The sequence below is a fragment of the Manduca sexta genome, chromosome 25 (assembly GCF_014839805.1).
Source record: "Manduca sexta isolate Smith_Timp_Sample1 chromosome 25, JHU_Msex_v1.0, whole genome shotgun sequence".
NCBI classification, from domain to species: Eukaryota; Metazoa; Arthropoda; class Insecta; order Lepidoptera; family Sphingidae; genus Manduca; species Manduca sexta.
The window spans coordinates 2,942,490-3,004,465 of record NC_051139.1 but is presented as its reverse complement, the minus strand read 5'-3'; the positions used below and the strand labels follow the sequence as shown (position 1 = coordinate 3,004,465).

General features: G+C 36.5%; 2 protein-coding genes across 2 annotated transcripts; both read left to right on the top strand.

Moving 5' to 3' along the window:
- Positions 1–5,635: 5,635 nt before the first annotated feature.
- Positions 5,636–20,263, top strand: LOC115440774. Its single transcript, XM_037442758.1, has 4 exons — positions 5,636–6,038; positions 17,202–17,347; positions 19,263–19,468; positions 20,256–20,263. The coding sequence occupies exons 2-4, from the start codon at positions 17,208–17,210 to the stop codon at positions 20,261–20,263; spliced, it is 354 nt and encodes a 117-aa protein (XP_037298655.1). The 5' UTR covers positions 5,636–6,038; positions 17,202–17,207.
- Positions 20,264–32,453: 12,190 nt separating this feature from the next.
- Positions 32,454–55,515, top strand: LOC115440795 (peroxidasin). Its single transcript, XM_037442935.1, has 11 exons — positions 32,454–32,675; positions 40,336–40,547; positions 43,326–43,496; positions 43,804–43,962; positions 44,892–45,110; positions 46,175–46,372; positions 46,597–46,733; positions 50,846–51,013; positions 52,077–52,309; positions 53,211–53,377; positions 55,102–55,515. The coding sequence occupies exons 1-11, from the start codon at positions 32,530–32,532 to the stop codon at positions 55,332–55,334; spliced, it is 2,043 nt and encodes a 680-aa protein (XP_037298832.1). The 5' UTR covers positions 32,454–32,529; the 3' UTR covers positions 55,335–55,515.
- Positions 55,516–61,976: the final 6,461 nt, after the last annotated feature.

The window sequence follows — 61,976 nt, the reverse complement described above, 5'->3', positions numbered from 1 at the left end:
ACCATAGTCTCATCAAAACAGAAGTTGTATTTCATAGGGTTCCGCTTCCGGGTCAGAAAGATTTGGAGGAAAACTAAACACATACCTCCTCCCTTTTACGACTTCTTTTCAATAAAGTCTATAAGAAATGCTTTACAAAATCAGAGGGACATTGTAATACTCATGGGCTGTTAAGTTAATTTACAAACGGTGATCTGCTTACTTTTTAGATTTAAAAAAAACGTAGATACGAATTTAAACAGTGAGTTTGGAAAGACTGTTATACTTGAGCATTCACAACAATCTTTCGCACCTAAAATAATCTCACATAAATACACATTTAAGTACATAATAATGAAGGCAATCGGCAACGCTTGAAAATAATATTTTTCCCATTGTCCTTAATACCCTCCCCCGAGACATTCGTTCCATACTTGTACAGCGCATGTGTTACGGGCAGAAATATGCAAAGATCTATGCGCAAAAATTGAATGATTTCTAAAAAAGATTAATCTTCTTGAAAATTTTAACTACTTACCTACCAAAATATTCCTTCACTAATTCTCTAACTAAAAGATTTGGTTGCAAGTTAATATGATCTGTACTCTAGGAGGTGATGCGCGAACTCGACAATTATATTACCAAACTTTTATCAACAAACTGTTAGAATATGTTATAGTTAGTCTATGGAATAAAAAAAAAGGGGAGCTTAGACTTCCTTCCGGTCCCTCTCTCCCTGTCTTGTCGCATCATGTAAACGAATGTCTACAAAATAAATAATTAAGTAAAATAAAACGTTTCATTTGCAGACCAGCACAATATGAACGTTGCAAATATAATAATACAAACGACCAAAGTAAAGTTAATATAGTGTAGAAATATGATTTATTATTTTCTACATGTAGGCATCAAACATTTGAATAGATACCTAGCTACTAAAAGTAAGATTAGCCTGCCGTTTTGCTGCGAGGAACGGCGTTGGTCATTTTCAGCAAGGCGAACAGTCACTGCTAAACAAACTTCTCTTATGTAAACAAGTACCTACAGAGCATGTGAGGTTCGTAAGCCTTTTTAAAAATACCTGCTTAGTTTGAAAAATGACTCGCCAGCTAGTTTTATTTAAGTTTAGTGACTAGTAAAATGGAAAAAAGAAGCAGCTCCAACACAAGGTAACCATCAACTAACACATGACCACAATGTGTACATATTAGTGATACAGAACTAACGATGCGACGTACAACTGACCTAGTCAACTCGAATGCCAGCCTTGCATTTTTTTAACAATCTACTAAAAACCCAACTGGCGAGTCTAATCCATAATCAAACATTTTTATTTTGAAGGTTATAAATGCATTGCTATTACTATTGAAAATGTTGACCCAGCAAGGAATTTTGCATATTAAGTAGGTAAGCCATAAAATTTGCAAGTCCTAAATTCTACGCAAAAAAGTACCGCATAATTGTTTAACCTCACGCTTGTATCCCCAAGAAATAGCCAGTGATTAGGAAGTATGCAACAAATTATATCAGATACCTACCTATACCTAACCTAAGTCTATGTACTTACAATTAGAAGGAAGGTTTACAAAAAAGCAAATAATCTTATAAGTTCGCACCCTTGTATTTAAATAGTACAATTTTAAGGAGTTTAAAAAAATATACCACTCCTGCCAATAGGGTCCAATACGTCCTTATTACCCGACCAATTTGAATAGAGTATATCTATACTACGTAAGTTTCATAAACCATCGATGGATTCATTTCGATCGGATAATGTCATGTTTGAACGTTAGTTTTTAGTTACAGTTGAGATAGTAAGGCTAACGGTTGCCAACACATACTATCACTTACTTAGGTTAACAGCCATCAGACGGGTTCATTTTATTTTAGTTATTTAATTGTCAAAAGTGGAGAAAATTCAAATATTATCCAAGTGAGTATTTTTAAAATTATACCATATTTTTTTTTTATTAATTCACCTGATTTTGGACAAATTGCAACCCCACCGGTAACACTGGTAAGGTAGGTATGTAGTATTTTAAATTTAGAACAAAAACGAATATTTTAAAAGGCATGAAACAATTGATTAAACTAAGATTATGTCTTACAATTTAATCTATTAACAAAGTAAAATAAGTAATAAGTATTGCAGTGGCGTAGGGTCCATACAACCCGATTCCCGCCGACTTCCCTTTCGTAATTTATGTAAAATCTAATTATCATTAGGAAAATTTGCAGACCGCATTTATGCATATTAGTACATATAAATTGTGTCGGTTTACCTTTCAGAAAATTTCACTCTTCGCCGTTGCTATAATGCAATATGTCTTTAAAGGTTTACACAATATTATATAATTTATTTAGAAATGATCATAATAAAATTCCAAAATTCGTCATGCAGAACTTCTCGATTTTTTTTTCAAATATTTGGTTCATGCCCCCCGTGTAGGTAAAGATAAATTAATATAGAAGCAATGTAAGGCACCATTTTGCATAATTTAATAATTTATTATAAGTATGTGTCCAATTTAAAGTTTGATTGATGCCATTTTATCAATTTGGCACTATGTAATTATTTATAATGTGCGCTTGAGGCTTGAGCTGAAATCTTTTCAATTAAGTATATCCTCGGACATTGTATGTAAGCGCTATTGCGTTTCAACTATCATAAATTGTGTCTTACGTTTTTGAATTTTAAAATTTCGTTTGTTAAATGATTTCTTAGTGATCATTAAAAGTATTAATAATCGATAATCTCAATATTCGCTGTAAATAATGTACGTTTAGACAACATAAGGATTTTAAAAATAAAAATTTAAAATCCGTAAATCGTCAAATTCGAATAACATTGTAGTAAAGTTTAAAAAAAAAATTATCAATGAATTAGAACCGTGAACATAAAGTGGTGTGTGTATATGTTTAGAATGCATAATCAAAGTTACGTATCTACCATCCGCAACTGACCTGCACCACTCCATTTTTGCGCCGACCTCCATTTTATTTTACGAATCGTTATGGCCAATGTTACATTAAAATTATCCTAGACTGTGGCAAAATTATTATTAATATATACGTTACATTAAAATTAAATATCATTTCCTAAGTCGACTCTATTATTTTTCCTAAGTAATTAATTAGTATATTTAATTATGGAGATAGATCATTGGGAACAATGTTTATGTAAAACATGTGTAATGTATTGAAATATAAAATTAAGAAACAGGATATTTTAATCAATAATTCGATTTTTAATTTCGAATTATTTACTTAATAATGAATTTAATTGTGTTGAATTTAAACAATAACAGGTATTTTTTTATTTAGTTTTGAAATGAATATGATTATGTTAAAATTCTTATAAGGAGGCAAATTACTCGTAAAGTGATCAGCTCCGCTGATATGTGGGTGGATTGCGGGCTTTTTTTCAAGAAGAATGGGAATCGAGAAGCGAGAAGAGATATTAGACTACCAGTTACGGGCAATATCATCGATCGTATGTGACGTATTAATGGTGCTGCAACTTCAGGGTAGTATAAGATAGACTGATCACCAGGGCATTATCAAACCGGTCCATTCATAATGTCAATAAAATTACATCGTGACTAGTCTTATTTTTATTCATAATATTAATAAAACTGATGTTTCCTGGGTACAAGCTTGCCAGTCCTCGGAAAAACAAATAGTGTAGATACAGAAGGATCAACATGAATTGCGCTTTCGTTCAATTTACTAATTCATTACTTATGTAGTACAGAAGGATATAACAAAGATAACGTGTTTGTCAATTAAATTCTGTTTTAAAGATTTGGTTGTGGATTAAATCTCGTTTAGATATTTTTTTTGGATAAATGATCACGATTGCTTATTGGGTATATTTAATTCTCTCTTTTGGTCCCGGTTTCGCCCGCGTGCAAGTTTCTCTGTCTCTTTATATACTTTCCCGGGATAGAAGCTTATATCCTTCCTAGAGTCTCAAAGTATGTCCATACCAAATTTTATCGAAATCAGTTGGGTAGTTTTTGAGTTCATCGCGTTCAGACTGGCAGGCAGATGCGGTGGGGGACTTTATTTTATAATATAATTTTTAGAACTTTTTAAGAGGAATAATTTCGTCTTTCATTATTGTTGCGTAACTTTAACCGTTTATGCAGCGCATGCAATTGAAGCTCTCAAAAGGAATAAATTTTCTTCGTTTTGCAAAAAATTTCATAAATGCTCCGCTCCTATTAGTCATAGCGCGATGTTATATAACCTATAGTATTCCGATTCTATATTCTATCCTATTTTTCGGTAAATGGGCTACCCAACACTAAAATAATTTTTCAGTTCGGAACAATAGTTCCTGAGATTCGCGCGTTCAAACAAAAAAAACTCTTCCGCTTTATTTCATAATATATTTATCATAGATTGACATTACCATGTGATAGGTATACGATAATTTGGCAACACTACGTACATAATACCAAGTTTCATTTGGTATTGCTACTTTTTCTGCCATCTCCACAGCCGTGACGTCAACCACGGGGACAGTTCATGCAGATTTCGTCATTCAGTGGTATAGGAAAAGTAAATTTATTTTCGATTTAAATTGCATAACCAATTCACCTCAAGCATTTTTTTTATTTCACAGTATAAAAAACAAAATAAATACTTGAAATGAAATAAAATACTTAACACTTATAAAATTTTAATCCAGATATCCAAACATTAGGTTATAATTTTGATTTCGAAATAACCGTCATATCAAAACATTAGGGATCTTTAGAGCATCGCAAATAAGACGATTAACTTAAACTAGAAATCTATTGATTAATCCGAACTAAAAAACAAACTTCACATCACTACATTATAGGAAATAATACTAATATTTTACAAGGTGATATTAGCTTTTAAGTTTTTCTGGTTCTAAGTACGACTTTATCACAGTTTCACTATGTGCTGAAGTTTACCTAGATACACCATGTTGGAGTAATAATGTTCATAGTGATCTAAATTAGAAGATCACTGCTGTTAACAACTAAGACATCACTGAATTTATGCCATGATTTCAAAAAGGGACATTGTTGCACCATGCTCTTCAGTTATATTAAAAGTCTCGTTAATTTAATTTGTAATCTTTGAAATTACCTCAATTTGAATAGGTATGTCACTAACGTTACCTATTTGTTTTCCTACTTCCTTTATTTACATCCTTTTCCGTGGAATTAACCGATACTCAATATCCGAAGCAAAATAATTTCATGAGAGATGTCATGTCTTTCTTTATCCATCATGGCTACTTTTCGAGGCTTAATTATGTAGATTTTATTACTGGTTACTAGTTGCTACCCAGTATCATATAAAAACCAAACCTAACATAACAATAATAATATCTTCATTAACATCGCGTTGTATTTTCGCGGTAGACACGAAACAAATACCACTTTTGCTATTAGTATTTCAAAATCGCGATTACCATGACATGAAACTACAGATATAAAGCAAATAGTCTTGTTCAGGACAAATCTTTTTGAAAAATCAGAATAATCGTTATTGACTGGACCTTTATAAGTCAGGATATCTGATTAATATGCCGAAATTATAAATACAAGATGAATAATTTAGCTCGTCACACGTGTCTTAATGATTTGAGTATTACATCCCCTCTCCAGTAAGCTGGTGCAGGCGGCTTCGGTAGTAATATTTTTTATTTAGAACTTGAACAGTATGAAGTCTAACGCGAATGTGCCATTAGTAAATTAATTGTTAATAATTGTTACATTTAAGTGTCCAAGATTGATGTGATAACAATACGTATGTTTATAGTGGCTTTATTTAGTTTTTGAAGATGTTATAGAGATACAAAGATCAGAAAAAAGTTTTAACATCAGGGCACGAATGGGTTTACATTTTTGTGCGATGTTGCACCATGATTTTGCCCCACTGCAACTTATATTTATCACTCGGTAATAGCCTAAAAAAACCAGTTGTGTGTCATACGGTATACATCACTAGCTGCTGACCATTGTTCAGAGAGACTGAAAGGTACAACCCGTTAGAGAATTGGCGCTGAAGTCAATGTAAGTACAATTCATCTAATAAATATAAGCGTATGTCATCGACTTAAGTGCAACATATGTTTCTCAAGTAACAAATGTCTGGCTTTCGTTGACAACTTCCCTACTGGAATTTAATACGGCTGTTCATCAATTATCTTGATTATCAACATCCAAGGCAACGATTATAAATAATAGATTCGGCATAATGTTATTAATCGTGTTGTTTTTGATGTAGAATTAGTGGCTGAGGACATTCCTGAGAATTTAAATATCAATGCTTTTATCAGCAAAACCGTCCTCGTGTAAGTTTCAATTGCGCGTCTATTTTATATTTTATGACGCTAATTTTAATAAGTTGGTATACTAATTCGGTAAAAGGACGTTCAGTTTTGAAAATTGCTGTCCATGACAACATGTACACCTACTACGACCTTCTCATCTGTGCGCCATTCTAATACCCAGGCCTAATGCAATTGGCAAAACAGGTGTACTTTCTTAACAAAAGTTTATGATTATGTTTCACAAATAGATTGAGATATGATCCATTTATGTAGCCCTTGTATGCTGCTATAGGAAAGTATGTATCGACATATTGTCATAGAAGTTTGTGACAAATTTATCTAAACCAATTCGATTCAACAAATTATACTTGCTTATCAGACAAATTCCAAAATCTTCATAAACACAAATCTATTGATAATAAGTAGTAGGTATTTATACTATATCTGAGTAGTAAGAATTCCCGAATAATAATAGTCAATGCAATAAAACTTAGGCAATCTAAAATTTTGTGTCTCTGGTAACAAAGTTTAATGACTAACACGAGATCTTATTTTTATGAAGCATATTTCAATACTTAAATAACATTCTTAATACAGTATTACGCAATACATAGTATTATATTGACAGTAGAATATTCGTTAGGTGTAATAATTATTATCGACACCAAAGTAAATCTGCTCACCTATTCTTGATTATTCCACGTGTTGAGAAATCAAATGGCCAATCAACTATACAGTAATCATAAAAGAATTAATAATAAAAACTGCTTTATAAAATTCAGGGCCTGTTTCACAAATTAAAAGTATTTTTTTGACAGTTATCGTATTTAAAACTAATAAAGATAATACTCTTTTTATTACCATTTACATTCGATTAAAGTGTTTCTTGTATTTAGACGCATTATACTTTTGTGACGAAAAGCATTTGCTCAGAAGATGTAAAGCAGGGCCTAAGTCTCAAATATTATTAACACTAGCTTTTGCCCGCGGCTCCGCCCGCGTTATAAAGTTTTTCAGGCTAAAGTTTTCCGTTATAAAAGTAGTAGTTTCCCGGGAGCCTATGTTCTTCCCAGGGTCTCAAACTGTCTTCATACCATATTTCATCTTAATGCGTTGGGTAGTTTTTGAGTTTAACACGTTCAGGCAGACAGATGCAGTGGGGGACTTTGTTTTATAATAATATTTTTTAGAACATTTTAAGAGGAACAATCCCGTCATACATCATTGTTGCATAACTTTAACCGTTTACGCAGCGCACGCAACGGAAGCTCTCAAAACTAATAAATTGTCCCCGTTTTTGCAACATGTTTCATTACTGCTCCGCTCCTATTGGTCATAGCGTGATGATATATAGCCCATAGCACTCCACAAATAAAGGGCTATCCAACACAAAACGATTTTTTCTACTGCTCCGCTCCTATTGGGTATAGCGTGATGATATATAACTTAGAGCACTCTACAAACAAAGGGCTATCCAACGCAAAAATATTTTTTCAGTTTGGACCGGTAGTTCCTGAGATTAGCCATTACTGCTCCGCTCCTATTGGGTATAGCGTGATGATATGTAGCCTATAGCACTCCACGAACAAAGGGCTATCCAACACAAAAATAATTTTTCAGTTTGGACCGGTAGTTCCTGAGATTAGCTATTACTGCTCCACTCCTATTGGGTATAGCGTGATGATAAATGTCAAATAAAATTACTTGAAATAAGCGAAATTAAATGAGCAAAACTCTCTTAAAATAAATACTTTTAATATTTACAATTAGTTCTGACTCCTCCTTATTTTGGACCCAAAACAAATACTTTTGTTTCATGCAAGTGTGTCACATTCTGGGATTACCAATAAGTATGAGGTTTCAAACAGGCGGGCAAAATTGTATCGACTGGCGAGGAATAATCGAATCTCGTTAGTTGACATAATCTGAATCCACCCCTCTTACCATCACGTGCAGTAGGGTCACTTTACCTGTTTAAAAAAAAGACTGCGTCATTTCATATTAGAAACAGCTCATCGTAGCACCATCATACTTAATCAATCTAGTAAGAAATGTCTTCGATGGAAGTTGTTACCTTACTTACAGCTGGTATTGCATATAAATCAATGCTCAGGGGCACTCAAATAAGAAATAAGGTAACCGAAGATAGCCCGTTTCCTAACATGGCTCACCATCCATGTTTTCGTTTTTTTGTGTTGTAATATTATGATTGACATACCACGATTTTTGTTAGTTCTTTTATTATTAAATTTTGTGATATGTAGTGATATGTTGCAATGTAAGCAAAATTTTTTCTTTATATCTCTTAATGGATCAATTTTATTAACATTTTCAAATTAAGTGAGCCATCAATGGTTTCTCAAATATTTAACATTCGAAAAAGCAGTACCTAGCCAATTTATAGATAGCTTTGTAAAGGGTATTGATAAGGTGAGAACACTAGACGCTGTTCCAGACGAAATGATGTCAATTGGGACTACCGCACCATTTACAACAAATATCCACTAGAGTATTTCATGAAAATGTCTCTCTGAGTAGATATAGGTGCATTGTCTATTTCTGCTAAACAGCAGGTGCAAGCACTTCCGTATGACTTCGGATCGTCTATTTGATAGAGCGTCGAAGTCTACAGTTGCTAAATATTCCGAAGAAGACTCCATTATCTTAGTTGAACGAGCCACAAATCATCACGAAAGAACACTGATTCCTATCAAGGATGATTTGTATGACTAATGAAATTAAAAATCATACAATTTTCAATAGAAAAGATGGTTGGAAGCATGCACGAGCCTGGGATTCTGTTATACATTACATTAAATCGGAACCCAAAAGTCCAGCTGCCAGACTTCAAGACATAGTAACCTCGTTCTGCGTGAGTTGGATCTACAGCAAATTTGAATAATAATTGTAAAATGAAGGTAGTTAATGTAACATTTACTTTCGGACGACGAACACCTCCGTGTGTCCCGTGGCCATGAAAGCTGTAAAGCTTTCGAAACGTCGGGAAAAAAATAAACGTTGCAATATCATGATAAAATCAGAAAACTAGTTTTATTTCAATATCTATTTACGTTATCATAAGGCATTATGATTAAGATGTAACGTCTCTTGGTAACGACCATACTGCAGGATACTGCATGACAATAGATCATATTCTCTACCTACTAGTAGTCTAGGTACCTACCTACATATTTAACACATACCTACATATGTATTGTTGCTATTGTTTTCATGCTTGGTTTTTAACAGACGAGTGACCTGTTCTGTTGTTTAGATGTTGAAAAATAATATAATGTTTAAATAATAAGGTTTCTTAGAAATAGATAACTTTATCGATACACCAATCATCGTGTTATTAGTAGATGGCATGGAATGTGTTGTTATCATTGGTTGTATTATCATATAAACATGATGGAATAATAAAAAGTTTCGTGTTGCTGAGGGAGATTTAACGACGTTTCTTTTCTACATTACATGTCCCCAATAATATTTGGGGATTCGAGTCTTGTAAAATAAAATTATTCTTTGCTACATGCTAGAAGATTGAAAAAGATAGAATGTGAATGATGATGTGAGAACCGATAGAGGCAAATGAATCATCGAGTTTCATATATCTGACATTCTTAGCAAAGGATAAGTAAAAAGCATCCTGATCCTAGCGGCGATAGCCTAGTTGGTTGTGGAACGGACTGTCGAGACGAATGACCGCAGGTTCGAATCCCAAGGGCACACACCTCTGACTTTTCTAAAAAATTATGTGCGTATTCTTTGTGAATTATCGCTTGCTTTAACGGTGCAGGAAAACATCGTGAGGAACCCTGCATACCTGAGAAATTCTCTATTGGAATTTTCGAGGTTGTGTGAAATCTACCAATCTGCACTAGGCCAGCGTGGTGTACTAAGGCCCAATCCCTCTCAGTAGTAGAGGAGGCCCGTGCCCAACAGTGATAGTGACTGAAATTATATTATATTATTATCCTGAATCGGCGGGAGTGCATGAGACGATTGTTGAAAGAAAGAAAGCCAAAGAACTACATATGTCAGAATCTAGTAAAGTAGCAATCCATAGAGGCGATGATACCTACCATATATATTATGTATGTGCTATATGCAATATTCGATCTGCGAAAGGTCGCTGGTAAGAACTGGATGCGACAGGCCAAAGACAGGGTAAAATGGCGCATAATGAAGGAGGCCTATGTCCTGCAGTGGACAAAAATATAGGCTGATGATGATGATGATGATATGCATTATTCATTCTGCCCATCAATTATGTCAAATGGGGTAGTTTCGAGGCTTCATAAAGAATATTGTACTATTTTTTGAATGTCAGGGTAAAAGAAAATATTTTTGATTGAATTGACACCTGAGTCTTTTAAGCGTTAGGAATAAAGGCCCTAGTTACCTAATTGTTTCTAAATTATTGTTTTTTCTGTTCAGTTCGTTAACATTTAGTGCATCAAAAATAATAAAATTATGCTTATTGGTTATTCATAACGAAATCATTACCATACGTTTTTTTATTTCTTTAGTAATATTAATTATGATAACTCAGAAAAAATAAAACGAAGACATGTCCCGTTGTTGTGAAACATGGATATTTCTACTTACATTTCTAATATAATACGTACCTATTGATAAAAGTATAAACGTAGACGTATTTGTTAAAATTTTACACATTGTAATTTTATTAACTTTTAGCTCTACCATCGTCTGTAATTCAGTGCAGTAAGACTTGTAAAACCAACATGACCGTTCCACTCCCAAAGTGATGGAAGCGATAAAGCGGTATTGCCTGCGAAAAAAAACCTATAAGTACAAAAATCAGCAACCTTCGCTTCCATAAACACACCTTATACACTTCGAAGGTCTTTTCTTTAAAAATGTTATTATTAGCTCGGATATCCGATAGACCACTCGAACGGATCCAGGCGAATGGAATATTTACATAAAAAAAATCCGCGTGTACATATGGAATTAAATGTCAACAAAATAAATACATAAAATACTAGTTCTTGCACGTGCCTGACAAACTTCCGAGGCATGTTTACGCCACACTATTAGCGCCCTGTGGCTTTATCTTCAAATTTGGTGGTGAAATTGTCCAAATTTTATCAGAATGTCCAGACGTCTGTTTTGAAATATACTTAACTAAGTTTAGGATCTTTCAAAATACAGAGTTTTCGAGAAAAATCTTCCGTTATAAAAACATTTTAACCAAAAATTAAACCGCCTTCAAGAACCCCTAAAAACCAAAAAATATTTTTTCATATACTGGTTACTAATTTTGGAGTCGGTGCCTAATAACACTTTCCTATTACAGAAGCTATTACGCTCCGATAGTCTTCAGGCATCGAAGTGCATTTGATTATTCTTCTTTCTTCTTCTTCTTCTTTTATATTATGGCTGCCACCGTTTATGTATCGGTGATTTTGCCAATGTCAAGTAATAATAGCAGATACAAAACAAAAAGACTATAAAATCAGATCGGCATTTTCAATCCTCGGTTGATTATTGAAGCGATTGTTGGCACAACTCTCAATGTAGTAACTGAAAACAAAATGTTGACAGCTCGTTGCGGCCATGTGTGTTGTGTTTGTGGGTTTCTGGCTGGTTGCTTGAGGTTGGTCATGGAAGTCCGCACGGTTTATTGTGGTTATTCAAGTACTATCGAGTGACCTATCTATTTTTTTTGTTGGTGGTAAGATATTTGTATCCGCCCTGATACCACTGTAAGCAAGGTGTAAAGCCTGTCATAGAGGCCCACGTAAGTGTGTCGCGTTCCGGCATCATACTGTATATTCAGTTTTAAACAGACCATCATTGTCGACTGGCGAGGGATATCTCTTGTCAATACCTTACCAACACGGTGGGTTCTCTTTGCCCTGCCCATAAAAAATGAAGAAAGAATATTAAACGAATAAACAAACATACGATTTTAATTTATTATACGTAGGTAGACGTTATAAAATACCGAAAATGGAATATTGTTGAATTCTGATATTGTATAGGTACAGTCATACACAAAATTAGCTGAACAAATTAAAAATTTCAAATCGCCTTTATACGTTTGTATCTATATCAACAATCACTTGCTATGCACTAAAACTTCAAAGGGTTTAATTTGTTTTAGATAAGGATTAATTAATATCTAAATTAATGTATAGGAACGGTTTGATGTTTTCAATATATTTAACTACTTCTGTGGATGAGTGTACATAAAATATTATAATTAGTGTATAACTAATATTATTTATTTTTGTTTGTTAATTAAATGCTGATTGACTTATTAATCCAATATCATTCAATATGTTACAACATACATAATATTATTAAATATATAAAAATCCACTTTGTTTTATATCCGTAATAAAAATAGAGACTTAGGTATTCATGGATAATAATACATTTATATTTTTAGCTAGGCACAGTTGCATCTAACATATTTACGTTTCATAGGGCACGTAATTCAGTCCTGGATCTCACGTTTGAATTGCTTAACCTAGAACCAGCTAATAATATATTTATATGTTTACTTAGGGGGTAGGCACAGTCCCAACTAACATATCTATGTACCTTTCATAGGGCATCTCACGTTTCAAATTGCAATGGCCAGCTATTTTCAGACTTGACACGCTACTGACTGGCTTTATCTATGCTAATAAAATTTAATTTGCCATCTTGATTACAGAAATAATTTATTGTGAACTAGCTTTTGCTCGCGGCTTCACGCGCCTTATAGCGTTTTCCGGAATAAAAGTCCGTTTTTTTTCTGGGATAGAAAGTAGCCTATGTCCCTCCCAGGGTGGCAAACCATGTCCATAGAAAATTTCAGTAAATCCTTTGGGTAGTTTTTGAATTTATAGCGTTCAGACAGGCAGACAGATGCGGCGAAATACTTTTTTTAATCATATATTTATATAATATATTTTAGAGAACTTTTTAAGAGGAAAAGTACCGTAAAACATGTTTGTTGCGTAACTTTAAACATTTACTTAGCGCATGCAGCGGAATTTTACAAAAGGAATAAATTTACTTACAGCTGATCGAGTAAATTTGTTTTTTAACTAAGCACAGCTTTGTAATTTTTTTATAAGTAAGACTGATTCTGACTAACTGGTAATGCACAGCAAATGGTTGAGTATCTTAAATTTTGCACGAACGTCCTTTAACGTAACTTAGATGAGCACTAAGAAAGGATTTTTTGAAATTTAGCCTGTAAAGCACGGGTTCCCAAAGTATATTTTTTCACGCCACCCTACTGCCTAAAAAAGAAATGCCCGTGCCTAGGCAGAAATGGACATTTCTATTTCTTCTTCAGAGTCAGCCAGGAGCCTCACCAAGTATACTAATATTATAAAAATGACTTTGGTTATTTGTTACACCTGCGTGCCTTTCTTTCTTAATCGATGATAATTAAATGCATTTAAGTTGTCAGAGGTGCAGAAGGACATGGTCATTTTCATCCAGAAAAAAGTACTGTTCCCGAGGCATAGAATTTGATTGATAAAATCAACATTACCGTTACACGTTGTCACGCTTCTAAAGAGAAGCGCACCCCTCACCTTGAAAAGCAATACTTTATAGGGTTTCAATACGATATCGTTGTACAATCAATTTGAAAATTTGGTAGTTCGGCTATATCTTAAATTCAGTGTGTCGCTTGTGTGCAATATTTTTTGCTGGTGATAGGATATAAATAAAATACTTCATTTATCACGTAGGCGAACAAAGTTGCACTTACAATACCTCAAAATAATTTATAAGAATAATAATTATTATTTCTGAATACCACTCAAGATCACTTATATAACTACGTATATTTTAAATTAGGGATAAAATTCTAATGGAATACAATTCATAAGGTAAAACAAAGTAGTCAGCTCGGGTGGGCAGGTAGGGGGAAATATAAGGCTAACCCGACACGATCCTCACCGGCGAGGACATGAGCCCTAACCTAGGTAACCTACCAGCCTTTCACTAGCTACCTAAGCGATGACTACCCGAAGAAGAAAGGCAGAAGAAGCTATATTTTATATCCCCCTGGATAGCGACAACCGTAAACAAGGTATTAAAAGCCACATAGCCATTATCCCCTAACACAATTCTTTCCTTTTTATAATATCAGTATAGATACGCGATAGTAGGTATATACTGTTGACTATTTTTAAAGTATACAGGTAAATACCTATTTGTCAACTGCTATTTTTAGCTTACACTATTATGTATATTTTTTTATGGCAATATTATGTAATTTTGTTGTTATTAATAGGCAATTATATAAATACAGCTAGTAGGTACGTACTTATTATTTGCAAACATTTTTTATATCTGAATTATAGTTTAAAAAAATATATCTAACGGGACATTAATTTATTGAAAGCGTATTTCGATGAAGGTAATGCGTCATTTACAATATGCTGGGAAATAAATATAAGTATAGATCACCAGATATATTTTTATTTTGTATGCAGTTACATTTCCGTACGACTGGAGTGTTGAGGTCGCGGGTTCGATCCCCGGGTCAGGCAATGATTTTGGGTTTTTCTACTCAGCATTATCTCGGGGTCTTATTTGAGCTCGATATGGCGATAGGCTCATCCCATGTCATGGGAGGGAATACACACGGTGGAAAATGGATGCACTAGTTGCGCGTCTACCCACCCTTCTGGGATAAATGGCATGAGCGGTGATATATTTTAATTTAGTAAGAAATACCGATATAGGTAAATATGTAAATCTCCACTACTTACTAGTGACAGGAATATTTAGAAGCCAACAAACAAAGCAATAAAGCGATGACAGTAACCTAAGTATATCTATGATTATATATGTTTATTATCATTTAATCCATTACTTTTAAAATGTCAGGCTAAATTCTAAAGATTTCTTATTTAAGTATAGGTGAGTTTTAGTTCTTTCTGATCTGAATGTAAGTTATTATGAATGAATCCCTCCTAGCCGAATTTCGGCCACAGCGGCTAATCTCTACTGAGATCAGCCAGGTACGCAGGATATATTATAGTGAACAAGTGTGTGCGTTATACACAGGTGCACTCTCTGTTCCTTCACTCTCATAGTCCGGTGAGACGGGATCCGACATGACCAGAGAGAGATCAGGCGCAGGACCAACGGCTTTACGGGCTTTCCGAGGCACCGGGGTATTACACCGCCAACGTCCTGACTCCGAGCGGCGACTGAGTGATTTTTAAGATAGAAAAACCAAGTCACAATTATTATGGCCTGACCCGGGATTCGAACCCAGGACCTCAGCGCGGTATTCGTACTTGTACCGTGTACAGTTACAACTATGCCACCGAGGCAGTCAAGATAATAACGCATCCGTGGGACTGAGCATTAGCGACGTAAGGGGGCGAGAGGTGGGGGCGGTCTCCCCCGGGTGCCAAAAACCAAGAGGTGACAACTTTAGCTTATTAGTATTACCAAAGAAAAGTTACAGAACACTGTATGGAAAAAGGTATTTGCTGTTTACTACGGGCATGATTTTCGTGACATGGCCGTCTTTACCTGTGGGTGGAAGAGGTCCGTGTCACCCAAGTATAGAGCCCGAGAACGCAAGCCAATCTCACGCCAAAAATAATAAACAAATAAGAATTTTATACAATAACAACGTTTAATTTCGTATTTATTTACTCAATATACATAACGATAATATTTTTTTGCAGAAATTATGACATGACCCCCTGACCATTTTGGCTCCTAGACGTCTGACACAATACCTACCAGTATTTGACGTCATATTACTACTGGAAAACGCGGAAATTCGTCTATTAATTGCATTTATTTATATATATTTTTTTATCTGCGCACCAGAAATATGAATTAGGTCCAATTAAATTGTATCTATATAAAGCTTGCGATCATTTATTTTTGTGATTAGGAATAAATTCTTAGTTTTTCTATGACATGGCAAAGTGACCCCTCTGCACCTGATGGTAAGTGGAGTGAGGTCCTATAGAATGTCGACTGACGAGAGATGATTACCCCTCGGCAGTTGACGCAATTATGCTGGCCTGTTGGAACCGGATATACACAGACCGATGCCGGGACGCGTCACACCTACGTGAGCCATTATGGCGGGTTTTTACACCTTCTGTACGTTGGTCGCTATGTGAGCGGATATAAAAAATACCCTACCACTAACAAAGTTACGCTATATGAGCTCTCTACATTTATTTTAAAACGTATGCCTCATTTAGACTACTGGTGAATATCGTGGCGAATCTTTCGCACGAATACCTTTATAACTATGAATTATGAGTATCGAATACGTCCGAAAAAGTTTTTTACACATTCATGTTCTTGAATATTCGTCTGTACTTGGAAATATTGAATTCAAGGGTTATACTATAACACGAACGTCCATATAAACTACTTGCTCAAAATCTGGAGTTAAAACTAAGGAACGCTGCAGCGCTAAAACATCAATCGTTATCTAACCAAATTTTTAATAACAAGATTGACGAAGACGAATAAAAGTCGGAGCAATATTCTCTTATCATATACATAGATGTATAACGCAGATTATTCCTTTTTCAAATTGACTTTATTTTATTTTACTTTAAATACTTCGTAATTCAAGGTGTTGGATGGTGTTTCTATTGTTTATGGGTGGTCGTATCGCTAACCATCAGGCGAAAGGCTAGCTCGTCTCATCAAATATTCATGCACATGTTTATAAATGTGTGCATAAACATATGCTTTAATACCTCCGCAGAAAAGAAAAATTATACAAGTCTTTTACATATTTGTTTGCTTATAAAGATAGCTTAAAAAATTACACATTACTTTAAAGAATAACCTGGCCCGAGTAAGAATATCACCTAATCTCATAGGACATCCACCGATCAACACCAATAAATAAATCCATGCTCCTACGCAGGTAAACATGCATCGAGCGTCGACGAGCACGGAGCGCTCGGAGCGCACGCCGCTGGTGCAGCCGACGTATGTGTTCGAGTCCAGCCTGGCACGCAGCTACCAGAAACGGCTCCATCGGATACAGTGCGCCCTCTGTGTCGGGATCATGTAAGTTGTAAACAGCACAATTGTTACCATCGATTGGTTCAAGTCGATCGTCAGATAGCAATAGATCATTAATATAATAATAATATCAGCCCTGTATTATATACTTGCCCACTGCTGAGCACGGGCCTCCTCTACTACTGAGAGGGATTAAGCCTTAGTCCACCACGCTGGCCTAGTGCGGATTGGTAGACTTCACACACCTTCGAAATTCCTATAGAGAACTTCTCAGATGTGCAGGTTTCCTCACGATGTTTTCCTTCACCGTTAAAGCGAACGATAAATTCACAAAGAATACACACATGATTTTAGAAAAGTCAGAGGTGTGTGCCCTTGGGATTTGAACCTGCGAACATTCGTCTTGGCAGTCCGTTCCACACCCAACTAGGCTATCGCCGCTTATCATTAACAGTAATCTATTATTATGGTCAGCCATTAGGGGTATAATTAAGTCGCTCGTTAAAACATTTGTATTACGTACATTGGCGTAGCTACGGTTTTTGTTAAAGGGGCAACTTGCGGGAGGTGCAAAAAAATGTCACCGAATTTAACGAAAAGCTTCCACTACGCGAGGCCCCTGTAAGTGCATGGCTTGTTCAAGGATTAGCGCCATCTTGCCCCCTTTCCCTTCTCTAGCGAGGTTCATGATTATATACCAATGTTATTTATGAAAAATAGAGTCCTGGCAGGTCGTCGGCAGTGGTAGCCCGTATTACATTTTTACACTTTCTAAACCGTACCCAAAAAGACGTAATGCCAACTGACGAAAGGATCAAAGAGCGTAACTGTAGCCGCTATGAATATTTTAGATCATTTAAACTTAAATTAAATCTAATGAAATGCTACAATATGTGCCAAAATTGTTAGGCGTTCACGCCACGCCTTTACCAAAGTAGGTACGTTAAACCTTATTTAGAATCTGCTCTACCTAAATGTTGACCGGTAGAAAATGTCTTCGGCTTTAAATACACCTTATAATTTTTTATATAACGTGCAATAAATAAATAGATAAATATAGCATTTCCTTGATCCACACCAGACATTATAGTGTGGTTAGGTCTATAATTACATAAAAAATAATATTAGCTAATACGAACATCGAAATCTGGTATTGGGACAGCAAAAAATATACTAAAAACCATTACAGTCTATACAAAATAGGATCTAGGTAAATATTATATGTATTAAATTGTTATGTTTGAGCTTATTTTAAAGGTCAATGATAATTCATCGTCAGTTTTAGCTGAGTTCTATGAACTTTTCGATCATGGATTGATGATTGTTTTTTTTAGTATTACTATTGAAGCTGGTAAGCGATGTGAACACTCATACAAACAGTAGTATCATAATACAGAATCTTGAATTACAACATACTGCGTGGTTCTCCACTGCATTTGTTACCCTAAGATATAAGATGTTAAGTCTCTAATGCCCAGTAGACGCACTGGTTACAATGTCCTTCAAAGCGGAATACGAAAGTGCATGCACACTGGTGCTTGATGGCGAAGTAGATATGTTTCCTTTATAGTTTAGAGCCACTTGATGTTTAATGATCTTCATCGTTTATAGCACAAAAAAATTGATTATGAAAGGATTCTGGATGTTTAGGTTTTCTGGAATCTTACTATCATCGTAACGAAAACTGCCACTTCACGTTGGTTTTTTGTAAATCTAAAAATGTTCAGCCGTCTCATTTATAGTATAAACGAATTTTCATACCTGTAATGAATATTATCGATAGGCTTATAGGTTTGAAAACACGAGAGGACCAGTTTTTATAATAAAATTGGTACTCACTAAGTCCATTTTAGTCAAACCATGAGGAGTTGAAAGCCTTTTCTAAATTTGGATACTTATTGGCGATTAAAAAATATTTGACTGGTTTACATTTCTACTGCAACTTTTATTTCTTTGTCAGTGCTGTCCTCGGAGTGGCGCTTCTAGCCACCGTCTCCTACAACCTGGCACAGGACATTCCTGATGATACAGACACTGGCATGAACGGCACTCAGACTCTCTCGCTTAAGCCTGGCATGCTGAAGTTTTCAAACCCTGTGAAAGGAAGAAGGCTCATGTTGTCAGAACCTTTGATGCCACTGATGAATGTGTCGTGGCCTTTGGAAGGTAAGTACTTCCTACTATTAATTAGGTGGTGTTCATTTTGTTGTCTGAAAGACTTCATTGTTTTAACATTGACTACGGCTTATTTATTCTGGTAAAAAACTCGTCACAATGGTCATTGTTATTCTGGAGACTGTTATATCCGAACACTTAACGTATTTGGAATATTATTTTGGCGACTTTTGAGGGATGTGAAGAAGGGATGACGGAATACATCTTAACTGGGGGTCGAGTTACGTATCAAATAGAGAAACCTTGCCCCCCTTCCTCACCCTAATTGTTGAACATTAGTTTAAATAATTATTTTTATTAACTATTTAAAATATTAAGTTTATGAACTCATATGGAAAAAAAACTCGTCGATATTCTATTAACTCAAGATTAATCATAGGGTAGAAAGAGAATACTATCTAAAACGTGTTTAGACTGATGTGCTCTGTAAAAATTCACGATTTCCGAACAATCATTTGTATAAACTGTAAATCATTGTTTTAAACCTGACTTAAAATTCTTGATAGTAAGTATGGTAATTTTATGAAGCGAGACAAGGAAGTAATTTCATAATCTTTGAGTACGTAGATATTAGTCATTTATTAGGCATACGGTCAATGTAGAAGCAGTTGAGCCTTATGGAGGAAGGAGCATTCGGTAACTAGTTTACAAAGTGCATGAATTTATAATACAGACATGTTTGATTTTTTTTTGTGACTGTTTAGATTTCTATCTTAGGGGGTTTTATAATGTATCTTCCAATTCTGCTAAAACTTGTAATTCTAACATTTTTTTCCAGACTCATAAACAATTAATTTTAATGATACTTAGCCATGTTTTCATATTTGTAATATTTATTATTTTCCTGTATTCAATAAAAATATTAGGTGGGTGAATATTTGAAAAGGGCATATTACGCGGCTCTAAGTAAATAACTACCTAGACAAATTTTATTTAATGTTTTTTTTTATTTTTCCTAAAGCTTGGTTCGTGGGTTATATGTGCATGTGAAAAATATATCCGTATTGTAATAAATAGAAAAGCTATCCTCAAAAACATGCCTTAAATCTAATTACCATCCGTGTCACAATTTCCAAATTTTAGCAATCCATGTGCGAAAAGTAGTAAAAACTTTTGAAGATCGTATTTTTTAAACTATTCAGATAATAGAATACATACACTACAAGCTACCCAAATTACAAACTATAAAGATCACTTTAATATTATTTTTAACCACTTTGAAATTTGTCCCAACACATTGTTCTACCTACCATTTGTTGAAATAGTCATAGTGTTAAAACTTAAACGGAACGGGTCGGTGCCTGTTTGGTTTATTCTGCGGCTAGAGCTGAGTTTCCTCTCGCGACTCAAGCAGATTACACATCAAGAATTGATTATACGGCAGCTGCAGCTCGTATTTATGGTCGAAAAAGCGTTTGTCACAAATTTTTCTCATTTCCGTTTGAGCTTGCTGTGGTAAGTCTGTGTTGCTTATTTACAATTTGGATTAATTATAATTATCGTCATAAAAACTGTCCTGTTTTATGGTTTCTTAAATTATAAAGTAGTATAAAGAATGTTTTATAAAATAAAATGTAGCAAAAACTACTTACCGTCGTTATAATTACCGTATTTACCGTTTGAAATTTGGTAAACGGTAATTGGCAATAACAAATTGTAATTAGTATTGCGTAAAGTTGAAGTAAAAAAAAATGTATTATTATCGTATTTTATACTTTGTTTATATAAACTTAAGACAATAAACGTTATTTGAACCCTAAAAAGTAAATAATAGTATAAAGAGTTATGCAATTAATGGTTTAATAAATTCTTATATTAGGAGAGTTCACTAATAGTTTTTTATTTTATTAGCTTTGAATGAAGAGACGAGCCCTCCATTCGCCTGATGGTAAGCGATACGACAGCCTATAAACAGCAGAAACACCATCCAACACCTTGAATTACAAAGTATAGTTTGGTATTCCACTGCGCTCGCTATCCTGAGACAAGAGATGTTAAGTCTTAGTATGTCCAGCAGTTACACTGGCTACAATGTCTTTCAAACCGAAACACAACAGTGACTACACACTGCTGCTTGGCGGCAGAAATAGACATTGCCGTGGTCCCTAACCAGGCGGACTCTCACATATGAGAGACCTATCACCAGTCAATAGAAGTTTTAGATAAAACGAAGGTAGCTCTCTTGAGTGTTTATTTCTGCTGCCAGGAGACAGTGTGCACGCACTGTTGTGTGTCGGTTCGAAGAAAATTGTAAACAATGTAATTACAGGGCATCTTGAGACTTAACGCCTTATGATTTCTCAGGATGACAACCGCAGTGAAGTACCACACAGTACGTTGTAATTTAAAATTCCAGGTAGACTTGCTACTGTTTATGGGTGATCGTATCGCTTACCATCTCACTGTTTTTGAGTTTAAAGATGCCTGGGAATAAAAAAATCTAATGAAGAAGTATAAGCAAAAGCCTTAAGAATTGTGCTTAGAAGTAGATACACAAAAATTAAAGCTGATCCTATTATTATACGCCCAGGAAAAACAGAAAGAAAAACAACGATAAAAACGAAGAGCACAGAAAAAATATTATCAGCTTAAGAATTAACACCAAGAGCTAGAAGACTGCAAAGAAAGAAATGTTGAAAAGATTTTAGATCTATCGGAATTGTTATATGAAAAATAAAATCAACTAAAAATAATATTTTGAACAAGTCGCATGTAAATGTATTTCTTAATTAAGGTTATGAGATAAACTGATAAATTATAACATAGGAACTTAAAAGATATTTAAACTTGAATTAGAATCAGATTCATAATATTTTTGAACAACAGGACATCCGGGGTCTTCTGTCAGATCGTCTAGCACAAGAGTTTCACTAACCCAACTCATTAATAATAGAGTCTTTATTCATAGTATTAGAAGATTCATTTTGCTATCACATTGTAATTTTCCGACATACTTAGTATGTCTACAATTCATTTCCAAACACCCGAAGCAACTAGTCCCTCTAAATATAAGGTGGTCCGTCGACATTCGACATATTGTATCATTTTAGCATTATTTCCTTGAAGAATTAAGTCAAGATCAATGTTTAACGCATTTTTATAATGGATTTTCTCATTTCTGTTGGTTTTAAAATACAATATTATTGTAATAATTAAACAAGACTGTTATTTTGTTAGATGTATTTATTTTGCTGATCAAACTTTGTTGATTATTAAGAGCAAAATCGGTTAATCATGTTGCGTTACAATTATTATATATTATAAAGGTGGCAATGAGTAGATATGTTTGTTTTCAATCTTTATATATTAGAGACTTATATATAATTCATAAATATAATATATTATATGATTTTAACGGTATTTATTTATTTACTTATTACCTACCAACCACCTACTATAATTACCATTTTTCAAATACTAATTACCATATGTGTCATTTCTCATTGCCATTCGTGAACATTTTCAAATCCAAATTCCGACCTGAATATCGATTTACAGACTGTGCCTTTGATTTAAATAGTATATAATTACGATAAACTTTACATCGAATCGATAAAGATCGCGATTGGGAGCAATATTTGAATTTATTTTAGGAACACCGAATATGTCTATTTTCAAATATTCACCCAGGTATTCATTCACTCTAAATATCTACGAAAAAAAATCTTTACGTAAAACACAGAAAAATAAAATCAATGTTAATGATATTTTGTTAAGTATTTTAGTAGGCAAATAAATAGCTTATGCAAAAAAAAAACACGAAATAAACAACAACTATAATATTAATCTATATTCAGACATCTTTTTTTCAGAATATTATGTTATTTAAATATATACAAACAATGTTTATTTATTTAAAATCATTTCTATCCGAAATTTTAACATAAGCATCGCACGACAGGCCAAATTTTTAATTTTTTTACATTATTATTCAAAATTCATAGTATACGTACAGTAGCGTAGCTTACCATAAAGGGGCCCTATCTATATTTGTTAGGGGCTCTTCTGGGCATTGCGAACTTCACTACTACTACTAGGTACTTTTTTTTTGGGCGCTCGCTTAGTTTAATGTAGGTATGGGCCAAGAGGGACCCAAAAAGCTCGGGGTCCTCGTATTACTGATACGGCTGATAGGACGGTAGCTACGTCCCTGTATACGTAACAAAATACAGGCGTAGAACGTAATTTTTGCCACGTCGTTGCTAAGAGCTAATAAAAGATGCTTGAAAGTTCGTTTCCTAATGCGGTTATTGACTTGCAGATAAGAAATCCCAGGAAACACATGACCATTTCGCTTCTATCAAACTATAAATACAGCCAGTATTCGCGACAAAAGATTGTTTTTTTATTACATTAGCTAATGTAGATAGTATTTAAGTTATTTCCATTTATTTGGGAGCATTGTATGTGACTTTTGTACTTGGTCGGCTTCTACATTTGCGACGCGTCATATTACTCGAGAAGTTGTAAAACAGGCTGTTAATAAGAATTGTAATAATAAATTGTTGAATCCCAACAATTTGTTGCGCCAATCCCACTTCAGGGTCCGACGGTAGGCACATAGAAGAACCGTTTACGATAAAAGAACATTTTCGTTAGATAATGCTTTCACTTTACCACTAAACAAATATATTGGCTTAGTTCGAAATCGAACTAGTTGCGAACTCTAAATAAATTGCCTCGTACTAAATTGATCAAATGCTGGTCGTAATTGAGAGTCATTGTCCTCTATCATTCATTCTACATCGCATCTTTGCATGTTACTTTGTGTTCCATCTGTTTTAAAGTCTTATTCAGATTTAATGGAGGGTGAATTACACATTATTTAGGTAGATCTAATTATTGAGTGAGTATTTCTATATAAAATCGAAAATACTTAATTAAACAACTTTGATATAGCATAGGAATTTATATATTTTTTATGCATACATATACTAAAAAATAAAGTAATCTTTTATGTTAATATTTAAATTATATTTTTTGAGTAGTTACATTAATGTAAATGACCTTTAAATTCATACTTCGAAGACAAACTGACAATTACCGCCGAATTATATTTTTTTGGGTTCCCTAGCTCAAATGAAACCCTTATACTATAAGGCTTATAGAATCACTTTGTTGTTTCCCTGTCTGTCTGTGGAGATCTTCTTTATCCGAAAGGCGTAGAGGTATCCAGTTGAAATTTATATCCAATACTTGTGTCTACGATCTCTTTCAAATGTGAAAAAAATCAAACATATTGCTTATTATATATACTGGTTGTAGGTCTCTCCTATGTGAGAGTCCGCCTGGGTAGGTATCACCGCAATGTCTATTTCTGCCGCCAAGCAGCAGTGTGTAGTCACTGTTGTGTTCCGGTTTGAAGGACATTGTAGCCAGTATAACTACTGGACATAATAAGACTTAACACCTCATGTCTTAGGATGGCGAGCGCAGTGGAATAGCAAACTATACTTTGTAATTCAAGATGTTGGATGGTGTTTCAACTGCTTATGGGCGTATCGCTTACCATCACGGGAACGGCAAGCTCGTCTCGTCAAAGCAAATTCAACTATTAAATGCCATCAATAGATAATATGCCGGAATATGCCGCATTTTGGTACTTCCTGTTGACCTAGGATTGAAATTTGACAAGAAACAATGACTTGCACTTGTAAAGAAAAAATCGGACAACTATAAATACATATTATATATACAAGCTTTTGCTCGCGGCTTCGCCCGCGTCAAGGAATTTTCCGGAATAAAAGTCCGGCTATATATTTTCCCGGGATAGAAAGTTGCTTATGACCAATATCAATTATCTCGCTACGAAACTTCATAAAAAGCCGTTCAGTAAATTTTGAGAAAATCGATAACATACAGAGAGAAATGGCTCACTATTTTGGTCATAGTGGCTTTAACATAAAAGGTAGATATATGTTATTGTGGACTTGTATTTAAACTATTGAAGTTGTATTTGACAAACAATCCTACGGTACATCATCTTTATCTAACTCCAACAGTTTAGGCAGCGTATGCCAAGATAGCAATTTTTTTCAACTTACTTCATAGGTATCGTTATATTATGACCAAATTACACAAAATCATTCTAAATTGTAGTCTAGTTTTTTCGTGAAAGAGGAACATACATATATACATCCATCCTCACAAACTTTCGCATTTATTATATTAGTAGGATATAGGATAAAAACTTAATAAATACCACCTACTCAAAACTGAGATTAGGCGTTTATGGAACACGGAAACACAAGTCATCCCTATAGTAATAGGTTCAACTGGTATGGTGACAAAAAGTTTATCCAGATATATTAACACATTAAACTCCAGCATAGATATCAACATCCTCCAAAAACAAGCAGCAATCCATACGTCCGTTCAGATCCCTCTTCCCCACTGGGCACAATGGGCACGTGCCCAGGGCCCCGCGATCGATTGGGGCCCCCTAGTCCCTACTCAATTACCAAACCAAAGATAACATATGACCAAATAGCTACTCTCCTCTCGCTCGAAAATCAGGCTTATCGATCGCAAAATGTTTAATAAATTTCAATGTATAAAAATTGTATTAATTGTGTTAAAGAAAACCATCAGTGAATTATTTTTATTTTGTGTCTGATCAAAAGTGACGCGATTCACTACTTACTGTAGTGAGTCGCGTTATTCAAATGAAGCGAAAAAAGCGAAGCCTGTAGCTCGAAGTTTGAATTAACCAATTGACACAGTACATATTTTGTATTTTTAATATATATTGTTAAAGAAATATATTTGTAAACATTAAGATATTTTAGTGACATGCGCATTTGCTACAAAATGACAATAGCGATTGAAGCCTTTTTTTTAAATACAATCAAAATTTAACATTTTATGACAAAGTAGTTAGTAAGTTTTCATGCCAATTGCGTATCGCAATAATAATTTACTATAAAAAAAAATTAAAACGGAAAGATCCGGAGTATTGGCAACACTGCCCGACTCGACGACCGGGAATTCCCCTGTATTTATATGTTTGTTTCGTCGTTTCGTTAGTCGTTTCTGCCTGTGCTCTGTGAAATACTCTCTCTATTAAATCGTCGTTTGTCTGTTTTGTTTAAGTGATTATTTTTGGTGTAAATATAAACACTAAATTATAGTATAAAATGTCAAAACGGTCGTATCCTAGTGGATCTGACAAAAGAAAAAAAGCTGCACACCAGAAGGAAGTAATTGAAAAGTTACCAAAATTAACATCATATTTCTCTACTGGAGAGAGTTCTGTAAGTAGAAATCGAACAATATTTTCTCCAAATAATGAGTCGTGTCAATCAGAAGTAACATCATGTTCTACATCAGTTTCTACCAATTTTGGAAAAGAGATAGAATTAGGAAGCGACCGTCCCTATGACGAAAGTGCAATAACTTCAGTGACTTTACCAACACCGCCAACTGTATCAGTAGAACAACAACTGTTTTCCAACCCTGAAGACATATCACACGACCCCGCCGATTATTTTCATGAAAATTTTACAGAAAAAGATCGCGAAATTTTGATTCGTAAGGGACCTGAATATTTTCAAAATAAAGATTCTGATTTCTCTGTGGCATCCAAAACCTACAAAGATGGTGATAGATCAGTAACTAGATATTTCAACAAAGCATTATTTATTCGCAAATTGAAGAACAATGAAAACGTCGAAAGAAAATGGTTGCTGTATTCGCCTTCAAAGAAATCAGTATTTTGTTTTTCATGCTGTTTATTTAATCCTTCCGATTTAAATTTATGCTCCCCAAATGGATGTATTGACTGGAAGCACATTCATCAAATCATTTTATCCCATGAAAATAGCCAAACACATAGGCAATCTATGATGACATATCTGGCACGAAGTAAAACGGTTGGTAGAGTTGATACAGATTTATTATCTCAATATCAAAAAGAAGTGGATTACTGGAGAAATGTTCTTAAAAGAATTGTATCTGTTGTAAAATTTTTGGCTTCGAGAGGGCTTCCCTTTCGCGGTGACAATGAAATCCTAGGATCTCCCAACAATGGAAATTATTTGGGATGTGTGGAGTTACTAAGTGAATTTGATCCATTTCTTGCTGCTCATTTAAAAAAGTTTGGGAATCCTGGAAAAGGCAACATTTCATATTTATCAGCGAATATTTGTAATGAGTTTATTGATGTAATGGGAAAACAGGTCCTAAAAAAAATTATACATGAAGTTAAATTAGCAAAATATTTTTCCATTAGCGTTGACAGTACACCCGATTTGTCACATGTTGACCAGCTAACTTTTATAATTCGATATGTAAAGGGCCGTGATCCTGTTGAAAGGTTTCTGAAATTTATACCTATTAAAGAGCATAAATCTGAGTATTTAGCTGAAACCATCTTGAGTTTTTTAGAGAGTCATGATATTCCCATTAAAGATTGTAGAGGACAAAGCTACGACAATGCTTCAAATATGGCTGGAAAATATACTGGTCTACAAGTAAGAATCAAGGAGAAATGCAGATTTGCCACCTTTGTACCATGCGCGGGACATTCACTAAATTTAGTAGGTGTTCATGCCGCTGGGTGTGTATCAGAGGTGACACAGTTTTTTGAAATGATTCAGAAAGTGTATAACTTTTTTTCGGGCTCTAGCTACCGTTGGAATATATTGAAAGAACATTTAGGTTTAAAAAAAGTTGTTAAAAGCCTTTCACAAACAAGATGGTCAGCCCGAGCTGATGCAGTGAGCGCCTTGCATGAAGGTCATAAACAAATTAAAGAAGCTTTTATATCCATCGCAAAAGATACAGAACAGGCACAAGAAACTAGAGAAGAAGCCCTTAGTCTGTCCAGAAAAATGGAAAAACTAGAATTTATTATACTAACAGAAATTTGGAGCTCTATATTAGAAAGAATAGACAAAACAAGCAATTATCTTCAGAGAGACACAATAACGCTGGACGTTGCAACTAATTTGTTTACTGCACTTGATGAGTATATTATTAGCCTCAGGGATAAATTTGATTACTTCGAATCGTCCGCTAAAGAAAAAAACCTGGAATCTGACTATAAGGACCTATCTCAAAGAACCAGACGTAGAAGCTCACGCCAGACTTTTTCTGATGGCTCTGCGCCATCAGTCCAATTGAATGGAAAAGAAAGATTCAAAGTTGAAACCTTTATCCCAATAATTGATACCCTGGGTGTTCATCTAAAACGGCGATTAAGCTCATATAAAAACATTAATCAACGTTTTGGTTTATTTTTTCACTTGAAAACTTTGAATTCCGAAGAGTTGAGACAAAGTTGCAGAGAATTTGCTGAATTCTATTATGAAGACGTAAACGAGAAAGAGTTAGAAATGGAATGTCTGCATTTAACAGAATATTTGAAAATTCAAAGTAAAAATGAAGATTCTAATAGTATACTGGAAATATATCATCTTTTGAAAGATGACAAAATTGAAGACACCTTTCCTAATGTAGAAATCGCACTGAGAATCTTTTTAAGCATGATGGTAACGAACTGCAGTGGGGAACGCTCCTTCTCCAAATTAAAAAGAATAAAAAATGAATTAAGAAGTACAATGCTTCAAGAGAGATTGAACAGTTTGTCGCTAATGTCGATAGAATGTGATATGCTCGAAAACACAGATTTTGAAGATGTGATTAACGATTTTGCTCAATTAAAATCTAGAAGAATACCTCTTCAATCAGCATAGATGTATGTGTAAGGACTAATCGTGGATGCTAGTTACTTAGTGTGGATTACATTATATTATTATCTATTCATCATAATATCTAGTGTTACTGTAAAGAAATAAAAATAAAGCTATACCTTTGCATATGTACGTTCTTTGTCTATTCTAACAAAATAGTGCTAAATTGTGGTCATAGGGGCCCCATTATCCTAATGTGCTCAGGGCCTCTAATAGGTGAAAGACGGCCCTGCGTCCGTTATATTGAGCAGAGTGTTAGGAGACACGTTTTACGTACACGGGGAACAACAGGGAGACTGAATCACCTCTTCCCTGAAGGTATCAGGGCGGGTGGTCAATAAACCCGAGCAAAAAAGCTCGAGTCAGAGAAAACTTTGAAAGTTGAAGTAGGATATACCTAGATACCTAATACCTATAAGTTTGTATGGTAGCCCCAACGTGTGAATCGCTCGCACTTGTCCGATCATTTTTCAAAACCCCATCTTCAAAGCAATAAAGGAAGTGAATTAAATACAACGATTATTCCGAATGAAAAAAGGAAGGTCCAATTATTTAAATCTTTGCTAATTCTAAGCAGGGTTTTTGCTATTACTTTACTCTAACGTCAGACAAACAACTTGCCCATCTTTTAATGCAGTATAAAATACTTTGTCGTATTATTTACAAAATAATACTTAAACAAATTCTAAGAAATAATCTTCAATTCGAGATCTAGAAGTATATCAAGTCACTCAAACCACTCTCATTCCTTGGACCAATTTATTTAATTAAAAAGAAAATGATAATGCATTTTATATGTAACACTTACGTGTTATTTAAATTAATTCATGACTATTATACAGAGTGTTGTATTATTTATAGCTGTACAAGAAAGTGTTAAAGGTCAAAATATATTTAGCAAAACATTTAATCCACATACATATGATATATTTTTTACGAAATCCTTGGACGGTTATATTTGACCTGTGACCCCTTCCTGATTGGGCGACGATTAATTAAACAACCTGTATATAAATTTGTCATAATGTTGTGATAATTTGATTCATGTAATTCGCTAAAACATAGGTGTGGATTGTAAACGTGTTCAATTTTATTTTTTATTAACGTTAAAAATGTGATTTTGAATTTCGAAAGTGAGATCTTCGTGTGTTTGCTACGTAAAAGATACATGTGAAAAACAAATATAAAAATTTTAGTTAAAATACTATGTGATGCTCGCGGCTTCGCATGCGTTATAAGACTTTCCTAGTACATAAGTCCCTAAAACATTATATCGATCAACACCAGCGCCATCTATTTAAAAATCAGATGAAGACAATCCAAATATTTTCCGCGGGGGTAAAGAGGAATAAAAAGTTGAGGTAATCCAGGATGTGGTCTTATACATGTTCCAAATTTAATTGAAATCTTTTCAGTGGTTTCTACGTAAGTAGAAAGTAGGGTCTAACAAATATCTAAATGTTATCAGAATAAATGCATTTTTGGTATTAAGATAAAATGTGGTCTTGCAACATTGTGTATTGTGATGAATCAGTATACCAATTCGAAATTTAAATAACAATGAAATACGACGAGTATAAAAATGTTCTGTATGCCTTCGAGTTAAAGTCTAGTTTTCATTACAAAGATTGATTTAGTCACAAATTTCATATGTGCAGTATTAGAATATACAAAATAAAAAAATATGCTCTTTATATTTTTTTCATGATTACCCAGAACTAATAAACGTAATAATTATCTCATAAATTTTACCTTTTTATTGTTTCAATATTATACGAAACACTTTATGCGTACAGACAAGCGTTTCCGTATATTTTAACATACTGATTTAGACGACAATAATGTTAAAGAGTTTCGAGATTCTAGTTTTATGATTTACATTAGTCATCTATTCTGCGCAATTTTCTTTATTTTTCTTTGCATAAGCACCTTCAACAAAGTATTAGGTCATTAAATGTGAAATTAGCGTTTTGTCGTACTGGCCACTTTGATCTGAAATATCACCTCTTTGGTTAAGAATTCTAAATTCAAATTTATAAATGCATTTAACTGATACATATTTTGAGTTTCGAAAACAGTCATTGATTTGTTTTTTCCTGGTAAGTTTTTCTTTGCATTTTTCATATCGCATGATGGAAAACATCAAAGACATGCAGAGTTCTAAGAAAGCTAACAATATAGTTTCATGTCTTTGATGACATGAAATATCGCTATATTTATAGTAAGAGTTCCACCGTGGCACCAGTGCTGCAGAAACAGCTCGAAGGATTAACGATGTGTATGGTGCTGGTGTTGCACGTTTCTTTCTGAAAATTTTGACCATCAGACCTAATGTAAACAAAATTCAAAGATGAATTAATGAAAGCCGTTAATAATCGTTCTCAAATTATGACAGGACCAAGGGAAACAGAGATTCTTTTATAAAAACATAGATAATGCAAATTACATATAAGCATAATTTATATAAAGTCGTGTTGTAACCATATTTAAAGTCTGAATGCAAAATAAAATGATAATCTCAACGCTATCTTAAAATAATCACAAATCATACTGAAATCTCTAAATTATTCTGTTCTAGTCAAAATTTATTATTATGTTGTCAAATATTATGCTAGATTATATATCTGTCTTTTTTTTAATTCAGTGAGTTTTATTTTTAATTTTTGGCACCTTTTTAGGCCACGGTCCAGCTTTTAATTGCTTTTTAGAAAGATGTCTGTTAAAATTTTAATAAAAAGAAAATTATAGTTAAATGTCGACCTATGTAATATAATAATACGGGCCATGTTGAACACCCATGTTCCTACCACCCCATTATACATGTTTTTGGTTGAACACCCATGTTCCTAACCCAATATCCATGTTTTCAAAAAAATTTTTTTTTGGTGTTCCAAAATGTTACTACGATTTTATTGTTAGTTATTTATAATTAAATATGTTGCAATTTGATCAACGGTTTTCTTTATATTCCTTAATAGAACATTTTAAAATAAGGTGGACCATCAACCTTACTTAAGATATTTAAAAATGAGTTCCTAATTATAAATTACATGTATATTTAATTATTTGATAAATGAAATTCAACAAATGCAACTTCTAAAAGATCATAGGTACATTATATTCAAATTAATTTGACTACTGTTTTAATATAATAATTCTGATTATGATAAATTATTCCTGCAATATTACTTCACAAATTTCGTTGTTTTTATTTTATTTAAGCAAACTCTAGCAAATATCAGCAATAACTTAGCATACTTTTAACCAGGAAAAGAGCTACCTCATTGGAGCGGGGAGCATCCAACAACAGAAGAAATACAGAGCGCAGTCAACAAAGGCAAGGCTGCGCTCTCAGAGCTAATGAGGGTCGAGAACCTCAGGAAGCCGTTGGGCAGGAATACTCCTGCCATCAGGGCGCAGAGGGCGGCGGCAACCGAGGCAGACGTCAAACCTATGGCAAGCGCAGCGTATGCCGCAGAACAAGCCACCAAGGCGCTTCTGGAGGGGTAAGAACTAATTTGATTCAAACCTTAAAATCTGCGCAGTTATAGGAATCCCAATATAGACACCATAGACTAGAATCGGTCTGATAAGTCACCAACGTAGGTGTATATCGTACCTCGCATCTTCTACGAACGCTACTTAATCATCTTTTTTTTTTTTTTTTTTTTTTTACGTAGGTAAATCGTCAGTTGACTATCTCCCGCCTTGGGATGGGCGGGAGGGCGTGTCAGACTTTTACCGACTAAGAACCTACGGTGTTCCCATCCTTTGCCTATGTGCCTAGGTCCAAGATCCGGTGGCATTGAGACCTAGGCAGGCACCGGCCCTAAAGGGCCCCGCAGATTACTCTGACACTGCTCTTCGAGGCGCGCGTGGAACACTACGCGCCGAACACACGGGCCGTTGGGGTGTTTCGGGCGACGGGCTACCCAATGCTCGTCACCCGACGGTCCGCGCCTACGGAGGCCGACGATCCTCAGCAGACGTTCGACGCCCGCGTCTTGTGCGTCTGCCGTGGCGGATGGGACGTTGGGCGCTTTGGCGCCGTATCCGCTCCGCCACCTCCTTTGCGAGCATCACGTCCTCGCAGAAGGAGGTGACTGCGTCCCACTCTCTCGCCCCGGAGCATGGCTTCTACCAGGCCCCGACGCGAGAGGTCTCCGCCACCGATGGCCGTTGTGAGAACACGGCGGGGCTCAGCCCAAGCTGGGCACACCTCCACCGTATGCTCCACCGTGTCCTCCGGCCGATCCGCACAGTAAAAACACGCGGGCGTATCCTCCACCCGGATCCGATACAGGTACCTGCCGAAGCAGCCGTGACCGGTCAGTACCTGCGTCGTCCGGAATGAGAGGACGCCGTGACGTCTCGTCAGCCACACCTCGAAGAGGGGACTTACCGCCGCTATAGTGGCGTGCCCAGCCAAGGGTTGCGACAGTCGTTGTCGCCATTCCGCCATGAGGTTCTGCCGGAGCTCCGTCCGCCGCGCGGCAATTTGTCGCGGTAGCGGAGCTACGCCCCGGCTATGCGCCTCCCCGCGCCACACATACAGTGACGCAAGGACCTTCGCCTCGAGACCCCATGGCGGTAGTCCGGCAAGGAGGCCCGCCGCCTCGCAGGAGATCGTGCGGTATCCCCGTATCAGCCGTATGGCCATCGCTCTTTGTGGCGCGTTCAGAAAGCGGCCTTGCCGCCGCGCCACAGCTGCGGACCACACGGGGGCACCGTACAGGGCCATGGACCGCACGACTCCTGCGTAGAGCCGCCGGCAGGGAGCATTTGGCCCCCCCAGGTTTGGCAAAAGACGCCGCATTATGCAGGTGAATTTTACCAACCTGGGAGCCAAAAGGCGGATGTGCTCCTTGAAGTTCCACCGGCTGTCGAGGACGAGTCCCAGGTACTTCATCGTCGACCCGACGCCGATGTGAACCCCTCCTGCCGTGATCTGGAGACCCGGAGGTGGCGCGTTCCCCCGGCCATGAAAGCACATGGCCTCGGATTTGTGCAGCGCCACCTCGAGTCCCAGTTGCCGGATTCTCTCAACGACTGTCGCAACCCCAATTGTAGCCGCGTCGACCGCCGCCTGATGCGACCCCCCGTGAGCCAAAACTAGCGTGTCGTCAGCGTAGCATACCACGCTGACGCCGCTCGGGAGGTCGGTGCGCAGCACCAGTCGTATCCGATGTTCCACAAGAGCGGCCCCAGAACCGAACCCTGCGGAACACCGCACGACATCTCTCGCCTGATCCATTCCCCTTGGCGACCGGGGTAAATGACGGCCCTATCCGTCAAGTAGGCCCCGACAACGCGACGGAGGTAGGCCGGCACCCGGTGATACCGGAGTGCCTCCCTGATACAACTCCAGGGCAGGGTATTAAAGGCATTGGCGATGTCAAGCGACACCGCCAAGACGACCCTACCCCGGGAAACAGCATCCCCCGTCGCGAGAGACCTCACGCGCATGATGGCATCCACAGTAGAGCGCCCTCTGCGGAAGCCAAATTGGCTGTCCGCAAGATCCGGCCCAACCCTCGTCAGGTGCTCGACGAGGCGGTCTGAAATAACTCTTTCGAAGAGCTTGCCCACCTCGTCGAGCAGGACGATGGGCCGGTATGCGGACGGACTGTCCGCGGGGCGCCCATGCTTCGCGATGAGGACCAGTTTCCCCGTCTTCCAACGAAGTGGAAACTGGCCCCTCTCCAAACATGCCGTGAGGAACCTCTGAAGTCGAGGCCCGAGATCCTCAAGGCCAGGACCCAGGCTTTTCCAGGCAAGCCGTCGGGCCCTGGGGCGGTGTTCTTGGCCTTCATCTTGGCCACCGCCACCCTCAAGTCTACCCCGGTCACCGCGGGAACAGTGACGTCGTCGTCGTGGTCCATGCCGGGCGCCGCCGAAGGCGGAGCCATGGGCGGAGGAGCGTGCTCCCCTAGTGCAGGGAACAGAGCGCCAACGACGCCCTCGACCAGTTCCTGCCGGAGACTCTGCGTCAGTGGGGCGCCCAGATGCGGAGCTTGCTCCGCACCATTTTGTAAGGACGTCCCCACGGGTCTGCGTCAAGAGACTCCAGCAACTCCTGGTGGGCGCGATTCTTAGACTCTAGAATCGCGCCCGAGAGAGCGTCTTTTGCGTCTCTGTACCTCTGGTATAGCTCCGCCTCTCGAGCCACCGCATCCACAGGCCGGATGCGGATTTGGCGGTACCTGGTGTACCGGCGTCGCGCGGTATAGCACGCCGCCTGGAGCGATGCCAGCTCCCGCGACCACCAGTACACCTTGCGCCGCGCTTGGCTTCGGCGGACTCGGGGCATTGCCGAGTCGCAGACAGAGGACATAGCCTCCCGGAACCAGTCGGCCTCGTTATTCACATCGTCCGGCCTGACCGGTGCTTGCACCCAGGACTGGACGATGGAGGCTTCCAGGAGGAGCTCCCTGTCCAGCTGTCTCAACGCCCAACGTGGACCACTTGGGGCCCGTCGGACTGGCGCGCTCGAGGGATCGGTGGAGACGTCGAACCGGATATACCGGTGGTCCGACAGCGTCTCCACCGCCTCCATTACTCGCCAGTCGACAACACGCTGCGACAATGCGGGGCTGGCAAACGAAATGTCCACCACGGACTCACCCCGCATCCGCACACACGTGGCGACGGAACCCCTGTTGAGGACGTCCAGGCCAACCTCCAAGGCCCAGTCCTCAACCATTCGCCCCCGTACATCCGTGTACCGGGAACCCCAAGCCTGGCTCTTGGCGTTGAAGTCCCCCAGCACGACGACGGGAAGCGAACCGTACTCGACGACGACGTCACTCAGCTCCCTGAGGGAGTTGTGGAACTCGGCGAGAGTTCGGCTCGGAGAGAAGTAGCACCCCACTACGACTATCCCTCCGAACCGAGCTGCGACACAACCCTGGCCCCTCTTCACCCGCTCGTGGGTCAGGGTACCGGCGGCGGCCGACGCGATGATGGCCACCGAGCCGCTCAGGTCCTCCACCCAGTCATTCCTGGGCGGGACAAAGTACGGCTCGGAGACCACGGCGATATTAATCGACCACCGCGCCATGCTCTGGAGCAAGAGATCCTGAGCTCTGGCGCAGTGGTTGTTGTTCGCCTGGAGAAAGCGCAATGGGGCCATTAATGGCATTCCATTGCGCTCTCTCAGAAGTAGCAGCGGCAGTGCTAGCGGGAGCCGCGGCGGAAGCGGCAGTGGAGGCCGTGGGCCGGCGTTTGCCCCGGTATTGGCGGGAGCGGCGCAGGCTCTACTCCCCGCCCGGTGTTCGGTTGGAGCTTGCCAACCGCCGCACAGGCTAAGCAGTGCGGCTTGTCGGCGGTGCACGAGCCGATTTTATGACCGGGCTGACCGCAGCGGAAGCACAACGCGCTGCGGTCGACCTCCGAGGTGCACCTTACCCCGACGTGATGTCCGGTCTGACATCGGTAACACCTCAGAGGCTGGGGCTCGAGCAGCTTAACCTGCGCCGACACCCAGCCCACCAAAAGCCTCCGGCCCTCAGCCACCACTTTGGCCGCCGTCACGGGGCAGCTGACCGTGATGGCCAGCATACCCGCATAGTCGGGACGTAGGGCTCCCGGCTTCAGCTCTTCAGCTGAGCATCCCGTGGTCCCGACAATGGCGGCCACCACTTCCTCCACCGTGAACTACTTAATCATCTCACGTAGATGTTAATTGCCAATGATGATGATGAATATATATATAAAGTTTTCTATCAGTGAAAGTCAAGTCAGCCGATACGGATATTGTGCAATTGGGTGCCATATAGGCAGTGGCGAAGGGTGCAATTTTTCGAAAGTGGTCACAACACAACATATAGATATAAGTACTAATAATATGCATTAAAACGGTCTGTAAATCGTTCTAATGGTAATTAGATTTACATAAATTGCGAGAGGGAAGTCGGCAGGAATCGGGTTCTATGGACCTATTGCCACGGTTATATAGGTAATATGCCGTATTGCCTAGATAGGTAGACAAAAAAATATGTTTCAATTTAAAACAAACAAAGAAACGCACATCACGCCTTTTTCCCCGAAGTGGTGGCACCAGGGCACCCACATTTCGCCTCCTGTGTTCCGTCCCATGATGTAACAGAGGGCGAGCTTATTGCAATAAGGGGCAAAAATCCCAGACTCCGAACTGATACTGAGCTCAAAACCCCAATATTAATTTACCTGACACAGGATTCGAACCCGGTACATCAGTACGGTGGTCGTAAGCACATCCAATACAACTACGCCACCGAAACATTTTAGTTAAGTGTTAATATAAGTATCATGGGTTTTGCACATGCGATTTTGAGAAAAGAAGTCACAAACAGTGAAAAAAAACATATTATTCCAGATAAAGTTAAAACAAAATTATTTTTTGTTAATTAATGTGCAAGATGAAACTAGTAAATGAAATGACGTTAGAAAAGATATTTTCCGATTTAAATTCTATATGCCAGATACATAAATTTGATAAGCTATTACTATGTCGATAATTATAGATATATTTTTCTATTTAATAGAATCTGTCTACTTTGTTATATAAGTTTTCGTTTAAAAACAATCAATAATTGAAATAAACCTATTTGCGTATTTTATCGGGGTTTTTATATTTTAATTTTCGCCATTTCGAAGACTACAGCCTTCGTAGTCAGAGGGTGGACTTGTGTTGGTCATCAGAAAAGTCAAAATTATAATATTTACTTACATTTACAATTATACAATTGTAATACGAATAACCGCAAAATAGTTTCATTTCAGTGTCTGACATTCGCGTGAACATGAGAAATCATAAACAATAAATAAATATTTTAAGACAGTATTTTACAGAATTTTACTTTAAATTATTTTCATTAGCATACCTACAAAAAAATTGTTATAAACAAGTGACCTTAATATTTATATTAAATTATTCAGAGCATTTAGCATTATTGTATAAAAATATACAAATGTGACGATTCATTACAACTGGGAAGTAGGTTTTTAAATTGAAACTAGCTTTTGCTCGAGACTTCGCTTGCATTACACTATTTACCGGAATAACACTCGGATTGAATTTCGAGCCGTCAGAAACGGACTTTCGCTAAGAAAAACCACGGGGAAAGCTACAGTTATAATAAAACCTAGTAAAGTCAGAGGCGCTATTCCGTCTATAGGAATGAATCCTTTTATTGCAATTACAGGCGTTCTATTCTAAGCAAACTTCGCTTCGTATAGGTAAGAGAGTCAAGAAATTCCTTATTTACCTGTACGGTTATCAAAGCTGTCTTTCGATTAGAACGCCTGTAATTTCAAAAAGACGAATATGTAGACGGATCGGGGCCCCCATACCTTCAAAACTATAGAAGCAGCACAATCAAGCTGTTAATAACTAATCCATCTTGTAATCCCTAAGGACATTCACCCTACTTTACCTAAACGCATTCACCTACATCACCCTTAATAAGTTCATTTACTCCACTATAAATAACCAACATAGGATTAGAATTTAGGCCAACAGCCGACAGGTAATGCGATAAGGTAAGAAACCACGAAACAGTATCCGCGTGTTTGGCTTCATTTCGCCTGGCTGACCACAGTTATATATAAGGTTCCATTTCGATTTCCGTTACCAAATCCATATTAGTATTTGATACACAAACAAGGTAATACCTATAGATACGTCATATGTTACTGTTAATTATATTTTTATTGTGATCTAATAAAAGTTGCAAGAGGTCGCCGGATGCGGATCGCTTTCTTTAGGTTGATCTAGAAATCTTTGGGGGAGGCCTATATTCCGCAGTGGACATCCTGCCGCTGATGATGATACTATTCTGATTATAATACGTTGACTGTTGGTCTCAAACATCAGTGCTGTAGTTCACCCTGTAGCATAAGCTGAACTGAATCCACCTTGGTTTTTGGTTTATTTTCTAATTTAGTCTTCTTTGTTTGTTATTTAAATTCGTTTTTTGAGTGTTATGAAAACCAAAAATTATTACTTTCTTTCTTTCTTCACTGTGGCAAGTGACTTGCTCGTTTTAATGCGTGTGTTTTAGGGTGTGCCCTCACACCTTTATCCCCAAATGTGTAGATAGATACGCAAGTACTCTACCCACTCTTCGCCACGTGTACTTCGTCCCTTATAATAAGAAGCGAGTCTATCGCCATATTTGGTATAAATTCCAGTTTCAGGACAGACAGTGATAATACTGAGAAAAAAATATATTTTGTACGACCCGGGATTTGAACACGGGGCTTTGGAGTCACCGAAGCAGTCTTGTTTCATCCATATTATTATAAGTAATAAAATAGTTACATTACTTTAATGAAAATCATTGGCATATATTATACCTAGTATACATCGATGATGGTAACCTTATTTTAACTGCAGCAAAAGGATACTTCGCCTCTCATCAGATTTCGATGCCAGGTACTAAAATGTGAAGCACCTAATTAGATAATGTAATTCTGCACGTAGTCTAATAACTTTATGTATTTTATATGCATCTATTTTATATTTCCAGTAAGTATTCTAATATCAGTAATTATTAAATTCATAGTCGTATCAAAGTGGTATTACGTGTTTATTTAAAATGTAATTTAACCGATTTTATTTTTATTTTAGTACACCGTCTGTTTTTGTTAGCGCTTAAGTTCTGTATAATTTTGGGGTTATTTATAAAAACAACTTTGATTCCTAGTAATAAAAGTATTTTAGAATTACATTGGGCATGTTTTTAAAAAAAGAATCATGGTGTACATGTTTTCTACCTTCATAAGTAACTCAAAGGGAATTACGTCTTGGGTTCAATTCCAAAATCGACAGCCATAATATATTATGTCTAAACTTATCTAATTTTTTAGTGTGACGTCACATTTTTGGATATATTACACATCTATCTATCTATACTTCTATATATTATGGTATGTATAGCGCTGAAGAGTTTATATTTTGCTTGTTTGAACGCACAAATTTGAAAAACTACTGCTTCGAATTTAAAAATATTTCAGTGTCTAGATAGACCATTTATTGAGGACGGCTAGTTAGTAATTATGTACACTGTTTTATTATTACGTACACTACATGACCTTCCTCTCCAATAAAGTATCAATTATAATGAAACAGACAAACTGACTTCAAGTAGCTTCAAAAACACTTAAGTCTTATCCTCTTTCCAGGATGCAAACCATGCCGAACAGCGCCGTCGGCGTGGGCCCCCTCATCAACGAGACATTCCCGATGCCGTGGTATTGCAAGAACCAGACCGCGCCCTGCCCTGCTACCAAGTACCGATCCTTGGACGGCACTTGCAACAACCTAAACCATCCTTACAGATGGGGCGTGTCACACACCCCGTTTAGAAGGATCCTACCGGCTGTTTATGGAGACGGTAAGAATAAAGATTAGGGTAGGGTTAGTAGACAGCCCCCCCACGAGGTGGACCCACGATCTGGTGAGGGTCGACGGAGTCCGATGGATGAGAGCGGCCCAAAAACGTCCCTGTGGCGCTCAATGGGGAGGCCTATGTCCAGCAGTGGACGATTCCCGGCTGAAATGAAGGATAAAGATTGGCTATTGTGAAAATTGTAATTACGAGCTTAGGAGTTTATATGGGTACAGTAAAGTGACTCCACAGAAATTAATGGTAAGCGAAGTGTACAAGAGTGCCGGCCGTGACTTGCATAAAGCAGCAGACCGGCCTCTGTGGCGTATTTTGGGAGAGACCTACCCAGTAGTGGACTGCAACGGGCTGATGATGTTCTCGAAGTGAGCCCCAGATAGAATGTCGACTGACGAGATATGATTTTCTTTCGCTAGTCGACACAATTATGCCGGCCTATTTGAACCGCATGTACAAAATATACTTAGTACTTGAAAAGTAATAACATACTAGAGACTAATTTTACTTACACTTTTTATTAACCACTAAGTTGTGTTAGGTCAAGGGGATCAATTCCGTCTACGAGGGGCTATATTCGTCTTTTCGCAATTAGGGGCGTTCTAATCGAAGGATAGTTTAAAAGCCGTATAGGTGAAAAAGTCAAAAATCCCCTTTTTACCTATACTACTACCAAAGCTGTCATTTGACTTGAACGCCAATGATTGCAAAAACATAATTCCGCCTTTTTAGACGGAATAAGGCCTCCTGACTATAATTATTGCTTTCATAAAGTTATTAGACTAGATTTTAATATATTCAATATAATCATTTGAACAACACTATGAGTAACGCGTTAAAATAATACTTATCTTTTATGACATTTAAAAATTTGGCCTTATTAATAATTTAAAGAACGTGTGACGCAAAACTAAGAGGCAGGTCACATTAACCGACCTTTTCAATAAACAATTCCAAATTATTTTTTCAATCTATCTCAAAAATAGACCAATCAGAACAAAGACTTGTGGACATGCTTTCAAATGAATTATTTTGGTTGGTTCATTCTCGGAATCGGATTGAAGATTGAGATTAGGGTCCTTTATTGAAAACGGCAGTAAATAGATGAAGGAATGGATTCTGGCAAAACCACAATATATATATATATATTTTTTTTTAATTGCTGTGATCGATGCGAGTTTGCCGATCGCCTGGTAAGCTATACGACCGCCCATAAACAGCAGAAACACCATCCAACACCTTGAATTACAAAGTATTGTTTGGTATTCCATGGCACTCGCCATCCTGACATATGAGATGTTAAATTTTATTATGTTCTGTAGTTACACTGGCTAAAATATTCTTCAAACCGGAACACAACAGTGACTACACACTGCTGTTTGGCGGCAGAAAGACTTTGCGGTGGTACCTACCCAGGCGGATTTTCCCATATGTAAAACCTTCCGCCAGTAACTTAAACTAAATAATTTCAACCGAAGAGAAAAAATTTTATCGCTGCCAGCAAACGGGCTGATATTAATTCGGCCAGACACAATGTAAAAGAGCCGTAGTAGTCTAGACATAATCAAGCATAAGAGTGCGTCACAGCTCGCACGCGTTAGATTATTACCAATTTACCAAGGCGTTTACGACGAAAAAAGATATTTAAATTTATTAATGTTGATCAAAATCTAAATCTAAAGTCGTTTTTAATTTACGATGTCTTCCGTTTGTTGAGGTAAATCGAACGAAGCCCAATCCCATGAATTTTCTGCTATCACTCCTAACAGCGGCCTTTACTTAAGTAGCTACAGCAAAAACCGTATTATATATAGTCCTGGCTCTAATTGAAGTGAATTGAGAAACACGTATTGACTACAAAATTACCTTATTGTTATTGATACAATTGTAATAGTTATTGCACTTATTCATTATCGTAAAGTGTCATTAGATTGTAAAGATACAAATCATTAAATGGCATTAAAAATTTATGAAATTTTTAAGTTACATCAGCTTGGAATGTGTAGAGAAGAAAACAAACACATCGATATGCCTGACCAGGAATTCAAGCTCGTCATCTCAGAGTGAGCAAGTCGTACCCAGCCCACAATATAATTACGCCATCGAGGCAGTCAATATTCCGTTATCGGGTTATTAAAACGTTTTTACCATATTTTTTTTTATGGAACATACCAATGTCATATTAAAATTAATACTTATCTGGCCACCTTTGGAATTAAGAAGCTCGTAAAACTAATTGAGATATAAAATTAGGAGCTTTGGTGTAAACAGTTTGATCTCAATCCCTTTAATTCATTTATAATTAGTTTCCATTCTTAATTATCTTCCAGATCCCATTATCATATCGTGTCTTTCCGTATTAACGGAGGTTTAATACAATTACTTAAATAATGAGCACGCATATCCAATAGTTTTATCTTCTCCCAAGAGATAAATAGTCAGGTCTTAAATGAAGTATTGCAGGATACAAAAACTCAATTCAAAATTGTGGGTATCCATATTCGTGATTATCCGTCAGGTCACAAAGAATGGCCTACTAAAGAATTAGCATGGAAGCATCATATGATGAAGTTATGATAATAAATCTGTATAAACATAGGCAATAGCTCATCCTCTATTACAAGAACTTAGCGGTATAAGGGTATGGTTACTCCCTACTTCTAAAAAGTGAATAAGGCGTGACGCTATATGTGTAAAGCCCCATCCATAAAGCACCACCATTTCGTAAGCTTAATGCTTTGAGGCCAACATAATCTGACGATTGTCCAGGGATCAGTTCTCCCCGCACGGGAGTGAACGGCGCACCGCTCCCCAGCGCCCGTGACGTCAGCGTCACGGTTCACCGGCCTAGCTACGCGCACGACTCCTCCTTCACCGTCATGCTGGCTGTATGGGGACAGTTCCTGGACCACGATATTACTGCTACTGCGCTTAGTAAAGGTACGCGAAATTGTTGTAAATTCTTGGAATATTGTTGTCGTTTATTTGATGATGTTATGCGTGCCTAAGACGTTTTACGTTAATATCATATTAGTCAGTCAGATGCTCCAATGTCCTTCAAACGAGACATAATAATAAACCATCCAGAATTCTCAAACTGGCTTTTGCCTACAAGAAACTTAATAAAACTTATGTAATTAATTCAAATCTGAGTTATTTTTTCAAGATTAAGAAAATGCATATATTATTCAAATATATTTTATTATCTATTGATTGATTCATTAAAATATCCATGATGTGTATATAGGACAGAACAGCTCAGCGTTGTCATGCTGTGATCCTGAACAGCCGCCGCATCCCGAGTGCTTCCCCGTGCTCCTGGATGTAGAGGATCCCTTTTACCAGGACTACAACCTCACCTGCATGGAGTTCGTGCGCTCCGCACCGGCGCCTACGTGCCATTTTGGTATGACACGTTTTTTAGTATAATTCAGTTGATATAAATTATACAACCTACAAAAGATCTAGTGCGTACTTTAAGTGTAAAATAGATGACTTCGATTTCATTCAACGACCGGATAATCAGGAGTAGCGAGATCGAGCAATCAGATAAATTCAACAAAACACGAAAAATGCACGAAATTATAATTTCCAGCTAATGCGGTGATAAGATCGATGTCTATATCACGAAATTGAGGTCGGAAAATAACCTCTCAGACTATTCTTTCAAGGCTATTATTCAGCAGTCGATTCTATATGCATACCTAAAAAGAAATAATTATCCAGAGCATCTCTGCTAATGCTGGCATTTATCATGTTATTTTCACATTCCCTTCGTCTTTGGCTTACAATTCCAATTCATTGACTGTCAACTGAATCTAAATAATGATTAACATTTTACAGATTCCGTACAGTGTACACCACAACTGCCCTTTCTTTTGCCTTTTCCAATGTCCATGCCATATGGTTGTCTTCAAGATATTGCCTCGAGTGATAAGACCGCCAATGGTGCTCTATTAATTATAAGTGGATATACTAACCCCCTTATTCATAGACGTTGTTTATTTAAGGACGGAGCATTGGTGTGATAACAAGTCTGTTTCTCAGTGCTGACGGCATGGCAGCCTTCGCAGTGCGTAGACATAAGGCCGTTGTGACTGGCTAATATTGAGATTTGAGATACAACTTGAATCCAGTTGGCTGTCAGATAAACAAAGCTGAGAAACAGATTTATTATCACAGCAATGCTCCGTCCTTAGATAAATAACGTCTATGAATAAGGAGGTAAGTCTTTTACGCTTGTACATGTGTACAATAAAGAATTAAATAAATAAATAAGACTCTAATAAATTGTTACATTTAACTATGAAAAAATCTTAACCCTTCTGTTATCAGGTCCTCGCGAACAAATGAACCAAGCGACAGCATTCGTTGACGGCTCCACGGTGTACGGTTTTGCGCAGACCACCACGACCAAACTGCGAGTCGGCTCTGGTGGGTTGCTGAGGATGCTGGTGGTGGGCAACCGCGAGCTCCTGCCACCTTCCACCGACCCCAACGATGGTTGTAACACGGTGGAAATGAATGCGAAGGGACAGTACTGTTTTGAGACAGGTTTGTTACCACATACTATGATGATTCAAATATTGGCGTGCTATGAAATACTTGGCTTTATTCTTAGTGTTGGTTATTTATCCATCTATTTCAATTCCCAAAAATACTTAATTTAGTCTTGCCTAGTTGTTTGGATGGACATTCATGAATAGACGCATCTGCTATGTAAACATTCCTAGGGTCTATTGAATAAATTTATTATTTTAATTTGTAACCTAATGTTTTTTTATTGTAGCATATATAATAATATATTGTAACAAAAATGTAAATAAAGTTTTTACTAAACTTCAGAACAACTCGTTAGTCATAAAATTAGCGGAAATTTTTTGTCTTCTAGTTTCCATAACTGGTATTACGATTATAACTTTTACTTGACACTTATGCAAATTTAAATAAATTTAATTCAGACCATTAATTCCAAATCTGACTTGGTGATATTGTTCTATTGCATACGTATGCTTACCGCGTCAGGTCTCAGATACGATCTCCGGGTTAGGTCAATATTCGGTTCCTGCTTTGTATCTGCCAGGAGTTTGGAAGTCTGTTGTGCCTGGAAATTGCCAATGGGCTCGTCCCCTCTTACACGAGACTTGAAATAAAATAAGTCTGAGGCAGTGCCGCATGTATGTTTTTATGAGTGTAGGCCACTTTATTTCTGCCGCCCCAAGTAGGTAGGTTTATGTATGTATTGTTGAAAGAATGTTGAATATAATGTTTGTGGCATAATGTTTTGGTTACCTTCGTCATGTGAATATAGTTATTACTCTTTGGTAATGTCTGTTTAAAATTTAAAAAGCTTTTGTTGTAACTTGTTCGCATAATAAAACAGTTCGTTTGTTTTGGTATCCGTGTATAATTTCAACATGTATGTATGTAGGTTTATATAATACTTAATAATTTTTCTTTTGTTTGCATTATGGAAGGCACTAAAGTTAAATAAACGAATGATTAATTTAAACAATTGAGCATCCTCTGAATTCTGCCGCCCATAGGTCGCGTCCTATACGACCTATTTACAAATCCAGGACTGGTCTGAGTTCATGATTCCAAAATAATAATTTTAGGTGACGCAAGAGCCAACGAGAATCTACACTTGACGACAATGCACTTGATCTTAGCGCGGCAACACAACAGACTAGCGATAGAGCTGAAGAAGAATAATCCGAGGTGGAGCGATGAAGTTGTCTTCCAAGAAGCGAGGAGAATCGTCGGAGCGCAGATGCAACACATTTCTTACTCGGAATTCTTGCCCTCTATCCTTGGTAAGTTTATAGATAGAGATAAATGCGAGTGTGTTTGTTATTTGTTTATTAAATAATATATAAGTAAGGTAATATAAGTTAGGCAGTTATTAAAAACTGAGGCGGTTTTAAAGAAAAGATACTTAAAAAATAAATCGTAGTGGACGGCGACAGGCCGATTGATTGATTGAATGCAGACGAAGGCAATGATATGCATTTATAAAGTAGAAACTGCTTTCTTCCAGGCATTGACGTGATGTGGGCCCTGAACATGACCGTGAAGGACACCGGCTACTCGGACGCGTACGACCCTACCGTGGACCCCTCCATAGCGAACCACTTCTCAGCTGCCGTGTTTAGATTCGCCCACACTCTTTTACCGGTAAGTTATACAATTGTAGAATAGATTAACAAAATTTAGACTTTGCATACATCTGTTTAATATGTAAAAGAGACTTTACTGGTGGTACGTCTGTCATATGTGAGAGTCCGCCTGGGTAGGTACCACCGCATTGTCTATGTCGGACGCCAAGCAGCAGTGTGTAGTCACTGTTGTGTTTCGGTTTGAATGACGTTGTAGCCAGTGTAACTACTGGACATAATTAGACTTAACACCTCATGTCTCAGGATGGCGAGCGCAGTGGAATACCAAACAATATTTTGTAATTCAAGGTGTTGGATGGTGTTTCTATTGTTTATGGGCGTTCGTATCGCTTACCATCAGGTGAACGGCAAGCTCGTCTCGTTATTCAAATCAATAAAAAAAAAGAGAATGAAAATAGGATTTAAGTTTAATCTAGGTCTATGGTTAAATTTATCGTATTTGTCTTGCTATACAGTATGTTTAGGGCAAGTCGAGGGACCTGTTTAAGAAGAGTATTCACTGTTTGATTCTTATCCTAAATACGTATAAAATATATGACCTTATTTTTTACGGGAACTTTAGCACCACTATATTGGCCTTCCTCAGCCAAGTTCGAAAAGTACACACGTTGAGAGCTTTTACGATATTTTTCGAAGTTTACATTTTAATTAAATTTCTGCGTATATTTTTATTTGTAACATGCAAGTATAAAATGCTGTGTATTAAAATAGCTCCATTTACTAAGAATGTATACTGTACATATTGATATTTGAGTTCAGACGATGCAAAAGATACCATGGATTAACTGTAAATTATTATATAAGTATTTTAAGACGTTTCCTCGAAAATTCCTCAACCTTATCTCAATTGATATTACCTTGTGAACTTATTCAATGAATCCTTGAAAATTGTATTCTTAGTTAAAGTTTCAGCTATTTTTGAGGATCTTCTTGAGGATTCTTGAGGAATATCTTCAGGATATTCCTATGAAGTATTGCAGGAACAGTTGGAAATCTATTATTAACACACTTGAAATAATATCAGAATAAAGTAATCAGATTGTAAAACTGTTTACAAAGCTAATAACTTTCCTCGAGTCTTCCTTAAGGTAAGTCGCGAGGTACCTTGAATTTGACAACTGATTCAATTCAATTCAATTTTTAGATTGTGGCTTCATTGTTGGCAGATGATGATTTTGCCAATGTCAAAGTAGAAAGTAGGGAAAGTTACGGTAAAACAGTTCATTCCTTTCCTCGAGAAAGGAAAAGTGTTGAGTGGCGTTGAGTGGAGATTTTTTTCAACTAAGAATACTGATTACCTCCAGTGAGGTTGAATGGAGTCCAGGAATATTCAAGGAAACGTCTAAGATACGGGTGTAAGACTTATTTACGGCTCATTATGAAAAATATAACATGAAAATATTGTAGGAATAGTATATAATAGAATATATCAATCGTGTTCTTATCACTAAGAATCATCTAATTAGAAACTGCCCATAAATACTGGTTATTAAGAATGAATGGAAGTCAAATACTGACACATAATTTAATTTGTTACCGATATTATCAGCGAATCGTGTTCTTTAGAAAAATCGCGCCGGATTAAAATAAGTATGTATTAAAGATTCTAAATCTGAACCGACAAACAAAAATGTAATGATGCCGATTACTCCAATTATTATAATTTTAGATGTTACAAAATATATTAATGCTACATATTTAGCGTATTATTAAATGGATTAAGTTTTAATTCTGGTTTTTATTAGAGTATATTTGTTATCCTTGATCCTTATACTTAGAAGGTAGGGAGGGCAACTGGGCAACAGCCCGGAGCCTTGCCGTTATAGAGAGGCCTTGCGGTGTTTCAGAGGACCTTGTTTAAATCTTCTTAACGACAAACCTGTTCAAATAGGGAACCTTAGTTTAAGCCTGCCCGGGCCTTGCGCCTGTTTTGTTATCCTCCGCCCAGGAAATCTCATCAGCTAAAACTAAACTGAACTGACCTGATCTGAACTGGACCATGTTGTCTATTTCTTTATATTATTTTCTTTCTATCCGAAGATTATTAAAAAGAATGAAGAAATCGATTGTTTAAATTGTTTTCAATAGCTTCACTAATAGCATTTGTATTTTATTCATTTTGTTTTTCTTTACGATAACCTCTTGGTATATAGTATTGTGCTATTGAATTCATACTTCACATTCCACAATCGATTATTGTGCAGTCACTAGATTTAAAATATGAATTATTGTTATACCCTCAACATCTTGTCTCTCATTGAAATAGAATATCGTCACATTCTTCAAGCACTACGTGAGGTATTTGATTTAAGGAGCCATTGAAGTCTTTCTGAATTCGAATTTGAGGTCACAGTTCAAACAATCATCTATACATATTATAAAACAAAGAAACATTGTATTCTATTAATTCTTTTATTCCAAAAACACATTTTAGTTAAACTGAATTGGAATTTGCACCTAGATTACAATGAAATCTATCATTGTAAAATGGAAACAAGTCACAATCCGTAGATATTCCATTTACAACCCTGCTTAAAACTTTTGAATACACATTAGAGACCTAAGGCCCTCTATTTAGATCATAAAGGCTTAAGTTTTGTTATGTAGCACCTATACAAAATGAATGATGAAAAAAAAGTAGTCGTGATGTTGTTATAGTATGTATCCAAAAATAGTAGATCCACTGATTTTTATGTTTGAAATTGAGATGAATAATGGATTTAGATATTTGTATTCGGTAATAATACAAGTAATAAGTTAAAAACTGTTTGGATTGCAGAAAACGTTAAAAAAATAGGCATATTCTCATAATAATAATATGTTAATGTCAAACGTTGATAATTATAATAAAATAAACATTTGTTTATATTAATATTATAATTAATCCGAACGCAAACGTTCAAACAACGTGTAAATATTTAAACGTTTTATTATTCCAGGTTCTAAAGGAAAGATAACCGTTTAATTTAAAAAACTACCGCAAATTTGACTTAAATTATTATTTTCATTGGAACGAATGCTATTGGAATAATATCTTGTATTCATTAGTATTTGCTTCAGTTAATTCTAGTCTACTACGTATTAGCTTTGTTGGAAACTGTGGTCGATTTTATTATTATTTTTCTGTATGTTCAGTTGTAATTGTTCTGTGTGTTTCCCAAATACTTAATAAATAAAAATATAAACATTTGTGGTGTGTATTTTACTGAATGCTACGACGCCAAAATTTTAATTTAATTTAAATTTTGACGTCGTAGCAAATCTTTATGTTTTTATTTATTAAGTATTTGGGAAACACACAGAACAATTACAACTGAACATACAGAAAAATAATAATAAAATCGACCACAGTTTCCAACAAAGCTAATACGTAGTAGACTAGAATTAACTGAAGCAAATACTAATGAATACAAGATAACAAAAAAAAATCTTACTGATTACAATTATGGAAAATCAAATCATATAATTTAAAAACAATTGCAATCTTCAGACATAACTGTAAAATGTTCAATGTAGGGTTTAAATGATACGTTTCCCTGGAACATGAGAAAGTAGATAGAAACGATTTTGGAACTAATTCATTCTTTATAGACATTAGGCAATAAAACCATATCTATAGTACCATTATCTAGCATTTAAATTCATAATGATTTCTTATATTCACGCAATTATTAGATATCGAAATAAAACTTACTTTTTTCGGTTTATATCGCGGGTTTTTATATTATTATTTTCTCCCGAAGTTTCGAAAACTTTGCAGCCATGGTCACGAGGGAACTGAGTTAATCATCCGAAAAGTTAAACTTACGATATTTATCTACCTTTTTTAAATTATATAAAGGTATTTATATTCCTTTTTTATAGTTTTATTTCGATATTGATTGTCGTCCATCTTTAACGACATATACTACAAATCAATCGTTATTTTAAGAATATCGATTATCATCTTTAATAACAAAGTTAAGATTTACTTTGAAATGGATATTTTGAAGTACTTCGTAAGAACTCACTAATTGCAGATCGATTCTAACAGTTCGGCCTGGAACCGGTATAGGAGGGCTATATTCAGCAGTGGAATTCCAAAAGCTGATGATGAAACATTTATTCCAGGGTCTGATTCACAACGTGGACGCCAACAACGGCTCCGTCAACTACATCCACTTGCACCAAATGTTGTTCAACCCCTACGCTTTGTACAACGCGAGAGGCCCCAAGAACGCCGTGCGTTCTGCTCTCAACACGTTGGTGCACGCTGTCGACCCTCATGTCACTACCGAAGTAAGTTTACCTTTTCAACACTTTTGCCTCATTTTTTTAAATGTAATAGTCGAGTGACTTTATTATTTTATAATTGAATCGTGTTTAATTGAAGTGATGCCTAAGAAATAGGTAGATATTTACTAATATTATACAGAGGAAAAAATTGTTTGTTCGTAGAGGCTAATCTCTGGAACTACTGAACCGATTTTGAAAAGTCTTTCACTTGTAGGGTGTACAGGGGTGATTGATTATTAAAAGTTACATAATAGCTGTTTTTTGTACTTGACGGTTGTATTAACGGTTGCTGTCACTAATAGAAACATTATTAGGTACCTAATCCTGATTTGTATAGGCTTTTACCTCGGGTAAATATTTATCCCGGAAGAACATTTCATGCGGCAAATACATAATATAACAATATCAGCTGTAATTGTCTGTAGGTATGCGGTAGTGATTGTTTCACGTCCAACTATTATAGTTCAACACAATCTCCATATCAGCAATAACGGTACATAAATGTGTGGAAAATACCTGCGATTACTTCTTTCTATATATCGAGGTATTTAATGCCGAGTGTACTTTCGACACTTGAAAAGTCAGATATAAGACAATATGTGAAATATTATTGAATTTGTAGCGCCTTTGTTAACTCTGCGAGGAGAGAGGCGCAATATTATATTTTATTATTGTTTTTAACATGCGATCAGTCTTTTTGACTATGACCAGATGAGATGTTAGAGGTGGTACATTCTATAGAGCGCTACCGCTACAAAGGAGTAAACGCATTTTTTTTATATCTTTATTTAAGGAGCTCGGTCGTTACTTCACGACTATGTCGCTCCGTACGTCCACTTTTACCCGTGCCTACTAACTTTTGATGAAATCAAAATATTTTTTTAATAAAGCATTTGCTTCTTCTGATACAGGAACCGACAAAAAACTATTTATGCTACCCACATTAAAGCTCAAAGTATGAGACCCACTCCGCACACACTCCGACAAAACAGAGTTAGCGCTTTGTTATAAAAAGCGCAATGTTATATAATTGATCAAATAATTCAAATCTTTATTACTTGTACAGCTAAGCAACCACCTATTCGAAAACCCGGTCGCCAACGTGTCCACTCCATCCAAACCGACCGGACCCTGCGGCTTGGACCTGGTCTCTCTGAACATCCAGCGCGGGCGGGACCACGGGCTGGCGCCGTACGTCCAGTGGCGTGAACACTGCGGACTCTCGCGGCCGAAGACCTTCGCAGACCTCAAAGCTATATTTGATGAACTATCTCTTAGTCGGATCTGTAAAATTTATAAGTAAGTGTGTCATGTCATGTAAAAGATGCGATAGCCTAGTTGGGTGTGGAACTGACTGCCGAGGCGAATGGTCGCAGGTTCAAATCCCAAGGGCACACAATTCTAACTTTTCTAAAATGATGTGTGTATTCTTTGTAAATTATCGCTTGCTTTAACAGTGAAGGAAAACGTGAGGAACCCTGCATACCTGAAAAGTTCTCTATAGGAATTTTGAGGGTGTGTGAAGTCTACCAATCCGCATTAGGCCAGCGTGGTGGACTAAAGCCTAATCCCTCTCAATAGTAGGGGACGCCCGTGGACAGCAGTGGGACAGTATATAATACAGGGCTAATATTATTATCATTATATTATTATACCCGATGGGGTAGGCAGGAGCGCAACTGGTGGCCCTACTTTCCTCCGTATATATTGCATCTTATACTGTGATAGGAGCCAAGCCAACTCCGGGATGGTACTGAGCAGAAAACCCAATATCACTCACCCAAGGGCCAAGGATCGAGTCTAAGATCACAGCACTGTAGTTGTACCGTAATACTTCTAAGTCACCGAGTCATTATATTTGGACTAAACAATTTTGTTAGATCTTGGAGTTGATCCGTGCTCTGCATTATACGACCGGTTCATGGTTTAATGTATTTAAAAACTAAATTGGAATTGATTACAAAGACTAACAGTTTTCTTGAAAAAATTAGGGGAAGTAAAGGGGATAATGCCACATGAAACTACAACCGTCACAATATAAAAACCACACAATGTTTCTTAAGGTAGGACGTGAAGCAAAGAACTCCTAGTCCACAACCCGTATACGCTGGCATAAAACGGAAACATTTCCTTCAGATAAGTTAATCAAAAAGTCAATTTACTCACACGGATTACTCAATACTACATTTTTAATTTGCAGTAGCGTAGAGGACATAGATCTGTACACCGGAGCCCTAGCGGAAAACCCCAAGGGTCGGCTTCTAGGGCCAACCCTGACATGCCTCATCGCGGACCAGTTCCTCAGGCTGAAGGTCGGGGACAGGTTCTGGTATGAAACATCTGATTCGACTGTTGGATTTACTTTGGGTAAGGCTCTTTATAAAAATTGACCGTTAGGTAATTTCAAATTTGTACTCTACTATCTAATACTGATTGATTTCTAACTTCGTTGTGTAGTCTGTAAGGTTTCTAAGGCAGAATAATTCGTAATTATCATTTCATACGTTCAAATGATTTATATTTTCTTTTCCTTTAAGATAAAATAAGGGGGGATGTGAGTCAATAATTGAGGTGTCGAGGGAGGGGAAGTGGGGTCGACGGTCGGTACTTTGCGTCGTTGAATATCTCGAGCTTCTCATAGAGTATATATTTGAGGGTAACCATAACTAGCTGCAGCGGCTATTCTGATAGTTTAGATTTCGCCAATTTTGCAAACGCATACAGTACAATAATGAAATCTACTTAGACATGTTGAAGATAAAGTATCCTAATTCTTAGAGATTTACTAAAGTTTTCTTGCTTCCAAGCCTCACAGTGAAAACGTTTAGTTTGTCTATAATTATATTTTCCACCTTCCATAATCGCATTCTAATATACGATCAGCGGAACATACTTACAACCATGTCTCCAAAACAATTTAGATTACTTTTTAAAACAAGCTGGTAATACGAACCGCTCAAATTATGTTGAACTGACGTCACTTTCCACGCAACTCTTTGTTGTTGGTTTTTTACTTGCCAATTATCTTGATAGACCATTATCTGCCCTTTAAAGCGTGTAATTAATTGTGAACAAATCCTTTTATGTCAAAATTATCTTTAATTGCACTTGTTTACGACACACGTGATCTTTTGTAATTGAGTTATGATTGGTGAACTTGTATTAAACTCGCTTTCTCTTTTTAATGTATTTTCTTGGTTATACTATTCTTTATTGTATTAATTATGAGGTTAAGAATTGTCAGAGCGCTAAGTCGTAAGATATGATTTGCAAATTAATGTCATTATCAATGGCAAAGGGTGAAATTTTCCAAAATTTCCCAACACAACTTATAGGTACAGTTAGCAACAAAAGTAGCTGAACAAATTCGAAACTTTAAAATTCATCTACACATGAATATCAATCGAAATATTCTTTTTTCTTTATCCTCAATACCGTAAACCTTTTGAAGTTTATTTTTATAACGAAAAAACGTTTGTTGTCGACGGACACAAAAATTTACAGGTGATTTAAATTTTGAATTTGTTTAGCTACTTTTGGTTGCTGACCGTACTAGTAATATGCATAAATGCCAACTGGAAATCGTTTTAATGATAATTAGATTTTATAGAAATTACGAAAGGGAAACCGGCAGGTATCATGTTATATGAACCTATGTTCCTATGCAGATGAAATAATCACATAAGTAATGATTCATTTTCAAGGGTTGCGAAAATCCGGTGTGTTTCTATAAGATCTAAAGTCCTGTGTGTTTCTATAAGCCGTACCTTGTCAGACTAATAAATGTCTGTCAGGTTAAAAAAATATATATAACACAACATGTGATGTAATGTTTTAAAGAAGTAGACTGGCCAAATATAAATTCTTAAGCTAACTCCACCTATACGTAGCTCAAAACAATTTGAATACAAAACCGAAAAAAAAATCCACAGAGTAGATAGAGATCTATGCAACCATCCAGGAATCATATCAAAGGCTTCAAAACATCAAATTACCTCTTTCGATACAAACTACAACCTTTTGCTTACTAAGAAGGTATCAATGATAAACTAATTTAATAAAAATGTTGTAATGTATTCACAACATTCCAGAACAACTAGATGAAATCCGCAAGACGACGCTGGCTGGAATAATCTGCGCTAACGAGGCTCTACTGGACCAAGCTCAGCCCAGGGTCATGGAAGTGGTGAGTGCCACCAACCCGCTGGTCGACTGCAAAGAACTCCCTCAACCGAGCCTCAAACCCTGGTACAACCTCGACGGGTCCACGCCAGAACAAGTGAAAAACGACAAAAGAGACGGAGCGAAACCAAAAAGAAACTAATTAAATAGTTAACTAGGTTAGTATCCAAAATGTAATAACTAAAAACTAATTAAATAGTTAACTAATTAGTATCCAAAATGTAATAACTAAAAACTAATTAAATAGTTAACTAGGTTAGTATCCAAAATGTGACAAATGGATGATACATATAATATTTACTGTGAAGTATTGAGTGCCCGCGTCTAGCCGACATCTTAACTAGATAATGCCAAGTAAACTATTTTGTCACTTGTAGAATTATATTTTCTAGTATGATGCTTTAAACTTACTATATGTAAAATAAAAATGAGGGAAATGTAGAAAACAGTGAACATTATCAAATTAAAGGATAAAATAGTTTCTACCACTTCTGCGAGTTTAAATTTAGTTGTTGAATTTGAGTTAGATATCTTCTTCAGGAAAGATCGTAACCGACTTTTACTACTTTTTGGTAAAACGCCGTTTCTTTAATAATTCTAAAATATTTGCGGTATATTTCCTTTATTTTTATAAAATGGTTATTTTTGTAAGTACTTATATACTTACTGCAAATAAATTATATGTATTTTGGAATTGGTAGGAAATAATAATAAAGCCGTTTATATATATTTTTGAAATTAATAATTATGAAACCCCTCTACTAAAAAGTGAAAAGTCGGATACGATGTTCTTCCTAAAAATGCTCGATATAGCGATGTTGACTTTTTCTATTAGACAAGTTAATAAGTAATGGTATAATTACAAGCAAGTGCCTGAGTCGTTAACCAAGTCAAAATTTTTAGTCATTTATCAAGTTCACGTGACTATTTTTTAAGATATTTTCGACTTTATTTGATTTTTTGATGTCTGATCGAAGTTTGCTGAACCATTTTCAGCCTTATAACAATACACTGACGATCAAATGATTAAATCACGGAGATGATTCAAAATCGATTATAACGTAGCAATAAGTAATAAGAGGTTCATTAAGTGTATTTAAATAGTATAAGTATTTGAATTAACAACATATTAAGGAAATGTTAGTTTTAATGATACAAATTACAATAAGTTACATTCCATTGCTGCCACTTAGTTCTAAATACACACGTATGTTATATTGCTCTAATATTTTAGATAGGCGCTTCATTTTCATTAACTATAATTCAGATAGATCTTAAGTGTTATGTTTTCAGTTAACATCCTTTTTTATCTACATTCTAAATGCTATGTCCTATGCTTATTAGTTATTATACATACATAGTATGACGCCTCTATACCATAGGGGTAGACAGAGACTATGGATTGCCGCTTTGCACGATTCTGGCATACATATATACATACATTATGCATATTAGTTATTATTCGCTATTTAAAACGGGATTACAGTTGAAGTAATGACGTATTGACTTATTTTGTCAAGGATTGCGGTTTGCGTACAACAATAATAATAAAGTGATTGTCGTTGTATGAACAGCAATTAACAAGTTGCTATAATTATATATATTTTATACGAGCACGAAAAAGTAAGTGTAATTGTTGGTAAGCGGAGTGGGCTTCAGATACTGTTAACTGACGAGCGATGATTACCTCTCGCCAGTCGATATAATTGTGCTGGCCTTGCGCGGTGCCTTATGGCAACATATTTAGGGTCCGCCACGAGCAAGATCCCATGCTATACAAAATATATGCTGCCACTATGGCAAAATTTACATCCTGTATGGTGGTAACTATTCGGGCGGACACATGTATGTTACTTACCACCGACATGTTATTAATTGAAAATTAAGTTTATTCATTTTTTTGGCAAGTTAAAGCATAGTTATATCAGCAGGACGAGTCAACATTTAAAAAATCAACTAGAAATGCTTACGGATTATTACATTGCATTTAGGTTTGAAATTGTAGGATAAGTAATTACATCTTCAAATAGGGGACCGGACTCATTTTTGTTCTTTATTATTATCAAATATTTACGTTATATAAATTATAACACAGAAAGAATTATTTAAAGCCGGTAAAAAATCAACAAGTTATAAGTCTTTCAATTTCGGTAGAAGGGGTAAGTAACAAGAAACAGAAAAGAGGCGCAATACCCACGTGTGACGTCATCGGGCATTACGACGCGTGCGAAAGAAAGAGATGAAGCAATATTCCCACTTCGCGCCCATTTCGGCACATAGTAATATTTGAAATATGAATTACTGGCTCATTTTTTAACCAATTTTAATGCAGTTTTCGCAGGAGAGTTCCTTTTTCGTATTATTAACCATTACATATAAAGTAATGTACAAAATCAAACACAGGACGGTCCCCTATTGTTGCTTCTTTTTTATTTTTTGCTAGTTCTTTACGCATAATACCTTATTTAATTATAGTTTTATATCGTTTATATAAACTTAATAAGTATTGAACTATTTTTCCATTGTTAGGTTTCAATTATGAATAATAATTGACAACACACTTTACCTCTCTAAAGGACATAGTTTATGTTAATATTTTTTTGTTATTTGCTAAGTTTCGTTTGTTGTTTTGCTTTTTTATAGTTATTATTTCTCATTTTAACACAACTCAATATCATTCATTTAACCCACCAATAAATTATTTAGTTTCTACACTGGAGTAGAATAAATCTCCTTAATCGACAAGTGCAATTAACGTTACGCTAAGTAAATTTTTGGCTAATTTCCGTTAGAAAACAAAATTATTATTTCTTTATCTTTTATAATCTTACAAAATCTCTTTTTTTTTTGCTATAAAATTAAGAACTCTTGAATTACACAAAACACTCATTAAGAAAACTCTAGTATAATAAAATTTACCTTATTTTTCACTTCAAACATGTCTTCTGTAAAGTTGACATTTTCAAGTTAGCGTAGTGTTAATTGCAGCTGTCGCTTTGTTAATCATAAAGGAACGCATTAACCTGGGCTCCATAAGGCCTCACACGATGTTAATATTTGCATGTTTTATCTTAAAGATGAAAGTAAACAGAAATTTACAAATATAAAACTTAACCCTTTTTAATATTTCGCATCCATAGAACTAAAGTGACCTAACTCAATTTGTTTTTTTTTTTTAATCGTTCCACAACATGCTCAATAATCATATGACGATTCTTACTTTCGCCGCGACTTTATATTGTTTTCAAATAACGTTTCAAATCGTTTTTATTAGTTTTGTGTTTATTAGTTTCCCCACAAATCGTCTTTTTTGAGTTAGTTCACTTTAGCTCTAAGGGTGCGATTTGTTGATAATTACATACCTTATATTTTCTAAGTCGATATTCATATCTTATAATTTTTTTGCGTTCATTCGATAGTCTGATGGAAATATTTATGTGTGGGCTCCATGAGTGTTTTTGTACGCATTTATAATTAATTTTTAATTTATTGTAAAAATATAAACAATAGCTAAGTGGTTATATATTAAGTATAAAGTTTATTGTTAGTAAAAAATATTATGTGTACAGTTAGGGCTGCCATCCGTCCGGATTCCGGAATTTTATCACACGAACACTTTCGCTGTCAGGGGAAATTCGATTCTTTTTATAGATACTTAAGCGATAAATTGAAATAAACCTACGTTAAAAATTCATTCATAATAATCCGCATTCAAGAAGGCACGGTAAAATAGTCGACGATCGAACGCCCCCGCGCGTTGCAAAAAATATTTTTTCAGAGGTGTCCGGAGAAAAACCCATATTTTGCCCAAATGGCCGAGATTTTTGCCTTTTTTCCGTCGTCGGCAATTTAGATGATGGCAGCCCTATGTACAGTAAATCAGAGGTTTTGTTTTCTATAATTTTGTAAACGCTAGAGCTCAATACGAAATGACACTGATTTGTATGTAAAACATTATGAATATAAGATATATTTTGCTCCGTTGTTTGCTAATGATTGTATACTAAATATAAAATCGAAAATATTGAGCATGTGCGAAACAGTGTGGGCTAGCCTTAACCATGCTTAACGATTTGCAAGAAATATTTATAACAAGTTACGGTATGTGGATTTTTTTATTCATTTATGTTTTTTTAAGTGAATAAATGTTTACGTTTTATTGATATTTTATTTGGGTTTTTCGTTTTTAATTAATTTGTTACCCACAGAAGTCATAATTGCATAAACTGTATTGGAATTGACAACTGGCACGAGACAGATATTTTTTTGGAGTTTGGAAATTCCAAAGCAGGGTAATAAGTAATGCTCAATGCATTGCAATTCGAAGCTCTGAGAGATGTTACTTATGAATATAATGAGATTGAACTTAACTTAGTGTTTCGTTTTCAAACCTTTCTAACTATACTTCGCCGTTCAAGTATTACGTAACGCGATATTTGAAGATTTTTGAACCCACCCCCCTATGTAACGCGCCGTAACGTTTTCCTGTACGCCTCCCCTCCAAAATTTATGTTACTCTAAAGTGACAATTTTTTTGTATTATTCACAATTATTTTACGCAAAATACCGGAAAGTCTCTAAAATACCTTTGTTATTGTTATAAAATAAAAAAAACAATATTACATAACGCTTTGTACGAGAGCCCCCTCCCGCCCCTGTTACACATCGTAACGTTTACAAGACCCCCCCAAATTGCATTACGTAATACTTGATCTGCCCTTAACAGAAAATATAATATCAGGTCGAAGCGAATCTACTACTGTCAATCTAAAGTCTAACTTTTTCTATTCAGGATATCAAACAAAAAACTAAACACAGGGTCCATTACCATGAACGAGGCTGGGTTGAGTCACGCATTAGCATCGCCGTATGGATGACCGTAGGTGGCCGCCGACCTTGTCGACTGACAATGAACCAACTTATGTTTGCACTTCGCAAATACACAGGGTAAGATTCCGATATGAACACGATCTGGTTTTACAATGATGTCGAAGCATCTGTTTCAGGGGGAATTATAAACAAATGACAGTTTTTTAACCATTATTGAAACCCTGTTTAATATTTAGGTTTCTTTTCCCTGTGTTAGTTCTTTGAGCTGTTGTCAAGATCCATGCACTGAGACAAAGGTTTGATTTATATTTATAAAAAAAATTGGGTGCTTTATGAAAGGAAATATTAATGGGGGATTTTTAAACATGTCACCTGCAATCAGATACACGTCAACTAGCTTATAGCTTTTTATATTTTGTAACTGATATTTAATGTCTCAATAGAGACAATTTCGTCACGGTTTAATTCCATTCGAAAAATCCCTTCAGTCATGTAACTTTCAATTTCATAACAACGACTCATGACACACACACCTTTAATACCCGAAGAGATAGGCAGAGGCGAAACTGATGCATTCATTTTCCGCCTTACGTATATCGTCCCATATGATAGAAGGCCTATCGCCATGTCGGCACTAATTCCAGACTCCGGGCTGATACTGAGCAAAAAACCCAATATCACTTTACCCAGAGATTGTACTCGAGACCTCAGTAATGCAGTCATACCATACAACTACGCCGCCGAGACAATCCACGTAACATGCTATATCAAACCCATGAGTTTTCAAAAAAGAACAAATATCGTTAGTTGCAGACAGCTCTAAAACGCATGCGTGGTTTCCATGCACCTCCCCAGTCAATGTAGATTACCAACGGAACACTAACGGTTGGTCACACACGCTAAACAAGTCCGTGCAGTGGGGACACCGTGCAGTGTCAAGAATAAATGAGCTAAGGATTTCCGCCATACTGTCATGGTTAGCAACCATACCGCTTCTAGAAAAAGTCATAAAAAGGGTGCGAACACACAACATGAAGACCACGTGATAATAGCAAGCTCCAACGAACTGAGCACTCACCAGCCAAGCGTCCAATATATTAGATGTAACTTTTAAATAAAATAATTTATTTGAACCTGCAAAATGTTATACACTATTTCCGCCAATATTAACTCTACCATCAGTTCCGAAAGCAGTTCTCACTAAAGAAGAACGAGCAAAAACCTAATATAAATTGTGAACACATGTTATACATTACTTAGATTCCGTCAATATTAATTCTACCACCAGTTCGGAAAGCAGTTCTCACCAGAGAAGAACGGGCAAGAAACATGATATAAAATGTGATCAGAAGTATTACGCACTGATCGCACACAGCCCTGTCCCTGTCAGCACCCTGCACGGTTGCATCCTTGTATGCCTGAACCTATTTTTATAACCTATGGATACCTAGATTTATGCAAGTTATACGTAGGTTGTAGTAAGGGTTGCAAAATCGATCGCGTTGGCCGGGCCAGACTACAAAGGCGATAATGAATCACTGGCGTTTAATTATTCTATGGCATAGACGCAGACCTTGATAACTGTATTTTATGTTTGCAATGGATTTGCTAAATTCCCTTGTGTAATGCTGTTTTTATTGAAATAAAAAAATAATATTTATGTATGTTTTGTTCTTTAATTTAAAAAATAATTATGATATTGAACAATTACATGTTTTGATATCATCGCAGAACACAGTCCTTTGTCAAACTCAACATTTTTTCAGTAGAGCTCGTATTCCGTTTCAATATTTTGACAGAGTAAAGTTTCCTATCTTCCTATCTTAGTGCGTGATAGACCTCTTCATATAAATGTTTTTTTTTTTGCATAAGCACCATGGTTCCACTGACGGGATAACAGAAACCCTCATACTTGACCCATAGTAGAGAACGGTGATATAGATATTTGATCTCC

Coding starts and splice junctions, on each gene's coding strand:
- LOC115440795 (XM_037442935.1), top strand. CDS start 32,530: ATGAGGGTCGAGAACCTCAGGAAGCCGTTGGGCAGGAATACTCCTGCC. Junction 46,373..46,596: donor ATTCTTGCCCTCTATCCTTG/GTAAGTTTATAG, acceptor GCTTTCTTCCAG/GCATTGACGTGATGTGGGCC. Junction 53,378..55,101: donor GACTGTTGGATTTACTTTGG/GTAAGGCTCTTT, acceptor ACAACATTCCAG/AACAACTAGATGAAATCCGC.
- LOC115440774 (XM_037442758.1), top strand. CDS start 17,208: ATGCATCGAGCGTCGACGAGCACGGAGCGCTCGGAGCGCACGCCGCTG. Junction 17,348..19,262: donor GCCCTCTGTGTCGGGATCAT/GTAAGTTGTAAA, acceptor TTTCTTTGTCAG/TGCTGTCCTCGGAGTGGCGC.